General features: G+C 46.7%; 1 protein-coding gene across 1 annotated transcript; it reads right to left on the bottom strand.

The window, feature by feature from the left end:
• Window positions 1–40161: 40161 nt before the first annotated feature.
• Window positions 40162–71681, bottom strand: LOC119465297 (A disintegrin and metalloproteinase with thrombospondin motifs 13-like). The gene is made up of 12 exons (XM_037726091.2): window positions 71609–71681; window positions 64717–64889; window positions 61632–61724; window positions 59134–59272; window positions 56000–56139; window positions 54251–54534; window positions 52205–52254; window positions 48633–48741; window positions 47420–47587; window positions 46856–46991; window positions 44663–44776; window positions 40162–40256 (listed from the first exon to the last, which is right to left on the bottom strand). Exons 6-12 carry the CDS (start codon window positions 54400–54402, stop codon window positions 40182–40184), a joined length of 804 nt encoding a protein of 267 aa, XP_037582019.1. The 5' UTR covers window positions 54403–54534; window positions 56000–56139; window positions 59134–59272; window positions 61632–61724; window positions 64717–64889; window positions 71609–71681; the 3' UTR covers window positions 40162–40181.
• Between the last annotated feature and the right edge of the window lie 408 nt (window positions 71682–72089).

Raw genomic sequence — 72089 nt, 5'->3', positions numbered from 1 at the left:
TATTGACTATCCCCGTTTGCTCTCTGACCCACACTATTATCTTCCTGTCTCTTAAAGTTTGGCCTACCATTTTTCGTTCCATCGCTCTTCGTGCAGCCCTAAATTCGTTTTCGAGATTTTTTTGTTATCCTCCAAGTTTCAGCCTTATATGTTAGCACTGGTAGAATGCAATAATTGTACACTTTTCAATTCAATGACAGTGATAAGGTCCGAGTCAGAATTGGCAATGTCTGCCGCATCCACTCCAACCCATTTTTTCTTCTGTAAATTTGCTTATCATGATCTGGTTCCCTTGTGAGTAATTGAGCTAGATAAACGTACCCTTTTACCGACTTTAGAGTCTGACTGGGGATCCTGAGTTTTTGTTCTCTTGCCAGAGAAATAACGGGCAACAAATCACCTAAATCAGTGCTACAGTGCATATATCTCACCAGGCTACACAATTTTACCATTTTATTCTGTTCACGTTTATAACATAATCCTTGCGACGAATGCCGCCACGAATCCTGCCACAATGAGCATATTAAAAGGATTGATCCTCGGTATTTTTTTGTTTTTGTTTTTCTTTTTATGCTAGTGCGTTTTGAAAGTGGTCTTACTGGATTGATTTAGAAAGATGCCTAGTTTTTATAGCTTCATAGTATTTTCCTTTACACCTCCAAATTGTTGCGCTAGTTTTAGCTAGAACCATTTGTCTGTCCTTACTGCCGTTGGTCATAGTCACTCCGCCTGCCGGCGTCCTAATTTTTTTATTGTTTGGGAATTGCGAGCGGTGTTTTATTCACCGAAACTGTGAGAAACTAGTTGTGCGCCAAAACTACTCAAGAAGTGTCTCCATGAGAGGACCCTGAATCCATCCTATATATGCATATACAGTCAATTATGAGTTTACAATGAAGCCAGTGAAAATATCATGAAAGAAATGTTCTCACGCTTAACAACAACAAAAATACTATTATTTTACTGACGTTTCGTCCGGTGGTCCGGTCTTCATCGGAGTGAATGAGAATACACAAGGCGTTCGTTCACAAGGTGTCGGAAAGTCACGTGGAAAGCACATGTTGCTACAAACAAAGTGTAAGGGGAAAGAATAAAAATAACAGTAATAACTAAAACACACGTTTTATTTTAATACGAGGAACTAACAGATGGACAGAGGTCTACACGCTGATGGCTGCGATGAGTCACGAAGGTGGAGGCGTTGTCCTCACTGTCGAAGAACCAAATTTTTTTCCTTTCACGGTGGGGAAAGGCCGAAAAAGTGGGGAAACACATGTGGGTGGCTGTGATGAGACGCCACTCGTCACTTCCATCCCCGTGTGCTTTAGTTGTTTATTTTTATTTTTGTATTTTCCCCCTTACACTTTGTTTGCAGCGACATGTGCTTTCCACGTGACTTTCCGACACCTTGGGAACGAACGTCGTGTGTATTCTCATTCACTCCGATGAAGCCCGGACCACCGGCCGAAACGTCAGTAAGTTGTTGTTAAACGTGTGAACATTTCTTTCATAATATATATATATATATATATATATATAGCTATATATATTTCTGCAGGAATAAGACGACAGACTTTTTGGAAATAATACACATATATTTAGCGTTTTGGGCGGGTGGACCAGCCTTTGTCAGATACCGACCTCTTCGAGGCCTTATCCCAGTGACGGCTCTTTCCTTTCTTCTTCTGTAGACGTGTAGCGTTACCCCCGGCGGGGGATGCACCATCTCGGTGCTGCTGAAAATGTTTATCAGAGGGCGGGTGGTAGGTTTTGAGCCTCCTGGCATAAACTACGCCACTGGATGTTATCGCAGATGACTTAGTCGAAGATTTCAATGATGTCACAGTTGACGTCCGTGAACTGACGCACCATACGGTAAGGACGAATTCACCGGGATTGCAGCCTTTCGGAGGAGCCTGGACGGCGGAACGAGCACCACAGGAGGACCAAATAAGCGGGAGAGAAGCCGATGTCTTGATACCGGCTGTTATACAGGTTTTTCTGGTTAGCTTGTGAGGCCGACAGCTAAGAGCGGTCGATCTGCCTGGCGTGGTCGGCACGAGCGATGGCATCACGTGCGATCTCGCTCGGCGACGCAGTAGCATGGGGAAGCATGGTGCACCATGGTAACGTGGGTTCAAAGCCAAAAAGCATTTAGAAGGGCGATTATCCGGTGGTGTGAAGCAAATGTCACGTAGGATAGAGCAAGATCCCAGTCACAGTGTTCTGACTAAACATAGACAGAGAGCACGTCTGTGAGTGTGCGATTTCAATGCTCTATGAAACCGTTTGTTTCAGAGTGATGGGAAGTAGAGCACAGCACGGGCTTGGACTTACCCGAAATTCCTGCCCACGGGCCGGGCCGGGTCGGGTAGGGCAGCTTTTTCACGAGCTCGGGCCGGCCTAGGGCACGGCATGTGCTTTTTGACCCGGGCCCAGGCCGGGCTCGGACTTTCTGGTGGTGTGCATGTAACGTGCAGCGAGTTATCCTCGCGCGTCTCCACTCTGAAAAACCTGTTGCCCCGGCGCAGCTGGAAGCTAGCAGTGCTACTCGTGTGTACTTCCCTAGTCTTCTTCCGTCGTACTTTGCGCTGCTCGAACAAAATCTAAAAGTCCAGAAAGACCGAAGTCGCCTCAATACAAAGGTTGCCATTGTATTCCTTACCTAATTCAACGTAATGAATGCTTTCAGCGCGGTGCAATCGTGTTCGTGACTTCCTGATTCTTCAAAGGCGAATTGGTAAAACGGTGACTGGTAATATAACATAATTCGTCACGCGGCTGAAGCAACGCACTGCGTCCATCCATGATTGCACGCATGTTCTCAACCGGTCGCCTAGCAGCAGCGCATTACGCTACACCATGGAAGAACGAGCAGCTTTTTTTCTCCCTTTACTCCTTCCATGCGCTGCGCTCACGAACGATCGTGGCTGCGCTTCAGATATAGTGTACTAGAATGCGGCTGAGTGCGACGAGCGCCTGGGGCGGCGCATGCTTTGCAGTGAGGCGCCCGACGTGGATGAATACTGTGGCGGCCCTGCGATAGAAGTGGATTGGGCTGCCTCAAGGTCGAGCCGTTGGAAACTACTAGCGATACTGCTGGGCAGGGTCATTCGTGCTATTTCGCGCGCGCTGGTATTTCCAGTCAGACCGCTCAAATGGTGCTCATAATTGCATATGACATGCAATTATGCCTTAAAAATAAATTCCTTTCATTCTATTTATTTTTTTTGCCGCTCGGTTATCTTTTTCGGTCTCGGGCCGGGTTCGGGGTGGGCTCGGGCCTAAGGTAGAGGGGTGGCGGGCCGGGCCAGGCAGAGAAGGTCCGAGACGGAGAAGGTCCAAGCCACCACGAAATAGTGGTTCGGTGGGTACGGCAATCGGCTGAAGGGGTCCAATGGGAGCTCCGTGGGCCGGTTCCGGCGTTCGCATTACTTACAAGCGGCGACGTAACGTCGAACGGAATGGACGAGACCGTACAAGAAGAAGTGGCGCCGAACGCTATCGTATGTGCGGGATACGCCAAGGCGCTCCGTAGTTTGTACGTCACAAATATGATGCACAACAGTCGAACGGATATGTTTGAGTATGACGAGAAGCAAATCAGCGCGGTCGGGCTAGACATTACGACGCTATATCGTGCTATCCAAGAGGACGAACATGGGTAGCGATGCGTCGTTAGGCGCAGATTGAAGGCAGTCGATCAACGATCGCAAGGAAGCATCCCAGTGTTGCTCATTTCCAATCTGGATGAACTGAGGCATGGAGAGGACACAGGGGCCACGATCAATATCTTAGGCGTCAGGTTGGTCAACAGGGTAGCGACCCAAGCAGTCGGCAACTTGGTGCAGACAGCCAGACTTCTATAAAACTGAGTAAGAGTAGTAATGGAGACGCAACGCCCAACAACCAAGCTGTCCCGTGGATCTTTCAGTGAAGAAAGCCTACAGAATGCGTGGGAGTCTGTGATGACACGGGAAGGCCCGCTATTCCAGATGGAATAAAATTTGTGACCGCCCAGAAAAAATCCAGGTACTGTCGCTTTGTAATAGAGTAAATGCGTTCCGATTTTTACTGGTGTACGCAATAACGCGGTGCATTCCGAGTAGGTGCTGGGCGAAGACTACACCGATAGCATGGAAACTGGCGTCCGTTCGCACTTCTGTAGCAGCAGTGGTGTCGAAATGAGTGACGATTGATGGAGTAGTTAGAACGACGATTAACTAAGAAGACTCATCTGCTTGTGGATGACCCAACAAAATGAAATGCCTTAATTGAGAAGGTGAGTACGAGTGTGTGCGAAGGCCGCAAAGTCTTTTACGAAATGACAAAAAAATAGCGGAATAGCTCCACAAAAATATGGATATTGGGGGTAGAGCGGAGAATGAAGTTTTTGACTGTGCGAATATTCTCCTGGTCTGGTCATACACCGCAGATGTCAACAAGATGGCCAAGCACTATTTTGTCGAAGTATGAAGCGGCCGTTCGAGGGATTCAGCTGAAATCTTCCTCGCCTGAAAATAGTCAGCATTGTCGGTAGACCTCCTCAAGGTTTGTCGCAAAAGTGGTAGAAAGCACTATCATGTTGTCCAGGTAACATAAGCGGGTGGGCCATTTGAATCCTTGAAGCAGTGTGTCCATCATTCGTTTAAAAAGTGTCGCAGTTTCACCCGAAAGGCGAAGCATCTATTGCGAGAGCAAACTAGTAGACAACTGTACGAACTAAGGATAGTAGTTTTATCGGCCATATAAACTTGCAAGCATTCGCTTACAAACAGAATAACAGGTACGGTGTCACACGTTCACCGGTAAACATGAACGCATCTCGCTGCATGCCCGGGGAAACTGGCTGTCAAAACGCTCTCAGTGAGGAGGTGCCGCAGCAGCAGCGAGCGATTTGATTTCACCTTCGTACCGTGTCGCTTCAACGCTAACTAAACGTCTAAAACACAGAGCGATACGATGCTACCGGAACTAGTTGCACTTTGTCTACGTCGCAGATAGCTTTGAAGATGAGGCGCACGCGGGCGCGCACTTTTCCGCGTCGCATATCGCTTTCGAGATACTGTGCCAGCGTGGCCACCGGAGTAGAAGCAACCCCGCCTATTCCCTCTCTCTTCTGCCCCCCCCCCCCCCCGTGCCTCGAGCGCCACAGCAGAATCGCGCTTCCGCCCCGCCTTTCTCCCTCTCGAGCGAGAGATTCAGCCCCGATCGTCGGCTGACCTTTGCAAACTTTCACTCGTATATACAGCGTACGGCACGCGGCGACGATGTTACCGTGTTTGGACTTTATAGAGGAGCTGACTGCGATGTCCACGACCACAACCTAGACCACGGCGACGCCAGAAATGCGGATGGAGTGTCCGTACAATGGCTATCTCAGTAAAGTAGTTGGAGCATAGCGCAGGCAGAGAAGCATCACCTTGAATTTCTAAAGACTGCCAGGGGGGACGAAAGTGGTGATCCCTACCGTCTTCAACAATTTCCGAGCAGCCAGATCGAAGGTTCCGACATTAAAGATCGGGTGGCGCGTGGAGGCACTCAAGCGAGTCGTCAATGCTAGGAATCGGGCACACGCTTTCTTCAGTGATCTTGTTGAGGTTTCATTAGCTGACGCAGAACCGCCCCGTAACGTCTTTCTTTTTGACTAAAACGACGGGGAACGCCCATGGATTACATGATGTCTTTATCACTTCCTTAGGTAGCATCACCTTCACTTCCTTTTCAATGACTCCGCGCTGTGAAGCTGACGCACAGGGCGGAGATAAACTGGAAGAGTAACTGATGTTCATTCGATGAGTGACATATGAAATCCGGCCTAAGGGGCGACAATCCATGCAGCAAATGTCGCTATAAGACGCCAAAACGTGGCTGAGGGCATCAGCCAGCTCAGGCAAAAGGTCTGATCCAAGCACGTTCCGAAAAATGGCGTCGTAGCAAGCGGCTGACCCTGAACCGCCAGTTTCATCAGAAGAAGGGGGTGCAGCAATAACGCCTATGGCGTGGTCTATGATAGAGCTGAGTTGGCCAAGTTGAGCGGGTATTTGTGCGGCCATCCCCAAATTTATAAGCGGAAGGAACGCACGGTTGTGCGCAATCGTGGTGACGGTATGTGTTAAAGTTAATTGCGTGCCAGCCGCACGTCGTATATCGGGGTAATACCGTCGCCATAAGGGATGCGAGGTTTAATGACACACAAACATACGTGACGCCTTGAGGTGGTCGACGAGAAAAAATGGTGGGGCTTAGACGACTGATGGGTGTTTTTAGGATACCCAATAGAATAGGGAGGCGAAGACGAAGTGCATTAGCCGAACAATCAATGAGGGCAGAGTGCGCCGAAAAAATGTCGAGAGCGAGTATAAGATTGCGGTAGCGGCGTGCAAGGACTTCCAAAAGCTTGACCATGTAGCGACCGGTGATGCCGACAGGGGCAGGGCACATTCCTAGTACGTCAACAGTACTACCATCAGGAACACGTATTGCTAGTGTCGTAGAGAGCCTTATGGTCTTCGTTAGGCGGCTGCGTAAAGTAGTACTCATAAGGGATAAATGTCCTTCAGTGTCGACAAGAGCACTGACAGTAGCACCGTCGACATCGACGTCAAGAAGGCCATGCATGGTGTGTGGGTAGCGTAATTAGAGGGTTCTGGCCAATGATAGCATTGCAGTATCACTTCCATAGGCGGAACTGTGTAGTTTTCGGGTTCCGAGCGTTAAGAATATGTCGGAGAGGACAAGCGGCGAGGCAGAGAAGAGCGGCTTTGATATCGTTGAGGAGATAGGTCTCTGCAGTAGCGGCTGACCAGTATAGGGGCATCAGTGGTAAGAGGCTCGTGGGAGACCGAAGAGTGATTAGTAGGACGGATGAAACCTGGGAACAGGTACGGCGCTGGTAAGCAGGGAAGGGGAACTGGAATGAGGAGCTCCAACGGCAACAGCAATAACAAGAATTATGTCCATCGTGGTGACACTGAAATGAATGGGTTGATCGTCAGGCGCCCTCCATTCTGAATGATCGCGAAAGCACAGAGGGGCCTCGGTACGACGAGCGGCCGCTGTGGCATATGACTGAGCACCCGGATGAGTTACTGCGCACATGGATGGGAGGCCGATATTAGCAAGCTTTTTTGGTACCAGCCCTTGAATCAGGGACACCGATGGCATCGATGGGTCGCAGGTGTGCGATAGAAAAACGGGTGGTTGAATAGGTGCGGGACACACAGCTTCAAGCTAGCGATGGACAATACACGTCACGTTCTCACAGGTGGGTGGCCGACGGTAGGCATGACATGACAAAGTTGCGGCTGTGTTGTAGATGAGTCGGATCCCACCTGTAGTGTGCCCTGGCATGTTCATAAAACTTGATCCAGTCATGAATGTCAACGTGAGTTTGGCCGGAGAACACGTCAGGATCAATGGTTGGAGGCAGAGTTCTGTAAGACAGCACCACGAGAGGTGTGGTCAAGGACAGTTGTTGTTGCACATAGTTGGGGGGGGGGGACTATAGAATAATGTTGACCGACAGAAGGGTTCTTTCCCGCGCATCCAAATCTAAGTACTTCAGCGTTCTTGCATTTCGCCCCGCTATCTCGATCTCAGCAGCGCAACGCCAAAACAACTAAGCAACGGCGGGTATTCGTTCAGTCAGCGTTTGAGAAACATTTTAAATTCATTTCACATACTAACATGGTGGCGCGTAATAGCTGATTTACGTCGAATTACATGATATAACCCTTGATTATCTTGAAACGACTAAACACACAGACCTGTCCTGATGAAAACATATTGTTACGCTGCGCGGTGGAGCCGAAGAAGTGGAGATCGAAGAACTGCGCGTGTGTTAGAAAATGCATGACTGCCCGCGATCCCGTATCTATGGCCCCTCGATCATACTGTAAATAAACCCATCTCATCCGTAACAACTTTGGTGAACGGTGCTGGGTAATCGCTCTGGACAACCTTCTTCTACGCACCCTCTGACAAAGCCGGCGCTTGGTCGTACTACCACCTGAAGACACGGACATGAACGAACCGCAAGCAGCTGGCGGCAGCCATGACACATGCATGCAAGATGATAGTGAGCGCCCAAGGCAAGTCATCTGCTGGATTCCTCAAAACGAACCACGCACCTTTTCCGGCAAAGCTGATGAGGATGTCGACGACTGGCTCAAGCATTATCACAGGGTAAGCGGGCACCATGGGTGGAACTCTTCAGTGCGACTTGCTAACGTCGTTTCCTTTCTTATCGAAACCGCACTTCTCTGATTCAATAACAACGAGAGCACGATGACCACATGGGAATGGTTCCTTGAGGAAATCAAGTGCTGCTTCGGGGACTTACTTTCAAAAGAAAGAAGGCTGAACATACGCTTTCGTGAAGAGCACAGTTGCCCGGGGAAACATCCACAACTTACATTGAAGAAGTATTGAAACTGTGCAGAATTGTCAACACGGGCATGTCGGATAAAGATAAGGCATCTCTGTAGATATCTACAATTTTCTTATCTCCAAGGAAAACCTGCGTACTCCTTCTGATCTAAGACGTCACTGTCGTGCTTTTGAAGCGCTGAAGACGCGACGAGTATTGCCAAAATTTGGTAGACTTGACAACGTCACCACAGTCGCAAGTGTCGACGTCTCCACCTCCCACGACATCGCTTTGTTGGTACGTGAACTCGTTAAGGAAGAACTGGCGCACCTTCAAGCACCAGGTAGAGGAAGAGACACAGGACGGGAGTACCAGCAATGTACACTTGACGCAGGCTGTCCTGAACAGCCGGTACTTTGCCAACTGCAAACTAACAGCGAAAATCGGCCTTTGTTTGATGCAAGTGTCCGCGTCGACACGACGGAGTGCCGGCGTCCTTCGCGTAACTTCGAATGCCGTCAGGCCGCACCAGCCCAATGCCTTACCCCCGATACAACCAGCTTCAGACTCCATTTTATGACAACCCTGTGTACCACGAGACACCTATTTGCTTTAGCTGTGGAATCCGTGGACATATCGCCAGGTATTGTCGCAGACGGCAGCAGCACGTTTCGGCCATCCCCGAGTATCAAACTCGAGTGCACTACAGTATGCCGTGGCAGACCGCTGCGCCTCTTCGACGACATCCGCGTGAACATGTATCCCGGCGTGAGTCTTCAGCTTCCGACCGCAGCCTTACTACATCTCCGACCGGCTGTCGCCGGTCGCCATCGGCTCGCCGTTGCTCACTTTCACCACCACTCCAGCTGGAAAACTAGTTGGTGCGACCGATGGAGTTGAGGTCGCGGGACGGTCACGTAGTCTTCCACCTGTCGCCATGCTAAAAAACAAAGTGTGTGTCTGTGTTGATGGTTTAAGTACTCATGCCTTAGCGGATACTGGTGCTACAGTTTCAGTGACGAGCGTTTTGTTTAAAAGTCGTTTTGGACACAAGGTTATGTTTGCGTCGGACCGAAAGGCTACTTTTCGTGGAGTTCGGGGTGAAACCCTGCGGCCCGTTGGTCTATGCTCTGCTCTAGTGAGTGTTGGTGGACAAGATTTGCCAATTGAATTTCTTGTTTTTGAACACACCACTCACAACACCATCCTTGGGATTGACTTTCTTGGTGAATGTGATGCATTGTTAGATTGTGGGGCTGGTGAAATTTCTCTTCGAAGTCACGTGATATCACCAATACCAGAAGTATCTGACGTGGACACGCAGGGAGTATTTTCCGTGTCCCATGACACTTTTTACCAGCTCAAGCTGCAGCATTTGTTCCAGTGATTTCCACGCAGGACCCTCCGCATCGCTGTGATGGTTTAATTGAGCTGTACTCACCTACCATGTTGAAGAAAAATATACAGGTTCCTCGATCTATTAGAGAATGTGTAGATGGTCGTGCTCACGTGTAGACGGTGAACACGTCTATGGAGCAAGTTTTACTGCCGACTGGACTCAAGCTCGCCACCTTCGACTCAGAGGTGACTGTCTCTATTGATGCCGTTGACGCTTCTACCGACACGAGTGCAGCGAATCGCGACTACACCTTGGAATTCTCCCGGATGACGAACAAGACGCTGTCCTTTTCTGAGCGGACAGAATTGCAAAAGGTGTTCGTCCGCTATGCGCCAGTATTCGATTTCGCGCAAGACCAGCGTCCCATTTCGCTTCCTCATTAACGCATTTAACACCGCATAAACACGGGCCAAGCGACGCCCATTCGCCAGAAGCCGTACTGCGTTTCTCCTGCTGAACGAAAAGTAATCGACGAGCAAGTTCAAGACATGCTACGGAAAGGTATTGTCCAGGAGTCTTGCAGTCCCTGGGCAGCTCCAGTGATACTAGTTAAGAAGAATTACAATTCTTCAAGGTTCTGCGTTGATTATCGAAGACTTAACGCCGCCACAAAGAAGGACGTATACCCTCTGCCACGCATCGACGATGCTATCTACTGCCTTCATGCAGCCTCCTACTTTTCCTCCATTGACTTACGATCGGGATACTGGCAAATACCGATGCACCCGAATGATAAAGAGAAAACTGCTTTTGTGACCCCAGACGGACTCTTCGAGTTTAATGTCATGCCTTTCGGTTTATGCAACGCGCCAGCAACTTTTGGAAGGTTTATGGAGACAGTGCTACGCGGATTAAAATGGGAGATCTGCATGTGCTATCAGGATGATGTAATCACTTTTGTAAAAACGCTTGAGGAGCACAATCAGCGACTTGGCGTCATACTGGACCGCATACAAAACGCCGGACTGATTTTAAACTCAAACAAGCGTCACTTCGGTGAGCGCCAGACTCTCGTTCTCGGTTTTCTCGTCGACAAAGATGGCATACGACCTGACCCTGACAAGATTGCTGCCGTGCGCGATATCAGCCAACCGAAAACAGCGAAAGACTTTCGAAGTTTTGTGGGCCTTTGTTCGTATTTCCGCCGGTTTATTCAGAACTTCGCCCAACTTGCTCACCCACTCACGTGCCTCCTTCACAAAGACATTCCGTACTTATGGACTACAGAGTGCGAGGATGCGTTCCGTCAGTTGAAGTACTTACTAATATCTGGGCCAGTCTTGCGCCATTTCGATCCCAAGTCCATGACTGAGCTACACACGGATGCTAGCGGTGTGGGCGTTGGCGCCGTCCTCGTTCAACTTCACCATGGCCGCCAGCACGTCTTTGCATACGCAAGTCGGACACTGACGAGAGTGGAGCGAAATTACACTGTCACCGAATTGGAATACCTGGCAGTAGTGTTCGCCATCCAGAAGTTTTGGCCATATCTGTATGGTCGCCATTTCCAGATAGTGACGGACCATCATTCCCTTTAGTGGCTTGTTGGACTGCGGGATCCTTGTGGACGACTGACACGCTGGGCGTTGCGCCTTCAGGAGTACAAGTTTTCTGTCGCCTACAAGAGCGGTCGGTGTCATACCGATGCCGACTGCTTGTCTCGCCTCCCGTCGCCACACTCCAACGCTAACGACTACGACTTCGACGACTATCTTGCCAGCATTACCGGGTTTCCTGACGTCAGTACCTTTAAATGTGAACAACGTCGCGATCCTACACTGATACCCCTATTGGAGGCGGCCCGCACGTCAGGTCAGACCACGCCGTTCACGCTGTGTGACGGCCTGCTTTACAAAAGAATTACTCGGCTGACGGCGCTTCGTTGCTCCTAGTCGTTCCCGAACGCCTGCGTACTGCGATTCTTCGCGCTATGCATGACGATATTACATCGGGTCACCTGGGCTTTGCCCGCACGCTTCATCGATTACGCCAGCTCTTTTATTGGCCGAAGCTATGGAAGAGCACAAGACAATACGTTGCCAGTTGTCCAGGTTGCCAATGTCATAAGAAGCCGGCGACGCCTCCTTCAGGCATTTGAAACCAGTGAAACCTCCTGCTTTACCATTTGAAAAAGTTGGTATAGACTTGCTGGGCTCCTTTCCCAAGAGCTTTACTGGCCGTCACTGGATTATTGTGTGCGTCGGACTACTTGACGCGCAATACTGAGACTGCGGCGCTTACCTCTGCCACTGCCGCCGATGTGTCGTGCTTTCTCCTTCATTCTGTCAATCTACGCCACGGCGCTCCACGTGTTGTGATAAGTGACCGTGGACGGAAATTCACCGACAACGTTGTGGAAGATTTGCTGCGCCTTTGCGGTTCTACTTATCGCCATTCAACGCCATACCACCCACAAAGAAATGGCCTCACCGAACGCACAAATCGTACTCTTAACAACAAGTTGTCATTGTACGTCTCGGCTGATCACAAGAATTGGAATGCCGTGCTGCCCTTCGTCACGTACGCATACAATACAGCCAAGCACGAAGCAACCGGGTATGCACCTTTCTATTTGTTGTATGCTTGCAGTCCCCAAAGTTTCTTGGACACAATTTTGCCATGCACACTGAACGAAGACACATCCATTGCACAAACATTGTGTCGTGCCGAAGAAGCGTGCCGGCTTTCTCGACTACGAACACTTTCTTCGCATGTTTCAACCAAGGCACGCTATGACGCCCGGCATATATACCTGTCACTTTCGCTCCAGGCGATCCGGTTTAACTGTGGACACCTCTACGGAAGAAAGGCTTGTATCACAAGTTTATCGCAACGTATAGTCGTCCATTCGTGATACTAAACCGATTAAGTGACGTCAACTGTGTCATAGCAAAACTGACCTACAATAATTGCCGGTCGTGGAAGACACAAGTGGTTAATGTGGCCAGCCTGAAGCCCTACCATCATAGGGTTCTCGAATCAAGCGGTACCAACCATGTGGTTCCCTAACTCGCTCGGCGAGCTTCGTCTGCGCCGGAGGGAGATGTAGATGTAGAGCCTTGCAGTTTGTGGCACATACCCACTCTGGGGGATTGGCCAAGAACCGAGTAGTTTGTAATAACAATGAGAAAGAGATTTATAAAATAATGCAAGCATAAATGTGGGAATATATACGCATATGAGAATGAATAATTAGAATATATCACATGACTTGAATACAATAAAGGAATAAATGATGACTAACAAAACGAAGTAATCAGCTAGTCATCAAATTTGTAAAAATATTTTCGAGCCATAAGCCCTGATTTTGTCATCTAAATCTTTATGACCCTGCAATGTAATTTTGGATGGCATCGACAACCTTCCTGTCGCTGTGCCCAAGGGCCCTCAATGGTAGTAAAATTTGAACATTTAATTCTAATCTAAGAAGGCGGAACGGTGTTTCTAAGGTTCTCTTTCGCAATTCAGAATATCTCTGACAGACAATGAGAGGAAGATGTTACGCTGCGCGGTGGAGCCGAAGAAGAGATTGAAGAACTGCGCGTGTGTTATAAAATGCCTGACTGCCTGCGATCCCGTCTCTATGCCCCCTCGATCATTTCGTAAATAAACCCATTTCATCCGTAACAATATGTTGATGTATCGCAAAAACATTACACGATATTTTCATAACCTTCAGTTTAGGACGGTGGTCTTGAGTTTTTGGATAACACTATAACACTTGTGAGTGTTATATTCTTGCGATAATTTTCGAGAGTTTTTCGATGATACTCCCCTTGAAAATACTTTTTTATTTAGAGGATTCTAAATAACGCAGAGTATATTGCATGCGCTCAATGTTCGTGTGGCTTTCCTATGGTTTGGCACAAGGTTTCTTAAGCACCGCGGATACATGAGACGTCGCGTGGTTAATATTCAGTGATTTTGTACGGAAGAAAGGCAGCAGAATTTTATCTATTCCTATGGAGTACAGTAAAGGCTTCTTACTCATCCTTCCCGTCATACTGAAATACGAAAGTGAAAGCGAACCTCGCGCTGAAGGTTGAAGGCAGGTATAGCCTAAACTGCTCCTTGTTAGCGTTGAAGCCACCCTGAAAGAAATGGCAAGACTTATTATAACTTAGGACCTGACACATATAGCCACGACCACCACCGTTTTCCCATAGTTTATTTGATTCACGAAATTATGAAAAAGGCAAGTGCAGTCGAAGGCAATACAGGATAAAATGGAATAATGAATGACATGCATTATGGTCCTGTGTGACATCTATGTGTTTGCGCTTTATTTTCACCTTATTTGAGTCAGCTGCACTGTTCTCCACTCCACATGTGTTCATGCGAGATTTTGGCTATATTCTTGAGAAATTTATAATTTATTTGACTTCTCGAACAGTTCTGCTGAGGGGTACATATATAGACCGCCAGACAGATAATGACAAGCAGGGATAAACAGTAAGAATAAACCTTTGGGTATCTCCCTTCTAGTGCTTATTTCTGTTGCATTGAGCATTTGCTGCAATAAACGAACTATCAAAACCCTTCTGTATTGTTACTAGACTTTCGATCACAAAGGAATGCAGACAGTTCGATTTGCCAGTATGTCGTTCATCTGCTCATTCTCTTTTTTGTCTGACGTTGCACATTCCAATTTATGGCCCGAGCGCTAGCTTTTCTTTATGCTTTTCACTGAAACCACTGCTATTTTTTCAGGAATGTCACAGATTCTGGCGCACGAAAGTTTGTCTGCGTTTGTAATTATGTGTTTTTGTGTGCTTTCAGTGAACAGGGGTAAAGACGATGTTATTACATGCGTTGTAGTGGCAGAGAAGAGAACGACATCCGCGGTTCCCTGGTCGAACACTTCTTTTTTCTTTCTTTTTTTTTGCTTGCTCAAGAAGCGTGCTGCCACCCGAGTCGCCTTCTTCTTTCTCTTTTTCTCGAAAACCATTGGCGTTTCCCGCCGATGGTTTTCCCGCGTAGACTCAGCATACGCCATTTCGGGATTATGTTTTTATGCTTCATTCGACATTATGTAACATATATTGCGGGGTTGGGAAGAGATATCGTTTTAGGTTGTACGAATAGTTTACTATAAAAATAAATAAACCCTTCGTGCGAATGAGCTGGCATGTAATTCCACCCACAAAAGTGCTAATTTGGCAACAGATGTGACTTGCCTCCGTCAGAAATGGAAACTCTGTGCCAGCGTATTTTAACAAAGAATTGATCCATGCAGAATTATAATGCTCATGAAGCTATACTAGGCACGCATTTCTCAACAAGCGTGTATATATATATATATATATATATATATATATTCTGCCATCCAAGAGCGGTTGTTCACACAGGTGTGCTAAAGGGGTGGTTCAACAATAGATACCAACTTATGAGCTGAACCGACAAAGTTGTAATTGGCGGCTGTGTATAGCCTGCTCCATCTCTTTTTATTACAATTTTCGCCTCTCCTTCACTATGGGCATCCTTAATTTAAACTTTTCTTAGTATTCAGCTGACGGGGAATTACGTTTCAACGTGATAGCGTTAACCGCCCCGTCTCGCAGAAAATACGTTCTTGGCGTCAGCGTCCGTCGCTGAGAAAATCATCCTGAAAAACCCCGACCACGCAGGCCCTCGGCGTGGCGCAGAGTTATTAGTGAAGTAATTAAATTTCCTAAAATAAAAGCCGTCAGAAAAATCATAAAGTACGACTTAACCATAGCCTACCGAAATGATAGCGCCGGATTGTAATTTGAATGTGCGGGAAAACATAATTCTGTTACGAGAAAACTCAAACACAAACATATTTTCCAGCACTTCTATCATACAACAGCGGCGCGCGTGGCTAGATTACTTGCAAAAACACCATCTATATGGCACTCGCCTCCTCGTCAGGTCAAACTGGGACTTAGCCTGCCTAATGTGTTTTGGACACGTGCGCTCTCGGGGCAACAGCAAACAATGAATAGAATGAAGCTGTCATCATTGAGCGGTCATCTCGCTCGATGACCGTGGAAACTCTTGAAAACGCTGGAGTGAGAAAGCGCGCCAGTGGCTGTGAGCGAATTGACCTTCGCGCTTGCTCTCGCTTCACCGTGAAGTAAACGCCGAAAGCATAGCGCATATGAAGCTACCGGCACTCGGAGCGTGCACTTTGTACCCATCGCAGATCGATTTGAAGATGTGGCCCCACGGGCGGACATTTCGGCCGCATAACAGCTCGCTTTCAAGATAGGCGCCCGCTCGGCAGCTCCGGCAGCTGCAGCCACAAGAGCAGAATCCTCCCCCCCCCCTCCACAGTCTCAGTCGCCTCCTCCACGTATGGGAGCCACAGGTGACTGGCGGGGTGTGCGGACGTGTGAACACCAGCTCCCGCTTCAGAAAATGATTTCGGTGATTTAATTTGTGCCTAGTTCGTCGTTTTCGATAATTACTGACACGTAAAGCTGTGGCGATCACGTCGATAGCCGATTTTTGGAGGTGGGTGGCCTTTTTGCGATTTTATCGCCGTTTTTCGTCCGGACCACGCCGCTGCGAAGCTAACGCTAACCGCGTTTGCGCTAGCGCGGCGAAGTGCTGCTGCGACGCCCGCCTCTTTTCTCGCCTGTGCGGACGCTCTGTGACTGGTCAATCATGGAAACTGAAGTGGAAGGGAGCTTCTGACTCCCTAATAGTTTTCCAAGGATTCCGGATGGCAAACAGTTGCTGTGAGGCGCTCCGGAGCCAAATCGGCGCCCGTCGAGCGAGTTGGTGCCATTTCTACCGGCGCTCAGCCAAACGACAACTTGGCCGCCAAGGGTCCTGAGGACCGCGGCAGGGCTAAAGCCAAGATTATTCGGGGTGGAAAGATGCCTCCGCTGCCCAAAGAAGACGCGAAGATCATCGTCAGGCCGATGGGAGGTCTGAACATCAGCAAAGTGGACCCGATAGTTGTGGCCGAGCCCATATGGAACGCGGTCGGCATCGACACGGCGAAGCGGGACTCGTACACAATGTGCGCGAATTTTGAACAAAACATCATGGTAATCAGTAACCCCCAGCAGAGGGAACGCGACTCGCTACGTCAGGGTCGAGTGCATCGCTGTTGTCGGTCGCCGATGCATTGCCGTTGACTACGTTAATGCGTACGAAGCGGCGCCCCATTCTACGTGCAAGGGCGTCATCCGCGGCATCGCACAGGGTGACGGCCCGGAGCAGATCGACCGCAAGATCGCCGACTCGAAAGACTTGCTGGCCTTGGGGGTCAAACGAATCAAGAGCACGGACACCGTGGTTGTGGTCTTCGACGGCTACAAGGTGCGAAACTACGACTCGTACGGCGGTACGCTCGTCAACTGTACCTTAGATCTAAAGCAAGTGGAAGTGTGTTACGCCTGTGGCTGCCTCGGGGGCATCGAACAGACGTAAGCCCCCTCTCCAGACGAAGCCATGTGTAAAGGATGCGGTATCACCAACCCGGACGAACAACACAAGTGAGACCCCAAGTGCAGGCTGTGCAGTGGCCGAAACTTCACCGCCACCAAGGAGTGCAAGCAGAGGTACCAGACGCCGTACCTCGTCAAACGTAGGCGCGGGGAGCGATCCCGAGCCAGTAGAAGCAAGTCTCCGGCCTTCGCCATGGGCGAACGACAGCTCCCGGACATCGCCGGTCGCTCCGGGGCCCGCGGGAGCTCCATATCTAGCAACCCCTATCCGCCGGTTACCCCGGGCGTTCCAGGTCCCTGTCGAGGGGGAGATCCAGGCCAGGGGCATATCCAGGTGCCGCTCCAGGAGCCGCTCCGTCTGCAGGGCCCGGTCCGGTTCCAGCGCCAGCCAGCAGATGAAGAGGGAGTCGACCCTATCCTGGGCCGATAAGGTTCGTGGCGGCGGCGAAGCGGAACCCTTGCCGAGGCCCACGCGACCCGCTCCCAGAGCAAGCTAGGGACGCCGAGGTAGCGCGTCTTAAGAAGGAAAACGTGGACTTAAAGAAATGGTCAGAAAGATGGCTAGCGAAATGACGGAGATTAAGAAATTGGCAATCAGTCAGAGTGCTTTTGCCAAAGCGTAGGCCCCGACCGCCATCGAAGTACCGGTTCCGTTCAGCGACTGGGCCCGGGCCTCCAAGCGCAGGGTAGTCTCCAGTGAGGAAGAATCAGTTTCACAAACGAATGAGATCAAGGGCATGTTGGCCACCCACACTACGAGCGTGCAGCAGTTACAGCAAGGTTTATCACAGGTGCAGGTCGCCCTAGGAGACCCGAAGAGAGGACTAGGCGCGCTGGGCGATCGCATGGACGCCCTCGAGCGTCTGATGATCCCAAGTACTACGTCCGCAACTCCAATGCAGGTCGTTGTTCCGAACGCATCGTCGACTATAATCAGGGCTACGAGCAAATCGACGCATCAGACAGGGGGGGGGGCACTTTTTACGCGTGGCTTTGCTTACAGCGGGTATTACAGAAAACTTGTCTAATCATAGATAGTTCGAAAGAAGAGTTCTGAATTTGGCAATGAACTGCAGGGTATACTCCAATAAGATGGCTCGTCACAGCAATAATTTAAATCACTAGCTAACAAATCCAGAGGCAATAGAATTACAGGAAACCCTAGCGTCTGCCGCATCCCTTCCGGTTATTGGGCCATCTCCGGTCAACCCAGTGGTCAGGGAGTATGCACGTTAGTTGACAAGAAGCTTACGCACTTGTCTCACGACTTGAAGCTGGCGAGTTGCAAGGTCGAATACGTCATGGCGGAGGTTCTGCTGAACACGAGACAACGCAACCAGCGGAGAAACAGCGTGTTTATTCTGAACATCTACAGCAATCCCAGGGACTCCCGAGAACAGTTCAAGACTATATTTAGAAGTCCGTCGACCTGGCCGGCACCCATCCCCTGGTCGTCGTCGGGGACTTCAACGCCCCCTACGGACTGTGGGGCTACATTTTCGACACGAGCAAGGGCTGGGGTCTGTGGCAGAACGCCAACAAAATGGACCTCACGCTCATCACGGACAAGGCGTTCTCGAACCGAATCGGCAACTCGGTGAGGCGGGGCACCACCCCCGATATTGCGTTCATGAAGAACGTCGCGGGAGCCGAGTGGAGTAATACCGCAATGGAGCTTGGTAGCGACCATTACGTGCTCAAGACCCGCTTCAACGTCGCCCGAAGTAAATCCAGAGAGTTCACCATCACAGAGTGGGACCATTTTCGCAAGCTCCACGGCAACGAAAGCGCACCGTTTCCCAAAGACCTGGAAGACTGGTGCGAGAGAATCAAGAGTGACGCGGAGTCGTCCACCAAGAAGATTGTCACCGACCTGTAGGTAGAGAAGATGGACAGCAGGCTAGCCCATCTTATCGAGGCCAAGGAGGCCCTGCTTTTCCGATGGAAGGCACAAAGGTTAAACCGAAGATTGAAGAAAAAGATCTCCGAGTTCAACAAGGCCATCGAAAATCCCTGTTGGACACTCGGGAAGCAGCAATGGGACGAGGTCTGCGACTCGATAGACGGGCAGATGCGTAATGGCAAGACGTGGGGCATGCTCAAACCTCTCCTCGACTAGGGCAGCACCAGATCCAACCATAGACACACGCTCGCCAGAGCCCTGCACGAAGGTACCAGATCCTGTTCCGGGGACGAGCTGGTAGCCAAGCTCATGGGGAAGTACCTGCCCGTAAAGCACGGAGACAAGGAAGCCCGGTTTTCTGACTACCTCGGACCGGCCCGTCCGGAGTTGGATGAAGATTTCACCATGGCGGAAATCAGGCAAGCCATTTTGCACTCAACGGCAAGTCTGCGTCGGGTCCCGACGGCATCACCAACAAGATGCTGCGGAACCTTCACGACCGTTCGATGGAATACCTCACCGAGAAGATCAACGGGACGTGGAGAAACGGCAGTGTCCCAGAGAACTGGAGGACCGCCAACACCGTCCTGATCCCCAAACTCGGCAACACTCCGAGCGTGGACAACCTCCGACCCATCTCTCTCACGTCCTGCATCGAGAAGATGGCGGAGCATGTCGTCCTCACCAGACTAAGCAGATATCGCCAAGACAACGTCTATACTCAAAACATGATTGGCTTCCACGCCGGCCTCTCGACGCAGGACGCCATGAAGATGATCAAACATCACATCATCGGCGGCAGTACCAGGTACACCAGGGCCCTGCTCGGACTCGACCTCGAGAAAGCGTTTGACAACGTCCTCCACGAATACATCCTGGCTGCCGTCGCGGACCTCCAGCTGGGCCCCAGGCTGTATAACTACGCCAGTTCATTCCTGACGGGGAGGAAAGCGAAGCTGCGGATGGGCGAATTTGTCTCCGACGAGGCGCTCCTGGCTTCACGGGGCACGCCGCAAGGCTCGGTCATTTCGCCCGCTCTCTTAAACATCTGCATGGTCAGCCTCTCGAGGAAGCTGGCCCAATTTGAAGGTATCAAACACACCATCCACGCCGATTGCACCACGATCTGGTGCACCGGTGGTAACGAAGGGCAAGTGGAAAGCGCCATGCAAGAGGCTGTAGACGTCACAGAGCAGTACCTGCTACCCACTGGACTCAGGTGTTCTCCGACAAAATCCGAGCTTCTGCTTTGCACAAAAGGAAGAGGGAGCAGACCCAAGGGCTGGAAACCGGCCACATAAAGTGACATTCATTTGTTCTCTCGGAGCGGCGACCCGATACCCAGAGTCGGCACCATGAGAGTTCTGGGTATGTTCATCGAATAGGGTGGCGACAACGGTACTGCGTTGCGCAAAATCATTGCAAAGACCGACAACGCGTTTCGCCTCGTGCGAAGGGTCACAAACAGACTTCGTGACCTCAAGGAGGACAACGTGCTTCGGCTCATCAACGCCTTTCTGCTGTGTCACTTCACCTACACGGTAGCCATGCACGCCTGGCTTAGAGCCGAGCGGACAAGCTCAATGCCCTCATTAGAAAAATTGTCAAGAAAGCCCTCGGGCTGCCCGTCAGAACGCATACCGAGGACCTCCTCCGGCTCGGCATACACAACACCATGGAGGAGATAGCCGAGGCTCAGGAACGGGCCCATCTAACTCGGCTATCCACCACGCCGGCCGGCAGGCGGATGCTTGAGGAGATCGGACTCGCCACAACCAAGAACTTGGCGAGCAACACCCAAATCCCTAGAGAAATAGGGGAGAAGCTCGCCGTCGCTCCGTTGCCACGCAACGTCCATCCCGTGCACAACGCAGGTCGTCGCAAGGCAAGAGCGTCCACGATACTAAAACAAATTTACAAGGACAAGATTGAAGCAAGCTTCGTCGATGCCGCCGTGTACCGAGACGGCAAGGTTTTTGCGGTATCTGTCGTGGACACGCTGGGCAAGGTCATCAACTGTGCCTCGGTTCGGACAACGGACCCCGAGGTGGCCGAGCAAGTGGCCATTGCACTCGCCATGCAAGAAGGTCGGAGAGACAGGGTGTATAGCGATTCGAAAGCGGCCGTCAGGGCATTCGAAAGGCCGGGTAGCCCGGCAGGTAGTTAAAATTCTGAAATGCGCCAAACAAGGTGACAGCTCCACACTCTCCATCCTTTGGTTCCCTGCCAACGTCGGGGCGGTCGAGGGGGTTCCCCTGAACCTCAACGAGTCTGCCCACGAGGCTGCGCGTGGCTTTACCGACCGCGCTGCCATCGGATCGGATGACTCCCCCCAGCCACAGGGGGCCTTGCGCGGCCTGTGGTAAGGCTGCTACTTTGGCTCACATGCTCTGGGAGTGCGGGTCGTTGGGCCCGAAGTTCACCAAGGAAAAGTGGGACACGTTCCTGCGAAGTCCCGTCTTTGAAGGCCAAACCCTGGCAGTCCAGCGCGCGCGTGATCGGGCCGGCACGCTAGACCTGTCGGTCCCGTCGTGGGATTAGCCGGGTGCGTGTTTTTTTTTTCGCGTTTTGCTGGACCCCAAAAAAGTTTACTCACTCACTCCCTCACTCACTCACTCCGCGTATCTCGTGCGCGAACGAAGACCGCGCGTGAGCTTCCGGCCGCCTTCATCTCTCGCCTGCGCGAGATTAAGCTGCGGTTGCCGGCTCACCCTCGCACGATTTCACTCGCACACACAGGGTACGGCGCGCGGGGACAGTTTTTTCACCGCTGGACTTTATACGGAACCTCACGGCGACGACGGCGGCGACGGAAAAAATGCGCTTGCAGTGTCCATATAATTGGTATCGCAATAAAATGTGGTGCGAACTGGGCGCGATAACGCTGTCGCGTTCCAAACGGCGAAGCGTGTGCGTCCAGTATTTTTTTTTGTCACAGGCTCGAGGAGTTCATTTCTAAAACTTGCACAAGCCTGAATGGAGACTAAATTCGAGCAAGTGGCAGACGAAGTGAGCAGAACCTATCAGAACACAGCTCTTATCCAGATCGATTCTACGGCTTTGCGAGCTATACCATGGCAATTTAAACTAAAGCGACTCCTTGCTTACCGAGTAGATTGCGTGAGCTCCATGTCTGTTCCTAGAATTTACGATGTACTCTAACTGCGTGGTTGTCGCCTTCATCAGCGGGGTCCGATAATTGGCCATTGGTACTTCTTTCTAGAGTGTCTAAGGTGAAAATATTCGCTGGTATATCGTGCCGCAATGGATGTCGCAGATACTTCTAGATGCCTAATTGCACACTGTACAACAGTTATCTCAACGCCGGTGCTACACTTTTAGGCGATGTTTGGTGCGCTCAACAATCCAATAATATTTTTCAGGGAAGCCCGCAGGTGTTTCTTGCAGTGTGAGCTTTCAAAGTGGTGCATATATATGCACATAACCTCCCTATACACGTTGAAAGATGAGCCGTTTCGGGGAAAGAAAGGCCGCTGTGATGTTATTCACACTGCAGATATTTATTCCAGGCAGGTGCCTGGCTTAACTACTGTACTCAGTAGCTTTGTCCGTCTGATCGAGCCCATCATTCAGCTTCAGCGCTCCAACCACGCGCGAATCGTAAAGAACGGCACTGAATACGTCCATATTGTATGCTTTGCTTTCTGTAACTGTAAGATCAACTATGACAGGATTGGTCAGTTCGGAAGAATTGCAAGATGAGGGATACAGAACTCGAAAAAAAGACAGAGACTCATGTGAAACTTAAAAATGTTACGCACTCGCTTCAAAGCAATCTAAACACAAGAAAGCTAAATTTCTACGCTTAACTACGGAACTCACGCAAATCGATACGAATTCTCAAGTTAAACAAAGGGTAGGCAACGTGATGTGGCATAACGCAGGCGCACACCTAAAGGCCAAATAACGCTGAGAAGTACATATGAATTGCAGATTTTATTCGTCCAAGCAGCTCAATGATTTAAGGAGGACAGACGGTAGGTCTGGGCAAATTTTGATCACCTGAGATTCTCTGACTTATACCGATATCATGGTACGCGAACGTTCCTGTATTTTTTCCCGTGTTCCGCAACTTTCAGAATACGGCCACCACCACCGGGGAGGTAAATGACGACCTCGAAGCTGGCAACTTAGCTCTACAGCTCGTGACCTAACATGGGAGGTGATGAGGAACATCACCATTATTGGGGTAACTTGCCAACGTAACCCCCAAAAATTATTAAAATGGAAAATTTATCATTTAGGTAGCGCCTCGTTTGTTTTGGCATGCAAATGATCTTTACTCTTTCCCGATAATAGAACGGCATAAACGATTGAGCGATAAAATCTTGCAGTTTGAAAATTTTCGTCGCCCTGTTAACTTGTTCGACAATGAGATGGCGAAAGTAAAGAACTGATAAAGCTATACATTTATTCTAATTTCTCCGCCGGGTTTCGCCTGTGTTGGTATCCCGGTAACATGGACATTAAAGAAGTTTACTTTCACCTACGAAGAAGCTTTGCGCATGCAAATTTGAGACTTCCGCGTGTGCTACTCGCCGCAGTGTGGGAGTTTCGCGTACTGCAACCGTCTGAAGGTGGAAGCCTTCGCGAACGTATAGGTCGTTGCTTCGGCACATTTACTGGTGCCCTCTGCCTGCAGACGTGAACGTTACTCCAGTCAAGTTCGTTCAACACAGTCCAAAATTGGGGCCAACGTGCCATTCTCGCACCTCCCAAAACTGCGCATCACTGCTAGCTTCTGCTGCACTCTCGGGCTCGTAGCTGCCAGATCCCGTCACGTACAGTCGCAATTTTTTTGATGGTGAACACGGGAGCGCGTGGCTTTCTATATCACCAACGCCGTCAGAGGGCAGCCACAACATCTGCGCGCATGCTCCTGGTGGGTAGGCTCCTTTCGTGCGCATTACGTCATCGTAGGGCGCGTGTGTCGTCTGCTAGCAGTTTTTCCCCTCAATAGGGACCAAATTATGACAGAAACCACGATTTTGATGCTTTTAATTCTGAACGTTGTGCTTCTTATGCTTGTCGTTATTGTAATTACTTCAAACTTTTCACTTTGTTTCGTTTTCCTTCTGCTGCCTTCTTATCGTACAACGAACAGGCAAGGGAACACAAACATCCGAACTTTTATTTTGTGCAAGTTCAACAAAAGATTTATCCGTTTAGAAGTATTATTAGTAAGCAGGAATAATTTTATCTTTGATGATGTTAGTATTTTGTCATACAACCCTTTGCGGAAACGACTACTGCCATCCTAGAGGGCAGTGACGCGTGCAGCGCTGGTAAAAAGTCATGATGCCCTCGAATGTCCTCCCATTCTTGTCGAACGGCTGCCCACAGCACGTCCCCAGTCGTCGGGCGGACAGGTTTTCACACCATGGCTGCTTTGATGTACCCCATATATTTACGCAGATGTTCATATCAGCGCCTTTGGCCGGCCAGGAAAGCACGCTGATTCTGTGATTTTCTATATGTTCCTTGACAACTTTTGCCGTGTGAACGAGTGCCAGGTCATGTTGAAACATAAAGTTGGCATCGGGATAGACGCTGTGGGCGTAGGGCAGCAACACATTGTCCAAAATTTCTGTGCAGTATCCCTGCTATGTAAGGGCACCTTCTATGCGATGCAGAGGCGGGAGACCATGCCTTGACACCGCGCCCCACACGTTCACGCAGTTTGGGCCACTCGCGGCGACTCCGTGCACCTTGGCTGGCTCGTAACTGCATGGAAATCATATCTTTGACCATCCTTCGCAAAATAAAACGTGCATTAAGAAAAGTTTCTTACCGTGTGCCTCTGGTTTTCCAAACTCGCATCCGTTGGTCTTGGCGAGTTGTAAAAGTGGACTCATCCGAGAAGATCACTCGGCCCCAGTCATCTGCCATCCACGAGGCGTGTGCTTCGGCAAACTGGAGACGTGACTTCTTGTTCGAAGCAGTGACGACTGGCTTTCGTGCAGCTACAGAATTTCGCAGTCCAGCACTTCGGAGGCGTCGCCGGACCGTAGCAAGGGAAGCGTCCACATCTAGCTGCTCCCGCACTTGCCTCGCGGACTGGAACGGGTTCTCGACGACAGCAGCTACCAGAAGCGCGTCTTCATCCTCCGTCGTTGCCTATTGGTCGACGCCTGTGTGGGGCATCACAGAGTCGGCCTTCCTTGCTGAATGCCTGAATAATCCTGTTGACGGTCTTTAGCGGCCTGTGCACGAGAGCACCGATGGAGCGCTGTGAATATCCCTTGAGCGAATATTGCACGATTTTCCACCTCTCTTCGGGAACGCGGGCCATGCTGAAATTCAGTTGCTGCTCTGACAGATGCGGTAATATGCAAGAATATATATACTCTCCTCAAAGATGGAAGCCGCTTTTTAAATACGCCATAAGTGTCATGAGCATGCGTGGCCTGGCTACAGATCAGCAATGTTCTTGAGAACGCCCAGAAAACATTCCATATATTTTCAAGTTTATTGATGCATCGTGGGGAGCGTCATGAGAAGTTCAACATCTTCACCAATCCCGTACCGTACGGCTACCTTATTGCGGTACGCGCGCAGCAGACGACACGCACTTGCTTGCGTGATGCAATGCGCGCGGCGGGAGAATTTGCGCACGCCGGACACACTGCGCATGAGCAATGCTTCTAGTTGCCGCCGCTGAACCGCGCTGTGAGCTTAGAAGGCAACGCGTTCCCGTGTTCACCCTCAAAAAGATTGCGACTGTACGTGGGACGCGCCACGCAAGTGCACAGATTTCACTTGCGTACGTTACACGCTATGGGGCTCCCTGCGTTCGGCGCGTGCGCATTTCGATCTCCCAAGATCATCACGTATGTAGGGCTCCTACGTGCGTGAAAATAAAACACTCTATTCGTGCAATCACCGGCGAATAGCAGTAAGTGATCTAGGCAAGTATGTCCTCTCACCAGATTTTAATCACCTTGCTTATTGTGGTCAGAGTGCTTATAATGCATGATAAGGCCAGTCACGTCTTTTTTATTGAATTTCTGTAACAATGTCATCACCTAGAGGCTAAGTTCAATTTATTTCTTTGTTACCATACCTAAAATGTGTAATATGTTTACTGTAATTCAAATTCAGGGATCTAAAAAAGTACATCAACTTATTTCTGGATAAAAAAAGCCCAGAAACTGCTTTGAATGTCGATTTTGCAAATCTCCTTGAAAACGATAGTTTTGTTGTAAGTTTTGCTCGGTAAAGAAGACCAAACGGAGGAAAATTTTGCTCAATAACTTCAGAACATAGTACCTTAAACTAAATAAACAACCAAAGTGCCCTGCTCCATAGGTTAGACCCTGCTCTTAAATTCGAACCTCCTCTGCTTAGAGTCGTTTTCACTTTTTTCAGCCTTAGAGCAGTCTAGTGCCCTCGTCATACATGGGCGCCGCAGCCAGCATCATGCGTTTCTTTTTTAGTTTTTACATTGCGGTCTGCGGTACTCTCGATGGAAGCTCTCCCATGAATAAAGCGAGCGAAAAAAAAAAAACATTCTAACACGGGCATTCACCACGTGTTCCGTTTCTTGCCCACTCTGCAGCCGCGTCTTGAATGCAGCGAAGAAGGCCGGAAAAAATTCGGGAGAATAATTTTTTTGAAAGAATACAGCTTTCATTGGCGCTCTAGACGGTGAACGCGCGCCACCATCACGAGAAGATAATGCGTACGCACTTGCATGCAAACCCAACGAGGAAAGCCCCCTGACCGGCCGTCACGTAAGACGAATCTCTAGAATAATAAAAAATGACTCTGCCGTAATCAAGATGTAAGCGTGAAATGGTTACCGGCAACGCAGACTAGTTGGAGATGATGCTGGCCACAATCCTAAAATGGGTATAGTGCATGTTCGCAAGGGCACACCGCACCACAGCACACAGCCATCCACGGTTCGCCGGACGCTGCCCGCCTGGTCACGAAGCGTGCCATCTCTCGAAGGAGGCGGCGCGAAAGCCGCGCACGGGAACTCGCGGACCACTGGCGTTGAAAAGAGCACAGGCAACCCTGTCTCAGTGCCAAAAAATGACGGTCAAGTGTATGGTGCCCTGTATCTGCCTTTTGAAAATCGCTATTGGAAATGCTTGAATACTGCTTAGAAGAACTATTCAAGACTGCGAAGGCTTAAGAGTAAGGATCGACGGCGAATATCTCAGTGACCTTCGGTTCGCAGATCACATTGTTCTACTCAGCAACAATGGGGGCGAGCTACAACAAATGGTTGAGGACCTTAACCGAGAAAGTGTAAGAGTGGGGTTGAAGATTAATATGCAGAAGACACAGATAGTGTTCAATAGCCTGCCAAGAGAACAAGAATTAAGGATCGCCAGTCAGCTTGATCATGAGAAAGAGAATAACAGAAGAATAAAATTGTGTTGGAGCGCATACGGCAGGCTTTATCAAATGCTGACTGGGAGCTTACCACTGTCGTTGAAAATAAAAGTGTACAAGCATTGCATTCCACTGGTGCTAACATATGGGGCAGAAACTTGGACGCTAACAAAGAATCTCGAGAACAAGTTAAGGGCCGCACAAAGAGCGATGGAATCAAAAATGTTAGACCTAACGCCAAGAAAGAGGAAGATAGCGGTGTAGATCAGAGAGCAAACAGGGATAGCCGATGTTCAAGTTGACATTAAGAGGAAAGAAATGGCTGTGGCTTTACTCAGTTATGTCTGGGTGTGCGTAGCGAGAGGTATGGTTAACTTTATTGTTTAGCTTCGTTCTCACTACGGTTCCATCTTTATCTTTTAGCTTCGTACGTCTTAGTGCTACGTTTGGTTGTTACCTCTCGTTAAGTTATGATGAGATTAATGACTAGACATTTTTAAAGTGTAACGCATTTTTTGAAAGTCTTCATCTTGCTGTTTCTGAATTGCCACAAAGACGGCCAGATAGTCGATGAGGCAGGAAGATAAGGGGTTGTCGTCCAGTGACTTGAACACGTTTCGGGTGCTATCCTCATCTGAATCAACTCGCCTGGCCTCTTCGTACTTACGACGCTTCTCGAGGTGTGCGGATCGTTCCTTCTCCGTCTCCTCGGCTCGCTGCCCCCTCTTAGTTTCATTCCGACGAAGAAGCCGGGCTTCTCTCAGTCTCTGCGACTCACTTTCCTTATCTGCCAAATAATCCCATGCCTTATATATATATATATATATATATATATATATATATATATACGATGCAACACCCGCTGGGGTGTCTCAGCTAAGGCGTTGCGCTGTTGAGCACGAGGTCGCGGGATCGAATCCCGGCCGCGATGGCCGCATTTCGATGGAGACGAAATCCAAAAACGCCCGTGTACTTGCATTGTAGTGCTCGTTAAAGAACCCGAGGTGACCAAAATTAAACCGGAGCCCTCCACTACGGCGTGCCTCATAATCAGAACTGGTTTTCGCACGTAAAACCCCAGACAGAACAAGATGCAACGCCGGCCCCTCCTCTGTTGTTGCAACGCGTTTTCACCGGCTCCTCCTCTGACGTCATGCCATATGGCGCGGCGAGCGGCGCTGTCAGCTGCGGCGGCTGCTAGGCAACGGCTCAGCTCACAGTGCGACTACCCGCCACAGCGAAACGGCGAGAATACGGCCAATGTAGCTCTCGCTACTAAAAATGGAGCTGGGCAGGTCATCTAATGCGTAGGATGGATAACCGGTGGACCAATACAGTTACAGAATTGATACCAAGAGAAGGGAAGCGTAGTCAAGGAAGGCAAAAAGCTAGGTGTGGTGATGAAGTTCGGAAATTTGCAGGCGCAAGTTTGAATCAGCTAGCGCGAGACAGGGATAATTGGAGATCACAGGGAGAGGCCTTCGTCCTACAGTGGATAGAAATACAGGCTGATGATGGCGATGATTGTAAATGACAAATAAATCATCAGCATACAAGAAGTAACAGCTTAAGTGGCATTGTGAACAAACATCAGGAAGGATTCGGCACCAATATTTTTTATATCTTGTTTGGGCAGTAACTAGCGTATGTAATGCGGTCCTGTACATAGGATTTGGTCGTTCTTAACCTTTGACTAGTTACCCGGATGATCTCGTTTTGTTCTCGCAACGATATCCGGGTGTTTTCGTTTGAATGCCCGGATAAGGCTTTGGATTTTCTCTCAAGGTCACTTGAAGGTCGCCAACAACGGTAGACCATAGCATTTCTGCTATGTATTAAACAAATAACATTTCTGCTACACTGTAATAAACAAATAAAACTAGAAAGTAAAAAATCGTTTTGCAACTTACAAAACTGCTGCCTCTCCCGTAATCGTGAGTAGATGTAAACATGAAAGGGCTACTGGCAAAGCAGATTGGTTGGAGATTATACTAGCCACAATCTTAAACTGGGTGTAGTGTATGTTCGCAACGGCACACCCCACCACACCGCAGCACGCCATACTGTGCACTGGTCTATATGCTCGCTACCAAGCAAGAAGAAGAAGACCGGTTGAAGGTGGCATGACATGCAGCGAAAGACGCCGGGGAAACAGAGCGGACTGCCCAGCTAGAAAAGCGCCTGAAGGAGGCGCCACGTAGCGTGGCGCCATCTCTCGTGGCGTCGCAACACCCGCGCCGCTAAACTCACGGACCACTGGCGTTCAAAACAGCACAGGCAACCCTGTCTCAGCGCCAAAAGATGACAATCGAGTGTATGGTGCCCTGTATCTGCCTTTTGAACGTCACCATTGGAAATGAATGTGAAAAAAAAATAAGCCCTCTAGAAGTTACAGCTTGAGGATATTTTCATGAAACATTAAGAAGAAGGCGGAAGCAATATTTTTTGTAACTTGTTTGGGCAGTTATTAGCGCATGTAATGTGGTCCTGTACTAAGAAATGGTTGGGGGCCAGGCACCGTTCTTAACTTTAGACTGGTTGCCCGAATGACCTTCGTTTTCTTCTCGCAACGATGCCCGGATCTTCTCGTCATAACGGCTCTGGCTTTTTACTCAAGGTCACTTGAAGGTCGCCGACCACGGGAGCTAAATAATTTCATGCTTATGTCACGAAACAATTGGGAAAGTCAGCGTTCGCGACTAGAACGATAACGCAGCGAGAGGTAGCCCAGTCGATCGAGCACCGAAACAAGGTTTATCTCTGGTCGTCGTTCTCGCTCCCATAGCCACATCCCCACAGTTCCTTATTTCACAGTACAGTTATCTCCCCCGCGGAAAAGGAAGCCGTCCCGGTGACCTAGGGGTAGCACAACACAGGCGGATCATAGTACGGCTTAAGACGCTGGACATGCACAATGTCGCGTCCTCGACGGCGATGATCGAAAGATAGCTCGAGGGGTTCGACGATATAGTTGACTGGAGACGTTTGGCTGATCACGCGGTATGGGCCCTGGTACTTCGACGCGAGTTTCGGTGACAGTCCAGGGGTAGGGGCTGGTACCCAAAGCCACACTAACGAGCTAGGAGCATAGGATGCGGGAGCATGAGAAGTTTCTCAATGGTGCTTCTGGCGTTGCTGGTCTTCGGACGTAAATATACGTGATAGCTTGCGACATTCTTCTGCGTGTGCTGCAGCTTCAGACAAGGTAGTGGTTTCTGTGTTGTCAGGGCGGTACGGAAGGATAGTGTCCATTGTGGAAAAAGCTTCGTGTCCGTACAGGAGAAAGAAGGGCGAAAATCCTGTGGTCGTCTGCGTGGTGGTATTATAAGCGTAGGTCAAAAATGATAGAACATCGTCCCATTTGGTTTGGTCCGATGCAACGTATATGGCCAGCATGTCACCAAGAGTTCGATTAAATCGCTCGGTCATGCCATTAGTCTGCGGATGGTATGCAGTAGTGGTGCGATGAATGGTGCGGCATTTTTGGATAAGAGTCTCGATGACGTCGCAGAGGAAGACGCAGCCTCTGTCACCTAAGTAATTCCCTGGGAGCTCCGTGGCGTAGGATTATGTTGCGCAGGAGAAACCAGGCGACGTCACGTGCGGAAGCGCTGGACAAAGGGGAAGTTTCCGCATAGCGCGTAAATTGGTCGATGGCCACGATTACCCAGCGGTTGCCGTCTGATGTGGTAGGCAGCGGCCCATAAATGTCGATACCTACACGATCAAGCGCACGTGCTGGGCAAGGAAAAGGCTGCAATGGAGCGGTTGAACGACGAGGGGGATCTTTGCGGCTTTGGGAAACGAGACAGGAGCGGACATAATGACGGATGAATTGACACATCCCTCGCCAGTATAGTAACGAAGGCGTTGACGCGCGTAAGTCTTTAGTACACCTGCATGTGCGCACTGGGGATCGTCGTGGAACGCTGCACAAATATCCAAACATAGATGCCGAGGGATGACAAGCAACCATTTGCGGCCGTCCAGGAGGTAGTTACGACGGTACAAGAGCCCGTCGCGAATGGAGAAGTGGTGTGCTTGGTGACGTAAGGCACGATTGGTAGTGGTTGTCGATGGGGTGGACAAGAAACTGAGCATTGACAAAATCCAAGGGTCTTTCTTCTGCTCCAGAAGGATATCCGTGGCAGCAAGGGAAGACTCGGACAATGGGGCCTTCAGCGAGGGAACCTCGTCTGTTAGTGGCGAACGAGACAAGGCATCCGCATCCGAGTGTTTTCGGCCAGAACAGTACAGGACTCGAATGTCGTACTCCTGCAGTCGAAGCGCCCATCGAGCAAAACGAGCGGATGGTTCTTTTAAGGACGACAGCCAGCACAGGGAATGGTGATCAGTAATCACGTCAAACGGGCTGCCATAGAGATACGGGCGGAATTTGTTTATGGCCCAAATTATAGCCAGGCACTCTTTTTCAGTTACAGAATAGTTCGATTCGGGTTTAGTGAGTGCACGACTGGTGAATGCGATGACGTACACATCGAAGCCAGCCTTTCTCTGAGCGAGAACGTTACCAAGGCCGACGCCACTGGCATCCGTGCGCATTTCTGTTGGAGCGCTTGGGTCGAAATGGCGCAGGATTGGGGGAGACGTCAAGAGATGTCACGCAGCTTCGTGAATGCGGCATCGCAATCCGATGACCAGGTCGAAAGGTTGCGGTCACCACCAAGAATCTGCGTTAAAGGTAAAGGTTTCGCCCTCTCGTTGGGCACGGCAGTGAAGCTGTTGCTCAGCTCGAAGTATTCGCACAGCAGGGCGACCGAAGACCTCTTGAAGTGTCGTTCGGAAAGCTGTCCAGGTGGTAAAGTCAGCCTCATGGTTCCGGAACCAAAGATGGGCGACGCCGGAAAGGTAGAATGGGACGTAACCAAGCTTGTCAGCTTCAGTCCATTGGTTGTGGGCACTCACTCGGTTGTACAGTGACAGCCAGTCCTGTACGTCATGATCGTCAGTGCCATTGAATATGGGAGGATCCCGTTGGCGTGGCTTGCCAGGACAGACGAGCGGAGGCGGTGCCTGGGGTGGATTGGGAGGACCAGTCTCCTCAGGCATGGGAGCTGTGACACGGATCGTCCGGCTTCGGAGTTCCAGTTTTGCAAAAGTACCCAGCACCTCCACCAAATGTCACGAAGCACTTGGGAAAGTCAGCGTTCGCGACTAGAACAATAAAGCAGCGAGAGGTAGCCCAGCTGATCGAGCACCGAAACAAGGTCGTTGTTCTCGCTCCCATAGCCACATCCCCACACTCCTTATTTCACAGTACACTTAAAACGTTGGTGGTGGTAAGTTTGGAATCGAGGACACCACGCTCAGAAGCCGAGTGTCTTACCAACCGGGCTAAAAAGCCACGCTTGCAGTGGGCGAATATGTCTAAACAATATAAATGTGTTGTACCTGTGGTACAAAAGAAATGTCGAAGGAGAACAGTTTTTATGAAGGCTTTGTTGGAAGATTGAGTGTTCCTTTTTCTCCTTTCTGGGGTTTTACGTGCCAAAACCAGTTCTGATTATGAGGCACGCCGTATTAGAGGGTCCGGAATAATTTTGACCACCTGTGGTTCTTTAACGCACACTACAACGCAACCACACGCGCGTTTTTGCATTTTGCCTCCATCGAAATGCGGCCGCCGCGGCCGGGATTCGATCCCGCGAGCTCGTGTTTAGCAGCGCAACGGCTTAGCTGATTGAGCCACCCCGGCAGGTAGGAAGATTTAGTAATGGTATACTGACAGTCATGTCTAGGACCCCACGTAGAGCCATCTTGGAGCATTGCGAATATCAGTATAATTCCCATTTTGCGAAAATTGCATGCCATGCACGCCACATTCCCGATAGGTTTCGGTGGACGCTGGATCTCCTTCACTTGGTACGTTCTTTCACCGAACGAAATGCCACGGATCTCTGAGGGTTCATGGCTTTGACGTCGCGCAACACAGACCGATAAGCTGTCAATAAGTTCATAAGGCACGATGAGGGGCTATATGGGTCTCATGACGGTTGGTAGTGGTTCGATGAGGACGGATAAGATGCTAAAGAGCGATAAGGGCTTATATTGGTCAGCGTTATTATGATAAGCTTAATAAGTGTCGATAAGTGTTGGATGAAGTCCGATAAGATTTGCAACGACCGATAAGAGTTGATAAGGGTAGGATATGTCTGATAAGGTTGATAAGGCCTGATAAGAGTTCATAAGAACCGGGTCGACTGCAATAAGCTTGATACCGACCGAGGAGGGTTGATAAGGCTAACATCGAGTCTGATAAGTTGATAACAGCGATAGGAGTTGATAAGGGTTGGTTCTAGTCCGATAAGGTTGATAACGACCGATAAGGGCTAATAAGGGTTTATACTGGTCGGATCTAAAGCCCCTATATTTATAAAAGTAGCGCCATTCTTAGATCTTGCCGCCACCGCGCTCACCGCGGAGCTTCCTCCTCGCCATCTCTTAGCCACCTCCTGTCGCCCCAGCCTCCTCCGCTCCCCCATTGGCCAATCCGTGTCACGTGGAAGTTCGCGTCGCGCTTTTGTATATTTTTTTCTTTCCAGCGCGCTCCGACTGCCATTCTCGGGCCTGTGCGACGAAAGTGCTGTACGCACAAACGGATCAAACGTGTTAGGGACAAGAACTTCGTTGTGATGGCATGCTGCTGCGCCTTAAGTTGCCGTAACCGACAAGGCGAGGGCAAAAGGCTTTTTTTGTTTACCATTCGGCGTGCGCAAACGCTTGCTGCACACTTGATATTTGCGCCGTCTCGCATCATCGCGTTGCTACTTCCAAAACGGCATTATTAAGACCAGTTACTGACTGACGAAGCAAAATCGCGCCTCAAAAACGTCTCCGCAGGGCGCGATCGAAGTTTTCCTCGGATTTCCTCTGGTAGCGCGTTAGCTGTCGTCTGCCACGGCAGGCCCGACGCAGGCGGCGCCACAGGCGATATCGCGCCTCGATCGCGCCGAGCGCGATAGTGGAACGGAGGAGGAGGGAAGTGGATGGCGCTACTTTTTATATATAGGGGCTTTAGTCGGATCAGGTTTCATAACAGTGATAATGACACCGGGCTGCGTGGAGATGAGCAAGCGGCACAATGCCTACGCATACTTGGACAACTCTAGGCCCATTCATAGTCCGACGTTATCGGCGCGTGGGCCAGCGTCGTGTGCGGCCAGTCACACTACGCCGGTTGCGCTGCGCCAGCCGAAACACCATCTACTCTATACTCCGACGCGCTCGCCGTCGGCTGTTATTATTCGGAGCACGCGCAGAACGATCCCTAGCCCGCGCGCCGTTTTGAACGGCTGTCTGCGAGCGTCGGTACGATACCGTCGGCGAAGCGGCGTGGGCGCCTTTATTTATTCGCGCGAAATGCATTGTTGGTCGGCACAGTCGGCGCGACCAACGCGCGAATGGATCAGGAGCCATTGCGGCGCCGGGCCCGTCGGGGCTAAAGTCCCTATATAAGAAAAGTACCGCCATCCTTTGATAAACGCCGCTTCTCTCTCTCCTGTATCTCCGATTGGACGATGATAGCGCGCGCTTTTCACTTCTTTATATTTTCTTTTTTTCCGCCTCAGAGCCATGTTGAAAGTCCTCTGCGCAGCCGCAGTCGCCGGCGGCGGCGGCGGCGCGCGCCCGGCCTGCAAGCTTCAACGTGGACTTTCTAGGTGCGCCACCGTCGACTTAGCTTTCGCAAGCCAAAAGTAAAGAAAAAAGAAAGCGCTTTAGGAGAGGAGGCGGCGGAGGAAAGAGTAGACAGCGGTACTTTTCTTATATAGGGACTTTAGTCGGGGCGCGTCGGAAGCCGCCGGTTACGTTGGCTGCGCCGGTGCGCTCGACTAAAGAGGGGGTCGTATTGGCAAACGTCACATAGCGTGCGCGCTCGCGTTACGTCGGACTATACATAGTTTGCACGTGACGTCATATCCGCCGCCTGCCCCGACCGTCCGCCATCGCTAAGCACCTCGCTACTAGCCGCTGGCCAGCTGCGTTTGTGTTCGGCCTTCGCTTCTACGTGTCAGCGCCGCAAATTTGCTGAGGTGAAAGCTTTGCGATGGCGAAAGTCAGGAGCCCTGGATTTTGCCCTTCCTACATGGAGGAGCTTGTAGGGCCGACGCGTGCTCACTACAAAGAAAAGGTCCGAATGTGCGACGGCGTGGACCCATACTAGCTGCACGTTGGCGTGGATACCAGTTCAGACCCCAAGCTGCTCCCGGCCACGACGTACGCGGATATTATTACCTTGTCCCGTCCACGAGCCACGTCACGCTGAACGAAATAAAGGTTTACAAACCGCTGAAGGCACACAATTACCTCACGAGCGGTTGGGTGAGGAAGGTTGCAGCGAAGCGCCTGTCGTCGGGTCTTACCATCGTCATCCGCGAGGTGAGTCAATGAAAGCATCTGTTCCTTGGCGTGCGGCAGAGAAAACTATCTCAGTATTTTCTGTGCTGCTCCATCCAGGGACAGCTTTCTTGCCACAAAGGTTCACCAATATGCACTTTTTCCCCAAGTCCACTTCTTTCGGCGAGTTTTGGTTTACAGTTCGGTGCATGTCCGTGCATGTGAATTTTATTGCGGTAAATAGAAATAGCCCACTTTATTTAAAGCATGTATACTTTCAAATATTGCTTAGCACATCGCTAGGCGAAGCACACACACCAAGAAATGACGATGCGAAGCAGTTTACAGGCCGTTAAAAAAACAAAATTGGGATTTTCCGTGCTAAAATCACGATCGAATTATGAAACGCGCGGCAGTGGAGGGTTGCGGGATAATTTTGACCGCCCGGAGTTCTTTAACATGCACTACAACACAAGTACACGGTCGTTTTTCAGAGCGGTAAAAGCGACCATGCGTGTGCGCGGTCACCAACCAGTACGGGGGCTTTCGCTGCCGCCATTTTACAATCATGAGTGATGTGCAGTGTTTTGGTGTGTTATATACTCGCCCGAAACAAAGTGACGACACGAACGTTCTTCAGGTCCTTTCGGTTTATCCGGGAAAGCCACAGGCACCGACGTTTCTCCGACAGCAGTCTTGTGCGTTCGCACTGACATGTTATTACTTTTGGTGCAGACCTACGCCCGGTTCGGCGTGGCTACCAAAAATCGAAGCAGATTGGTGTGATCACGACGCGAGAAGGAACTTCGGATCAACAACGCGTCAGCGCGCGCAGCCTGCTGCAGCACGCTTCCGCAGGCGCGCAGGTGCCTAAAGATGGCGGACAGGCTAGCGAACCGGTGTGGAAGTGACGCGCGTGCAAACTATGTATAAACGACCCTTCAGAGGAGTTTCTGCGCGAATTTCTTCGTTCTCTACAGCGCAGATTGCAACAAAACTCGAAGCTGACCTTCTATATACGCTTTTGATCAAAATTAGCAAATGCGTTCTTTTGGCGCAAATCACAATTTTAGCAGCGCATGACCCCTTATTTGAGTGCTCATCTCGTGCATTTGTCTAAAGAGTGTGCAAACTTTCTAGGTGCTAATACTTAAAAATGTTCCAAGCAGTTTGTGGCGCTGTTTATTCTCTTGTCATAAAACAGCAATTGTGGCCTAGTGTGAACGCTGACCTGTTTATCTCGCAATACATTTAGAGCAGCTCTACATTTAGAGCAACGCTATCCCAATACGTGGTGAATTGATGAACTGTCCCATCGTGCTTCGTTGCAGCTACAAGGTGACCAGCTGACACTTCGATAACATGCGTTTCACGCTGCCGCCACCAGGTTCACTATGTGAACACAGCCCGGCAGCCCATCGCGCATGTACATCTTCCGGCATATTTAGCTATATCGCTAGAGAACACTACAATATGTTCGTACGTCATCCTGAAGGGAGGGTCGCATTATACGACGTTTGCGCAGGGAACTGCTTAGTGCACTTGAGAGTACTTCTGCCGGTCTCGCTGATTATCACCGCTTAAAGGCACTAAAATGACGCGTGATGGACGCTCGCGCTTAAAAATGCGGGAAGCTGTACACTTCGTTGTACGCCCCCCAGTTGCCTTTTTTTCTTTCTTTCTGGCCTGTCCGCAGCTTGGCGCTCACATTTAGCGTCTATACATTTATACTGGCCTCTATGTTTTGTCAACAAGAACCATTGTTCTTGATGTCCGGTAATATGCGCAGAGAGTAGGCAAAAATGGCCAGCTTCATCGCTTCAGGGATAACACCATGCAAGCATTCAAGGGTAACCACAAAAATGCTGGGCTGAAATGAAGCCACAAATACGGAAACAAGATAGGAAGTGAGTGGCGGTAGCCCGTAAGAGATAAACAACACGTGGTAGTAAGAGACAAACAATTTTCGCTGAAGAAAGGCAAAGCGGGTGTTCCACAATTGTTGCTACTGGGCCCACTACGCTTCTAAAAGCAAGTTTTAGAATGTTGCTGCGATATTAAGACGCCCAACATTCATTGCGATGTAATGAGCGATGTTCCAGTGTACCTTTCGTTATTCATCTTGCCTGTTTCCACTGTTTTTGACGAACTTCTTCTATTTAAGAAACGCTCCTATGCAACTGCATTACGACTTATGAACGGTTTGAGCACATAATCTACAACAAAGCCCAAAGGGACATGAACTGGGCGTTATGACGGATGAACGGAGCATTATGACTAAATGAATCCACGTTTAAATTAACATTGGGAAATATGGCCGTGGCAATCACCCTATATTCCTTACAAAGAAAAGTCTGATCTTTACCTGGACAAGGCTGTGTGTGCTCCAATAATGAATGGTTCAAGATTGACTCACGTCTTATGTAATTGATGATTAGGTAGTTTTGTAGTGGTTCCTCGAGCAACAGTATAAACAGTGCCATTGAGGGTCGCACTTATAGATGAAATGTCAACCACAGCGCATTAGACAATCGTATATACCGTAGAAACATGAGAGAGAGCACAGTTCTAGAAAAGTATAATTACGTTTTATTATTGTTGTTCAGCAACCCCCTATCACCATGTATATTTAACTTGAGCGTGGATTTTGATGAGCGTCCTTTGTTACCGTTGTTTTGGAGACAATCGATGAGGAGGATTTCCCAACTGGTTAACTCGGCCCGCTTTGTGGGCGTGCATTCAAAATGTTTGATCGCGGACGGTGTTCAGTCAATCTCCATTTCTTGTATTGAACCCGTATCTGAGTGAATTATTTTTCTGTTGTGAGACGTTGGGTAACTTTTAAAGTACCATTTGCGGCTCCTCGTCATTACGTCCCTGTTGCTAGCCACGGCACTGTCTTCGTCGAGCTATATATTTACCTAAAATTACAAATCTCCATAGCCCACGCTGCCACCTGACTATTTTCTGCGTCTTGATGAGTTTGCGCCTGCTCAATCTGTCAATATTTGGAAATGCAATAAGATATACCACTGTTTCACTGCACTTTTGACACATTAAAGACATCTGGCGCGGAAACTTTAAGAATAAAATCTTCATTGAAAGCAAGCACCATGAGACTAGGCTGTGAAGCTAAATTTCCGAGCCCGGAATATTCAGAGAGGAATATGGTATGAATTAGGGAATAAAATGTTCGCGATGCATAACCTCTCCAAAATATTAACATCATAGTGCTGTGACATTAATGCGTGTTCAATTAGTTTAAAGAAACAAAGATGGGTCAAAGGGGGATATGGCTCTTGCTGTGTCTTTATTCTACTGCAGGGAAATGCTCCTATGAATTGTCTTTGTTTATTGTTGTACGAAAGCGGACTGCGGAAAGCCTCAGGAAACAAGTAAACGTAACGGAAATGTATTGAACATAAAGAATCGCTGCAAGTCTTCCGCTTTGTGCTTTGTTTTGGTGAAAAGGAAATCAAAGAAAGACATATTCTGCAAAAATTTCAGAAACATAGCCCTGCAGCAAACCATGATCGCAATTCACATATGGCACCACAAAGACGCAGTGAATTCGCCCTGAATAGAGGGACCGATCCGTCCCACCGTCTACCAAAATGTCGCAGTTTTGCCCGCAAGGTGAAGCATCGATTGCTATAGCAAATTACAGCTATACGAAGTAAGGATAGCTAAATTACCAAGCCTGGCGTCACGCGCGCATGGGAAAACATGAAAACACTTCTCTCGATGATCGCGGGAACTCGCTGAAAAAACGCTGGAGTGAGGAAGCACGGCCGCAGCAGCGAGCTAATTAACCTTCGTGCTGTTTCTTGAACAACGCAAGCGCTTGGTGCACCTAGACCCTGTACTCATAGCCGATCACTTTGAAGATACGACCCGGATGGCCGCGCGCAGTGGCGCGCGCCATCAGCAGCCGCTGCCGCAGTAGAACTCCACCCACCCTCCCTCCCCTCACCCCGGTGCCTTGGCACGCGTTGGAAGACGGCGCAATTCCTACATGCTTTCCTCCCTTGCCAGATTGAGCCATAACCGGCAGCCCACCTTAGCACGCTTTCGCTCGCACACAGGGCATACGGCGGGGCGACTGTGTTATCTTATCGCCCTTGGACTTTATACGGAACGTCACGATGACGCCGACGACGACGGCAGCAATGCCCCTGGAGTGTCCAATAAATGCTATCGCAATAAACGTTTCAGAGCAACCAATGCAGTTGTGCAGGTCATGTGACGCACAGGGGGCGTAAGTACTAATGACATACTGCTAACAAAATGGAGGCACTTATTGAATTATTTAAGTAATATTTATTACTCAATTTTTGTGCACTTTTCAGTAAACGATGAACTCGTCGCTTACATACTTGATTTCTTCTTAGAGCGGTACTTCAGCAGGTCTTTTTCACTTGTACAAACACCCTGGAAACATTTCTGAAAATAAAGTCCGCGGTTGGCGTCAACAACTTTTTAAAATCTTCTGTTGTTGTTTTATTAAAAATTGGCATGCATTTTGTACGACAAAAAATTATAAACAAATGTACTAGCGCAAGGACACAGAGAAGGAAAGAATAAGCGGTGAGAGTAATTAGGTAGTTTCTTCTTGCCTGTGCGTATTCTTCAAACCAATACAAGGCCATCCAAATGGCCAGGTTGTCCTCAACTCCATAACAATACAGCGAAATGATGTCATCTTATCCGGTTTGCTGTGGAGGTGCAATATTGTTATAGAGTCAGCACGATGATTACACGTAAAACGTGTTCTCATTCTTAGGCTTTCTTGTATTACTTTCTATGCATGTTCAATCAGGGAGACTCGTCTCATAATCGAACCACCCAACATAGTGCACTCGTGCAAGCCAATGTGTTCCCTATATTTGAGATTATATTCGTTATTCTATATTTAGCATTGCTCCTTGAAACATGTATGCCTTTCAAACACAAACACACAGTTTATAACGATCTGTAGAAACCGCGCACAATATTCATTTTAGGCAACTTATTATAATAAAGAGAACGAGAAATTTTGGCATTGAATTACAGCTGTCAAATCACCCAGAAACAAAAAAAAACAATCTTTCATTGAAACTTCAGTAACTGTCGTTGAAGCAATGCGACTTGAAACCCATCATCGTGCAAGCCAACAACTTTTTTGTAAAGCAATATTTCACTTGACCCCTGGAAATGCCGCTGCTCTCATTTGCATAACATTCTCGGCATGATCACGTGACAAGAGCTCGCCGTTTCCTCCGCAAAGCGAGAAAGCTTGAAAATAATCTGTTTTATTTCAGTGCAGAACACTGCCACTTTTTGAGACGTTGCTAATTGCTTCCTATTGGTTAGTTTAGGTATTTTCATATCTAAGCACGAGTTTGTGTACCACTGGTTCAACATGTACCCAACCATTTGAGGCCACAACATCAAAATTATGGCATACGCACTAAGTCCGGCCTAACCTTACCTAAATTATCTCTCCAGAAGGAAACAATGTTTGGAATAAAGCGCCTGATTGACAGTCAATTATTCCACTATCTTTCGAATGGTTAACTTTTGAACAAGTTGCTTATAATAATGGACCTACTTCTGTCCTTCCGATTTACCCCTTCTCTCTATAATCATTTCCTCTCTCTCTTCTAGCACTTAAATTGAGACACTGCGTTAGACCGCGCTGCTACCGCGACTGGCCGAAGTTGTTACAGAAGAAGTCGTAACGTTTCTTCGCCAGAGTACGAAAAATCAGTCGTCATGACATCGCAGTCATCCCAGGGCCGTTCTATACTTTTCTTCAGATCATGAAACTCTTGCATAACAGTATCGAGATACGTTCACGAAGAATGCGCAGTTGAAACAACACTGCGCAAATGCGGAGAGCAATTCATCGTAGCCGACTCCAGGCGGACACTCCATAGGAGTTGTCTCCGTGCGCCGACTAGATCACAATAGTTGCTTGCCTGTTAGCGACGCCTGAACACTGGTCGGTACAACCACGACCGTGCTCAAGCGCTGAATCTGCTGCACGATGCTACGTTCGAGTGCGGCCGTGCCACAACCTGCAATTTGCTGCTCCATTTCTGTGCAGTGCTCAGAAATTGAAACGCGAACATTTTTTTAAACTACACAGTGGCGTTTTTAACGAGAATTAAAGTAACCGAGGGCCCAATCTTTATAAGTCATATTATAAGAAGCCGACAAACAAAGACATCAAGGACAGTATACGGGAAATTACATGTACTTATTACCTGAATGAAAGAAATTATTAAATAATGGAAATGAAAGTGGATGAAAAAACAACTGGCTGCTGGTAGAGGGCGAACCCACGTCTTCGCATTACGCGTGCGATGCTCTTACCAATTCAGCTACCGCGGCCCCGTTTTCCCATCCACGTTCTGGGGAATTTATATTTTATTTACTGGAAATAAACCTGTAAGTGTTCCACAGCGAGTGTTCCCAGGATGCTCCACATCCGCCTTCAAGGCCGTGAATGGTGGCGCTGGCGAGCACCATGTTGAGTTCTAGTAGAAAAAAAATGACATGAAATACCCTAGTAAGGGCATTTGAAAACGGCTCCGCGGTAGCTCGATTCGTAAGAGCATCGCACGCGTACTGCGAAGACATGGGGTCGTGCTCCATTTGCGGCCAGTTGTTTTTTTCATTTCAATTATTTTTATCATTTACTTAATTCAATTATTAAGCTCATGTAATTCACCCTTTACTGTCCTTAATGTATTTGCTGACTTCTTATAAATGCGTTGTGTCGCTTCCAGATTGGTCTGCATTTGTAACAGCGGATTCATTAGGCTCCAGAGCGTACACTGGGGCCTGCTCCAAGCAAGGAAACCGGATACGGAGCGATCAAACGTTGCATGCCCTTGTATTTAAGCGTAAAAGGTGTTTGTCGATGTTTGCACATTTTAGCGTTTCAGTAAGTATTCCAATACAACGATGCTTGGGAATAGCGAGAACGCATCTTAGTTGTGTGCCTGCGCGTAACTCCGCAACCATGGGCGCCGATGAACGAGAATATTTTTTTTGTCGACGCGGACCTACGGCACAATTGACGAAGCGAGCGATTTCGTGGCGAGAAACTTTCAGCTTCACTTTTTGACAGGAAACACGTTCGCATGTGTGAGAAACATTTTAATGCCGAAGACGTTTTTCGTGCAGACGAGAGACGAGTGATAGATGTGTCACTGCAATGGGGCCCTAATGGGGCGCCATTCCGAGGGCTTTTTAAGGGCTGCCAGCTTTGCTTGTCTAAGCCGGAAAAAAACAGCCTCGTCTAGTGACGAAGTATCGCCTACTAACACGATAGCTATTGTAGCCACCGCGTCATAAGTGATTTGCGGTGGCAGCCGTTCCACCCATTCCTTTAACAAACAAACTGTGTTGCAGTGGGATGCGTGAGAAGCACAGATCATAATTACTAACCAAGGAGGTCTTAGATTATTTATTCATACTGCGACAGAGTTTCCTACCAAGGAATTTTAATTCATTGAAGTGGACATTTTTATTTTTCTAAAAGTCAGATTGATCTGGTTTACTACAAGAAACTTTGGCAGCCGTGATACCTCCGTAGCTACATCGTTCTGCTCATAAGCGCGCGGTCTCGGCTTCCGAAGCCCTTCCGAACGGCGGTTAATAAATGCCCGATTTTAGGACAATAAACATCATCAATAATCAAATATACAAAATTAGTTCGTGCAACAGAAAACAAGAATGTAAGCCATGCCTTTCATGATCAGAACAAGCGCGCGGACTTAACGGGCTTCTCCCACTTGTGCAAAGGTAGCTCAGCGTGCGGGGTACTTGGCTTTGTCCTCCAACGTGACAGCTATAATAAACGCGAATCACGGCGTAAGCTTACAGGGACAAAAATGTGGAGCTAGTTAGCAAGAATTCTTGTTAAAAAAGTTAGGAGTGCACACGCGAGCGCAAGAAGAGGGTGTAGCGGCAGCAACATCGGCGCTACATCAAAATTAAGTAGACGCTTGCGTCTACACGAGGATGATGCGGCTGGAATGCGCCGACACGGGTTAGCGTTCCGAGACAGATTAAAAATGCTACACTCGTCGGCACAAGGGAAACGGACAAGACACACACAATCACACATACACGAACGCACTCACGCACCTGTTGTGTTAGACATACACATTTAACGCGCGCTAAATTATTTTCCCTAATGCTACCGCTACGTGTCCCGTTTTCCAACGCGATCAAATAAATGGGGGAGGCACGCCATTGTTCGTGACAGATTGGTGCGATCGTGCTGTCTAACGAACATTGGGCGGCAAATGGATGCCATTCTACATGTTCCAGGGCCTCTTGTGGCCCCTTCTGCCCTTACATAAAGTTTTCGAGTAAGCTTCCTGACTAGAAGGAAAGTATTGAAGGTCCCCGGTCATACAATGTTGGTCGAGTACTTTGTGTGTGCGTGTGTGTGTGTGTGTTTGTGACGCTGGTGCGCAACATCTACATAAATACATAAAATTGCATGACGTAGATGCTGTGCAGAACGGTGTCAGTTGCTTGTAAAGGAGTTCGCATAACATTAATTTGAACACTCCGTGGGATCTGGATTATTTTTCTGGTTACAATTATTCGGAGAGTCCGCCCTAACCGGCACATAACGGACTTATTGTTTTGCTCAGCGGTTCCGGTTCAGCTTGAAAATGCTTTACATAATTGATAAACTGGTGAATTTATTCCGCCTGCTGTTCACATGCGTTCACACATGTTCACGTATATTATTTGTAGCATGCTCGTTATCTACTTATCTCCAAGATATTTGATCCTTTCCAAACATATGTTTCATCTAAATGCACATGGTACAATTTTCTTACCTTTTTGTAACTGCAAGGCATGTAGTCAAGCATTGGGTGGAGATTACACGCGTATTTTCCACTTCGCAGCAAGGCACAGCACTTCATTTTGCAAGTGCTCTTAAGACGAAAGTCCTATACAGAAGAAGTCGATCCAGAAGAGGTAACTGATAAGGAATACATGATGCCACCAAGTACAAGTACACTTTACGAAAAACAAAACCATCTAAATGTACAATGCAGTACAAAGAGAAAAGAAAAGAATATAAAGTACCATAATAACTCACATGAACTCCAAATCTAAATACATTTGGTGCGCAGGTATTACATAGTAAGGCATGCGTTGAGCGACGGATCGAAAATTGCAGTCACTATGCTGGAGACCTTCGACACAGCCTAGCGTAAAGTTTCCTTTGAGTTTTTACATGGATTACACTGGTGTCAATCACCTTATAATAAAAATAAAATACCGTTACCTATTGGCAAGTGAGGCGTAACACACCTTCTGGAGTTTTAGTTTCACCACTCGAAAATAGTCCACACATGCGCGGTGATAATTTAGGCCAGGTTGCGCCAAAACGTTTGATATTGGGAGAATACGTAGGGTAATAATTAGGATAATTTAGGCCAGGCTCCGCTAAGAAGTGTGGCATAGAGATAATACGTAGCAGTTATTCGTCTCTGCTGAAATAATGCTTGTCTTGCACCTTACCGATAGTCGGGGATACCTTCACACACCTGCGGTTTTACCTGCTTGTACCGGTATTTTGATTTTTGCATTTTTCATCCTATTTCTGCATCTTTCACATGCACTACTGTATGGTAACTCTGTGAATTATCGGGCGCAATGACATGAAATGCACTTTTCGATAAAGAAGGATTTTTGCCAAGTCTGGTGAATCACCATATAAGCGCACAGTTGGAGTACCAGCTCTTACCATATAAATTTGATAGTATTCGCAGCACATATGTTTTAGGGAAATAAGATTTCTTTCTCGACAGGTCACCCCTATGTTCGTAACTGCTAAGGCTGGCTTTCTGTGTTTCCATTTATTTATGTTCTCGCCTTCACATCCCCAAGCGTATGACTCTAAATACATACACTCGCTGTAGGTCTCAGAATGTTCGGGCCATTAGATACTATCAAGAATGGCTAGCGCGCACCTTAGCATGGTTGGAAATATTAGTCATGCTATTTGCTTTCGATCGGCGCCACAAATGTGGAAATCAGAGTGTCTTTTGTACTCCAGTATTTTCTTTACGAAACGTAGCCTGTTTTTTGTTTTTTTTTACTGCGACAGCAATAAAGTGCTCAAAAGTTGGTTTGCCTTGCTCTGGTCCGTCCATCCATCCCATACGTGTGCCCGTCAATTATGTTACATCAACGGCGACCGATGTCGTCATTGATGACACATAACGATGAGATTTTTTGTCATTAGGACACCTCGTCCTGGCCAACTTCGCCATTGCCATATCCACGTGAAGAAAAAAAAAAGACGCAGTTTCACCCGATAGAGGAAGCATCGAATTGCGATAGGCAATTAGTAGAGCTATACGTAGTAAGGGAAGTAGTTTTATCAGCTGCATAAATTTGGACGCATTCACTTAAAACTATAACCCTATAAGTATGGTCAAAATGTGGCCTGGCCATTTGAAATTGAATAAAATAACAACTCGTACAAAAAATTTCGGAACACTGCCACCCATTCTGCCCCAGGTGTTAAAATTTCCCGTCGCGTGAAGGCGTTTCAAAATCAAGAAAGTGGTCTAGTCAACTCTAATTCTATTGTCCTCATATTTTTGTCGTACGAAGCCTCCGTGGTCCGACTGCGCGTCGTATTTCTATTGATCTTGAACAAATAGTTATCAGGTATTTTTCTCTTTGCATGGCTTTCCTACGCAGCATGGTCATGTCATGGTCATATGACGAAAAATGCTCTCTTCTTCATTGAACAAGCACTTCTCTATCACTTTACAAAACGGGAAAAGCACTGGTTAAGATCATTGACAGAAGCCAGCTCCATCAGTTTTTACTATATTAATAAAATGCATAAGGCATAGCATAATAATGTTCAGGAATGTTTGGTAGATTCAACGTAATTATAATACTAATGTTTTGGTCGGTTACAGAAGGTAGCTTCATGAAAAGCAAACGCTCTCAAGACATTTAGGAGAGCGATGCGTCAAATTAGGATATACTTAATGTAGTCTTACCGCTGAGCTGTAGACTTTGTTGCTCCTATAAAATCTCTTGCAATACTCCGTCGGTTTGAGTACAGCCCCTGGATAAACGTCTTCTACGGCGTAGATCTTTTCAGCGTTAATATCCCAGCATTTTTTCCCTCGGGCTCTGGACCACGGGAATAAAGAAAAGGGTGTTGCTTCGATGCTTAGTTTAAACTGGAAATACTTTAGCACCCTCCTCTACATATGCTTGTTTTGAGATGCAGATGCGCAAAAATTACAGTCTGTACTAAGAAAATGCGAATGTAAAGGCTTAGGTTTGTGCAGGCTAAGTTAAAAGCCCTATGGAAACCTTACCGCCAACGGAAGCTTTTTGAAAGTTCACTTTTATGGCCTACATGAAGCGCTAAGTGCTGTAATATGCCGCACTGGCGACAGGAAGGAGATGACTTCGGATTCACATCTGTACAGAAGTTTCTAGCTGATCTTCTTATTTAATCATAAAGTTCCTGGTAGATTCCACCTAACCAGTGTGGCTATCCTAGACGAGCGTATGAAAGCGGTTGTGTGGATAGTTTTGAGCCTACGACTTACCGGAGGACGTGACGGATTTCCTTCTGGTTACATTCGGAGAATCTGTAGCGAAGGGATCCACCATCGACGTACGTCATTAAATGCCCGCTGGAAGCAGGACAGTTCAGCGAACCAGGATGACCGCTTATATGCTTGTTTGGTTCGCTTCCATCATGTGAAGCGCCCAGGCTAGTGAAGAAATTGAGAAATGACAATGCACACCTAATAAGTTTAGTAATTGTTCTGGTGTTGACTGCGTATTTGCAATAATGCAATTATGAATCTAGAGATTATGAATTATTAAATATATGGAGTACCAATAGACGGTGAACTTAATTATTGAGTGTCACGCTGACGTTATTTAAATGGTATATTTTATTTATTTCAATGAATGCGCCAAACTCCTATTTTGCTTTTCCAGGAGAACATGCTGCTTCAGAATTCATTCTTGTGAAATTCATAATAAGGCATTCAGTATATATTTATCACTTCGAATACCAATGCGGAATGACGGGTTGGCGTTATAACAGGGATGTTTTCCACACAACAGTGAATGCATTATACTGTAAGCTGCTTATGTGGTTCAGGCGTCTTCTGGGCATAACGGAATGAGATAAATCTTTGCCAGTAAATAAACAAAGCGAGGTTCGTGGCGAAAACTGCGTTGCATACTGCACTCTGATATTTCCGTGTGTTCCATAAGATATATAACCTGGGTGCCATTATGAAGGTATTCAACAGGACCGATCCTAAATGTGTCTTGTCCTCAAAGTATACGACTAACTGTGGCCACTGCCATGTATTAATCTCAAGACGGTAGCTGGGTTGGCAAATACATGGCAAAAGCCGCCTAATCACCACCATGCCTGTAATGCAAATGAGCTGCACCTCCATGGGTTTAATATCGCTGGTGGTGCTATGAGAGATCTACTGTAGGCGTAACGCAGATCGCTTTTGTCAAGCGCCTTGTGAACCACATGTGGTTCAAAACGTCCATGGACGTTGTTTAGCCAGCTGTCAACGACACCTTCATAATGAGTTTACCCCCTTGACGTAATCTGTAACGAAACTGTCAGTCACAGTTTCTTTCAATGAACTCAGTGCATTTAACCACACATAACTGCTTAACGGTAAAAAGACAGAATTATTTCAGCTTGATAGTGTGCACCAGATACCCAATACAGATAATTTCGATGGCCGTGAATGTAAGCATAGAAATGCAGGTATTTCTCACCTATGCCCAAGTTCGTGTGCTGCGTCGATAACGCCACTGAATGACCCAGGAACGTCTTCGGCTAGAGCTACACAGCTTTCGGTACAAACGCCACCTTCATACGCAATTCCTGCAGGCAAATATATAAAAGAATTGCAAAGCAACCTTAGTTCTTCGCAAGAAAAGTAGAAAGTTACCTATCAAGAAAGGGGTAAGGCAAGGAGACACAATCTCTCCAATGCTATTCACTGCATGCTTAGAAGAAGTATTCAAGCCCTTAGACTGGGAAGGCTTAGGAGCGAGAATCAACTCGAATTTCTCAGCAACCTTTGGTTGGCAGATGACATTGTCCTATTCAGCAACAATGGGGACGAATTACAACAAATGATTGAGGACCTTAACCGAGAAAGTGTAAGATTGAGGTTCAAGATGAATATGCAGAAGACAAAGTTAATGGTCAATAGCCTGGCAAGGGAACAAGAATTCAAGATCGCCAGTCAGCCTCTAGTAGTATGTAAAGGAGTACGTTTATCTAGGTCAATTACTCACAGGGGACCCTGATCACGAAAAAGAAATTCACAGAAGAATAAAATTGGGTTGGAGTGCATACCAAATCCTGACTGGGAGCTTACCACTGTCGTTGAAAAGAAAAGTGTACAATCATTGCATTCTACCGGTGCTAACATATGGGGCAGAAACTTGGAGCTTACAAAGGAGCTCGAGAACAAGTTAAGGACCGCACAAAGAGCGATGGAACGAAAAATGTTAGGCCTAACGTTAAGAGACACGAAGAGAGCGGTGTGGATCAGAAAACAAACATGGATAACCGATATTCTAGTTGACGTTAAGCGGAAAAAGTAGAGCTGGGCATGCCATGTAATGCGTAGGATGGATAACCGTTGGACCATTAGAGTTACAGAATGAATACCAAGAGAAGTGAAGCGCAGTCGAGGACGGCAGAAAATTAGGTGGAGTGATGAAGTTAGAAAATTCGTAGGCGCAAGTTGGAATCAGCTAGCGCCAGACAGGGGTAATTGGAGATCGCAGGGAGAGGCTTTCGTCCTGCAGTGGACATAAATATAGCCTGATGATGACGAAGATGAACCACCGAGAGTGAGAGGAGGCTTTCATCATAAACATTTCAAATTTACTCCAGGACGCTTACATTCAGGCAAGGTGTTTTGAAGTTATCGGAAACCAATGAATATAAAATTCCCCGAATGCATGCATATGTTGGAAGGCATAGGAACAGCGCAAAATATATAGAAAACACATGGGCGCTGTCCCCAAGGCTCTCTCAGAGAAGGCAACTTGACCGACGTCGCCTCTTTTAACGACAGGAAATTCGGTATAATTTTTTGCTGGGGGTGCAGATCCGAGTGCTTATTTTTAGCCGGCATAGAAGTAGACGTCCACGTTCCGCATCGGCAGTAGTGTGACATTGATGTCGGTGCCAGCCGTGTAGTTGGAAAATATTGTCATAATTGGAAACGTAAACCAAATACAAATTACAATCTCTTTAAGGGTAATGGCTTTACAGCTTAACCAAACAGCAAATATCTTCGTGGTAAATACCGTTTTCAGTGACATCAGATGTGGCTGACAGTGACATCTGAGGCAATCTGATTACAGCTGCACAATGTTATTCTGGCTTCGACTGAGTACGCTGCTACCTTGAGCAGCGTACTCAAATGGAAGCCCTTCAGCTGCAGATACTTCTTAGAGGTCAAATAAGGTGCAATTATGAACTGTTTGAACATTTCACAACACGGTGTCATCTGTATAAAACAGCAATAAGCCTGCAAAATCGTTATATAGTTGAATGAACTGAAGACTAAAGATAACAACAGAGCTGCCACACTCGTAGCACTATACCACCACCATGATAACTTCTTGGGCCTTCGTACGGCTCATTCCTGACATCTACAAAGCTTTGATCCATACTCCAGCTTCCGCATACCCTTGACCAGTTAACAAATTGTCCTGTGCATTGGCCGCTCCGGGAAGTCATTTAGGAAACAAGAGTATATATTGCAACCTGATTGAGATCATAATGCGTATTTGCGTAATTAAGAAAAATCAAGTCTCTTACAGAAAAATGCACTCATCATTAGTGTCAAAGCTTCTATTTTCCTTATATATTTTATATGTTCGCGGAAGTGAATTAAGTTGTCTATTGCTTCCCACATTGCGAGAATCGTAATGATAAAAAGCTGATGCACCATTTTATTTAACAAAATTTGAATAACTATCTCTGAAAATTTCTTCCACACAAACAAAAATATAAAACTAAGGATAATGTTTTAATAGACTAAGCTTAAGGATAACGTTTCCTCAGGGAAAATAACTGGCCCACGCTTTCCGCATTTTGTATAATAACAAGAATGCGTTAGGTGCAAAATCAGTCGGCTAAATATGAATATTAGCTCCAAATATGTTCTTCGTAAGGAAAGGTAAAGACTGTACACTTGCGGCATTTACACATTTTGAACTCCTCGCTAGTCAGTATAGCGAAGCTAAAACGTGTTATTATGCAAATGAATTCCTGACAACTGTATGATGAACACAGCTTCCTTTACGGCATGACGACGATATGACAACGGACGCATGGCAGCGACTTCCTCATGTCGACGCAATTACGACGGTACATGAGAACGGCGCAATAGTCAACCACGATTCAATGACGACCCATTCAAACGCTAAAATGACACAGACTGGATGACGTCGATCGATTGAGAAAGGCAGTATGACGACAACAGTTTCACGTTTCTAAAGTGATGACCTATAGTAAAAATACAAGCAGAGCGACGGCGTGATGAGAGCGGGCTGATGAGAGCGACGACGATATAATGAAAATGACGCGATCACGACATCACTGCGGCAACAAATGCGTGGCGAATATTCTTTGACGACGACGCATTGATAATGACTTTATGCCAAAGACGCAATGACGGCGATGAGATGACAATGATATGAGTAGAATGGGATCACAACGAGCGTGTGACGATAATGGCGCCGCGACTACTCTGTCGGACTCTACGGCGAGGATGGCGTCACGATGACGGCATGACGAGGGTCCAATGAAGATGCTGCCTTGGTGGCAGTAGAACGACTACGATAGCATCACGACAATATTATGTCAACGAATGTCTGACGATTGTGTTACGACTATGACTTGACGCCGATGGCATAACAAGAGTCGGATGACAAAGCTGAAAGGACAGCGATACAACGGCCGCGACGGTGTCACACCAAGATCAAATATAGAGTAGTCCGAGCTAGTAGACAACTTAGGCCACTCGTTTGGTATTTAACGCCTCACGACGTCGAGGTAACAAGAGTGAAAAACGAAGCCGTAATGACGTCGATGGAACGACTAGGACGACAACCTGACCGCGAGCAGATGACTAGTGGTTCAAACTGGTGGACAACTTGGGACACTGTGTCGACGGAACAGGCGAGATGGATAGAAGGAAAGAAAGAAAGAAAGAAAGGCTCAAAACGCCAGAAGCAGGCAAAGAATGCCAATTGCATCAAAATTTGTTACACATCAAGTCCGAGCACAGCTGACGCAGAGACAATGTTATACCCACCTGCAATTTTTTTGTTCGGCCCTTGATTGGTACTCTCGTAAACGTCACGCCTAGAAATAAATAATTGTATCACGATTTTATTGAATTGCGGCTCTTGAATCTACCTTCCGAAATAATGACTGTGACGAAGAAGACAAGGAGAATGCTGCTAGATGCCAGCGGGTGTAGACTTTCAAAAGCCCGCCATCAATTGCTGCATTTATTTCAACTCGTTAGGAGTAAGTATGCGATGAAATTATACCTGGCATAAGCAGGTTGCTTTACGACCAAAATGGCGGGACATGAGGCGTACGAGACGCTGTCCTTTTGTGTGTTCTGTTCTGGTTTGCGTTCTTTCGGTGCTGCCTCAGAAAATGAGCACCGCAGATAAAACAGTTGAATCTCTCGAACAATCGCAGCTAAAACAAGAATTTGATTATTATTTGAAAAATAGCTATTTGGTACCTTCGAAGAGTTTGAATACTCTGCTAAAAACGCTATTGGTTGCTGAGCAGATTCTTTATCTCCGTTAGGCACCACGGCAATAATAAAACTCCTCAAGAACACAGAGCGCTAAGGTGCTGTGCAGGCTTTCGGACTATCTTCCTAAGTGGGTCTCTTTCAAATATAAGATATTATCATAACTGATTATTTCGTTTTGAGAAAACATTCATTTGTTTCAACTGCAGTGCTCGTTCAGTTAACTGACGCCATGCGTAAGACTACTAGAGTCGCTAGAGTCTGTGTATAGAGTCTGTGCATTACTGCAAACGAAGAGGAGAACAAGGCAATTATATCAAACTTGGGATACTTTCACTTTATTAAGGTTAGGCTTACTAAATCAAGCGATTGGTGGCTATTAGCAAGTGGTTGCCCACGCGGCTGCTCTAGGATTGCGCATTCATTAAAAGTCGATTTTCAACAAACTCTTGGCAGTCTAGCAAATGTTTCATGTCCCCATTAGAAAGGTGCCCGTTGCTGGGCATGATGGGGTTATGGGCATGATGGATATGACAAGGGGCGCAGAATGTGAAGGGAAAGCTGTGCAATGGATTGAAGCAGCAGCCATTACACTTGAGAAACTCCTGATGGGCTATATTCATGCGTTTTCAGTCTTGCAAAGCGTGCACCCCATGTACATGTGGCGAAGTATGTGGCTACATTTTCATGCCATATCGAATGAATTTATGCCACCATAAAAGGCTGAGAATGTTGACATGCTTATTTAAAAATTGAAATTTTCTAGGCCTCGTGATTTTTACGATGCCTCACTTTCTTGGCCCGCCGAATAGTTTCACTAAAGAAGCTTCAAAAATACTTCCTCGTGTGTGCGTGCCCATTATCGTGACAATCATGGGTACGTCCTAATTTGTGTCGCAAAGCCAGAGTTCGCACTGACAACTTACGAATACGGTGCATTAGCAACGTTTCCGATAGGCCGTGCTTTGGTCACACAAGGCTGGTAAACGGGACGCCACAAAGTTTGAAGGGGGTACACGACAGGTGTTCCAGTAAGTAAGTAAGTACTTTCTGGAATATGTGCTGTCGTGCTGCACATAGATAATGTATTTGGCCTTTAATTTCTTCAAAAGTACAATATATTGGTGCTTTAGGCTGCGATTCATTGTTTTTGCAAAAAAAGAAAGATATTTGCTCATGTTTATCTGACCTATGGTTCATCTATCCTACAGCTTCTTTTCTGAATTTTTCATAAATGAAGCGTAAAATTATTCTGTTCAGCAACTTCAGCATCAGACATTTACAGTCATTACCATAGTTAAACACCTAAAAATTATGAGGAGCCGCTGCAAGTTTATTCTGCAAACTTTAACAACATCTTTTCTCAACGTGTGTGAGAAATTCATCCCTAATTCGGCTTCCAGTCACGTTGATGATTGCGAACGTGATCGTAAAAGTATGCATCTCTTACAGTTATATGGAACTGCATAGGCATGAACCCATATACTTAGCAACACTCGCCGCACACTCAAAACGTAGTTTATGAAGCAGCAAACTGGAAATCTAATTTTGTAAAGCAAATTATTTAAGGTTTTGTGGACTGTTTACCCTGTAAGCAATAAAACAATGTCCGGATGTCCGTAGTCTTCCTTTTTACTCGAGGCGTACTCTCTGAACATGTTTAGAGAGGTCATGTCATTCATTAGCTTTTCATTACCAAAAACGTATTTATTCTCATCAATCTGCAAAATTAAACACATTATTAGTACATGTTAGTGAACCATCGTTATCTTTAAATTGAAATATTGTGTACTTGCCTGGGTGCTTTTTTCGACCCCAACGAGCACTACTCTGACGTTAGGACAAGTCAGGCTCATAAATATGGCGTTTACCTAAAAAATAATAATGAACAACTTTCACAGCTATTAACTTTCTTTCTCTGTCTGACTGGCAAATGATATGTCTAAACAATACTCAGAATAAAACAAGATAACACTAAATTTAAGGACAACAATTATTTTTGTCAAGATATCGGGACACAACAGATAACATAAAAGTAGCGCATCAAGGATAATTTAAATGGACACTAAAGGGAAAATGATTTCCTCTGTATCAGTAGATAACCCTTCCACGATACCGACAACACCACTCTTACCGCGAGAAGCCTCTTGGTAAGCCAGAAAGAAACGAAAAACACAGAGGTGAGTGGCGACGCCACCTTGATGTTCCCGCACCAGCTCACCGTGACGTCATGGATTTTTAGCAGCGTCTTCTAGGTCTCAGTTAATTATTTAGCGGTAAAGATTGACTACATTGTGTTCTAAAGGAGCTCAAGACCGAATGTGGCAAGTTTCGTGAACTTTTACTGAGCCAACGTAGGCCACATATGAAAAATTACTTTAGAAGTCGTGACCTCGCACTTACGTGCTGACGTTGGGGTTTCCGCGCGAAACTAAAAAAAAAAACTTTGAGCTTCATTTTATCTTCTAATATTTGGCCAGTTGCAGTGTAACTACCTACAGAAGAGTTTTCGACGAATACTTTATCAGTCTTCTCTCCGGCGGGGGGGTTTACTCTGGCGGCTACTACATATGGTACGGTCGCGGCAACCCTATCTTGAAAGCGATCTGCGATGCGGTCAGTCTAGGCGTCGAGGTACACCAAGGGCCGATAGCTTCACATGCGCTATAACACCCATACGCTTGCGCGTCCCCCGCGTTAACATACGCGGGCGTATGCAACAGGAAGTTGATTTATTGTTTGCATTTAGTGTCCCTTTACGGGTAAAATATAGGAGCGTATTAATTAGGCAAACATTTTGTGGCACAAATGAGCTAGTATAGGAGTATGACAAAAAGTTTCTCAGAAGTATTTGACAGGGTAGTAACTCTTTTTAATAAGTTTGAACAAGAGTACCAGCCTTGTTACCGACGCAAGTAAAACTGATCTGATTATATTGACGCACTTATTTAACTCTCTATTCCACGAAGGTGGTAACATAAAGGAGCAATGGGTAGCACATGCATTTGTAGTCCTTAGTGTTTAAAAAACAGCAATAACATAGGCGCAGTGTCGGCTCCTTAACAATTTACAAGGAGAACCTGCCATGAACACAAAAGTGCCTCATGCACAGTTTTTTTTTAATTTTACGTGTCCGTTTGTCAGTCGATGTATGAAGAAGCATTCTCTTCAGCTAATTGTCTGGGTATTTAGCGAAGCATTGCATTAAATGTAAAAAGTGAAATCACTCTCGTATTTCTGGACACGACATACATTATAGTACCGCCTCCTATAAAAATACTCCATGGTAACTCAATTCAGTAATAGCTAAAGAATGCCACTAGTGACAGCGCTTACGGTATTCATAAAGATGCAAATATAAAGCAAGAGGTCATTGTTCGTAAATTTCCTGTTGTGGCTCTCATCAGACACCACGTAGACTTCAACAGGCACAGTACCCGGCATAGTCGTCTCGTTACAAAGGCTGGGTAGAGTATCTGAAACAACGTCAACGAAGTAGCATTAAAAGAAGCCTTTTTTTGAACATGAACCAATTTGACTTTGAGAAACTAGAAAAACAACACTGGAAATCCTCAAATTTCTAAAAAGTGCAAGAAACGCAAGTTTATTAACTACGCGTGCCTGATGCGTGTGTAAGGTCCCTAGAAATACTAAAGGTCCTGTGACGAATAATACGCTGCGACTTCCTTATGGCGAGAAGATGTATGAATACATCAAATCTCAAGCTTGATCGCTACCACAACAGTGATTTTCACTTTCTCAAAGATGAACTGCAATTCGTGGCAGTGGCAAAGTTGCCAGAAGTTCATTTCATTTTTCGGAGGGTGGCGGGCGAGATAATGCAACATTTCTAATCCGATGCCTTTACGCAAAAGGCTAGGCGAACCGGGGGCCATCTAGGGGTAGTGTGAACCCACGTAGAAGTGGAGGAAGAAGGCGCCTGGCGGGGGAGAAGAGAATCGCGTGCGGGGAAAATTACGAAGGAGGGCGTCCAGTGCTTGGCAAATCAAAGCTCCCTAGAGGAAAGTCTAGGTGGCGTTGAGCTAAGTGTCGCAAAAGAAAAGAGGCGAAGCTTCGCAGAGGTGGAGGGTATAGGCGGAGGCACGCTGGGTTGCCCTCCTCTGGCCATTGCTACGGGTGTTGTGCTTAGAATGGGCGTACCGGGTTCGTCTCGTGGTCGCGTCGTCTGCTGTATGTGGGAGTGAAAACGTGCGACGGTGAGCCGACGATGACGGCTCAAGCTCCCGCGCGGAAGGGAGGAAAGCGGGGAGGAAGCGTGCCGTCTTCTCTCCGGCGGGGGGGGGGGGGGGGGGGAGTGGTTTACTCTGGCGGCTACTACATATGGTGCGGTCGCGGCAGCCTATCTTGAAAGCGATCTGCGATGCGGACAGTCTAGGCGTCGAGGTGCACCAAGGGCCGATAGCTTCACATGCGCTATAACACCCATACGCTTGCGCGTCCCCCGCGTTCGCGAAGGGAGACGTCAATGTAACATTCTTCTCACGCTACGTCAAAGATACGAATAGTCTACCACCTAAGTCGTTACTTTAATCAGCTGGTCCTGACCGGTGGATGATAACAAAAGTTTTGACTTGAGCGAAATGAATCACTGCAATATACTGGATTAGGAATCATTGCGCTACCGCATAACGATACCTTAACAAAGACCAGGGACATGTTGCTGTAGCGGTGCTTTCGACTTGGTGTATGGTACTCTTGTCATGCACTGCTAACTGCCGGCTGATCTGATTGATAACAATGCTGGAGCATCGCTCAGACCACTCAAGAAACGCAAAAAGTGCGCGAAGTGTTGTCGTTGAAAGATGCATCGCAACCAAATTGCGACCCTGTAGTGTTTTAAACTATTGTGTCTGTGAAATTTCTGAACTAGGTCTCAGTTTTATTTCCAGAGATATGAAGAGATGGCCGTAATATCTTTATTGTTGCTTTTAGGCTACGCGTTCTTTTACATTATTCACGTAACCTCTGGAAATCTGCTTTTAAGCGGTTGGGGTTATTTTCAGACAGGTGAACAATGTATCGATTATTTCAACTGTAGCTAATGCCGTAGATTCAGACTAAATAACTATGTTATCATTTTTAAATTTAATTACAACAGTGGCAAACTATATGCTTCACATTGCTTATATTTTATTTTATTTTGGCAAGTGATGCCAGCATTGATTGTGCCAATGACACATTCTGCTTCCAATCATCGGGAAATTATTGTACTGAAAGACAGCTGTGCAATAACGGAGAAAAGTAGAACTTGAATAGCGACACAAGAGCGATCTTTTTATATTTTTGTTCCACTTGCGTCCGCGGTTGTAGATGTGCCTTTCAGTACAGTGAGTGATAGGCAGCTTGCGAAAATTTCAGTGGTTAGGGCAAATGTAAAATATATTAAGTTTTAGAAAAAACTAACTTAATTGAACTGCATTACATCCAATAAAAAAGTAGTTCCTACTTAACTAGTTCTTATAAAATATGATGTGAGGCTTCTGCTAATTGTATACAGCCCTGCGTAAGTCATGAACCGGGTTTCTGTATCCCATAAGAAACGTGCAGATAATTTTAGACACATAAGGTGCTCATGTTCACAAAATACTGGCGAACTTTAATATTTTGTAGTTGAGCATGTCACAGATAGTGCTACATCTACTGCAACACCACATACTTGCCGCTCTGTGGTGTTATTTCATTGCTCATCCAGTTAACAAACACAATTAGCAATAACGTTGTGAATATTTAAAATCAGCGTGAATCTTCTAATTGCATTCTGAGATTCGCAGTGCTTGTACGAGTTTAGAACTTACCTCACCTGAAACATAACGAACGCATTTTGCAGGGAAGCGGCAATTTTGAAACTTACAATTGAAGCACAAGCACCAAGAAGTGCAAATTCAATTAATAATTGCTTCCGCCAAAAACTGGCACGTTAAACTTAATGTAGACGAACACGTAACATAACATAGCGCTTAGAATAAGATAAAGAGTAGTGATGCAGTCTTCTATTATCATATGCAACGGTCGTCCGGTTTTTTTCCTTTTCCAAATGGACAACTTGCTCAAAATGCCACGAATCATTCCCTTTTTACGGATCTTCTGAATTTCCATTTTTTGTAGCCGTTGTGTTTTTCCATTGTTGTTAGTGCAGTACTGTTTCCCGTGAAATTGTCGTATAGAAAATTGAAAATTTATAGTCATTGTAATATTCGATGAACTCGCAACGTCCGTTGCGGCAAATCTCCTACATGCACGATAGAAACACTTATCGAGTATTTACAGTTGTTGTGAAAGCAGCTCAAACATCCAATATAACTAAGTTGACACGTATACGTGCATAATTATATACATTGTACCTACATTGTGCAACAATTACTTAAGCTGCTCATAGCTCGGTTGGGTCTCTTTAAAATGCCCTATTTCTCACCTCGGAAGCAGCTCTATAATCAATTCAACCTACGTACCTTTCCTTTCTTCGAGTGTCACCTGCCTTGACCCGAGAGGTCGTTGGATTCTTTGCACAATATGAGGTAGACCTCCGGAAACACGTCTGGCTTGATCGAGAGCAGGCTCAATTCTTTCACTCGGGTTCAGCAATCCGGTCTGCATGCCGGCAAGAAGAGTTGTCATTACATGTTAAATTTTGACCAGTCTTGTTCTGCTGGTGCTTCAATGTAACAGCAACACATACTTAATTCATCATTTAATGACAGGAATTATAAAAGTTCTTAAAAAGCTTTATATTACTCAGCCTAAAAAATGCAGCTTCATCTTAAAATAAAACTTGCGCTCAAGAGCTTTGGCTAGTGCGCTGCCCACAACATTTTAAGTGAAATTTCAAGTGGAATAAAAAAGTAATCGTCAGATACGATAAAGCACACATACCTTTGTATGCTTTAAATGCAGAGAATGTAGTTTCGTGTTCTGAATAAAATTACATATACTATAAAATTTTATACCAAATATAAATTTAGAAATATATTCAAATATAATCAATAAGTTAGCTAGCTGTAGCGAAGAAAGCCACGTTACAAAAAATGTCAGTTGCGGTGATTCTGTATGTTAGAAGAATGGGGGTAGGGGGAGAGGGTTGCAGGGACGAAGTGCTATTGTTCTTAAGAAATGCTTCGCATTTAAAAATTTTAATGCGCAAAAGTCATTGAAATGGTTTCTGAAGTGGGTACTAAGTGAAGGAAACACTTAAGGGTGATAGTAGAAGTCAAATTTATGACCATGACTGACGAAAAGTGACAATGACTCAGCGAAAAAAAAGATTAACGCTCAAAAACCACTGAAATGGGTTTGGACGTGGGTACTAATTGAGGGAAACACTAAAGAATTGTGGTAGATGTCACATTCATGAGCATGAGTCATCAAAAATGAGAATGACTCAGCGAAAAAAAGGTTAACACTCAAAAACCACTGGAATGGATTCGGATGTGGTACTAAGCGAAGGAAAAGGCTAAAGGTTGATGGTCGAAGTTATATTCATGAGCATGACTATGGCTTTCGCCTAAAAGTCTCTTAGGTGTAGCCAAAGCGACTCGTGAGGACTCATGACATGAATGTCATGACATGCGTGTCGTGTTGGTCATCAAAGAGCCGCCTACGTCTTGGTGCTCTCATGCTCGTTCCGTTACCTTGGTTGGTTCCCCGCACAGTGCTTCGCATAACATCGATTCCCACAGGGCGTGGGATCTGCCGGCTTTTTCAACCACGGATTGACCTCACCGACTGGAGTAGTTTGAAACAGCAGCTCGGACAAGGTTTTGGTACTCAGGTGGTTCGTTCAGCCATCGCGAAGAAGTGACTGAGAAATGCCCACAATATATATTTATCTGCTATTCAAAAAGTATTGAGAGTTTTTTTGTACTGTTGAGAGAGAAATGAAAACAATGCAGTTTGTTTTTTACCTGGGATAGCCGTACGTCACCAGCATAATTCCGCGTGAAACCTCTAAGTGAAGTTATTATGTCGAAAAAATACCCTAGTAGTAGCAGGTGAACTTAGGTATGTTAGTGATTGTTTATGCCGGACGAAAAAACATTGAAACAGGGGAAGACCGCAGAAACTAGGTACGCGTGTGTGCACGTACCTGTATTTATTGTCCCCTTATTACCGCTGCTTTCTAAATTATGGATAGACGCTTTTCCGAGCAGCTTCCACAGTGAGATGAGCAAATACCTTAGATGAGTTTGATAAAGTCATGTGTAGTCTATTTGTTTTTTTTTCTCTTCGCGCTTGATAATGTTTCTCTAGCTATTAACATTTTTGTGAAACACGCTACAAGTGGTCAAGCTAAAAAGGTTTACAAAAAAGAAACAAGATAACATCCTCGTAAGTACAAGAACTAATTTCATGTGTACACGTGTGCTTTTTTTAAAGCAATATACCCGTGTGTCACAAGAGCATAGTAAAAGTTAACATCAGAACTTCCACTAATTTCAACCTTCTCACCAGACAAATATAGCTTAGCTTAAACCTACTTTGTTAACATACCTTGGGAAATTGCGATATTGTGAATTCTGAAAAAGAAAAATGTGCCTAAAGCTACCTCCACTGTTATTAGCTCAAAGTAAGGTTATCCTCGTGACAGTGTATGCATTACTGCTGGCTTATATGAGAATTTAGCACAGCTGGGCTCTTTTTGTGACCCGATTTGTGGTGCTGTTCTTTAGAAGTTATGCGTTGTAGGCATAACTTAAAGCACTTCGACTGGCTATGCAATTTGTTAACCGTGAAGACAAACTTATTTTTCCGCTGATTCTGTAATGCAGAGTACAACGTCTCTAACGTCGGGCATGTTTGGGAAATTTGCAGACTACTGGTTCAGAAGAAAACAAAGAATACTGGGGCTTCTACGACTAAACATTTATTTACCAAGGACACCGCACTGTGCGACACAATTTCTTGAGCCTAGAATTCAACGAATACTGTGTATTTTAAAATAGCCCAGCCTTACCACTCTGACGCCATCGGAAGCCTTGATGAGGGACACAGTAGCCATTTTGTCTTTGTCTTCAAACAAGGTTTTTTGGACTTCAGATCCCTTTACCTGAAGCAATAGCACGCCAGAACACCGGAATGTCAGACGATTTGAAGTGAGTGATATCTGAAGACACTACATTACACAATGCATCAGCTGGATATTATTTTATTTGGTCTCTACAAACATTATTTTATTAAAATTGCTAAGGGTTCCTTTAATAGCTTGGTGCCTCAACTAGGAAAGCATTGAGTTCCTTTGAATAAGATGGTAGGCTGCCTAAATGACCTACGCAGTGACGATTTCCCAAATGTTCTAGGGCTTTGCACCATCTTTTTGTGAGCAACCAGTCATCTCGTCATGCTGCATTCTTGTCATCTTCCCTAAATGTAAGGAGATATAAAAAGTAGTTGTGGCACAAGAAGAGTTATCTCACGGCGTATGCCATCAGCATGTCGTAAAACAAAAACTAGAATTAACTCATCGAAACGCCTATTACGAATATTTACGCTGAAGTGTGACGTGGAACTTCTATGTAGACGATATCTAAGTGTCTAGTAGTCTCAGGCATAGTTTTAGGAGTGTGAATTAGGCTGCTTTTAAAAATCCATATTATTCTCGCATCTCGTAGTTTCGCAATGGTTGGTGCTTGAAATTAACAAGGTAATAATATGCTACCTGAGTTACATGCTACCTTGAAATTAACAAAGTAATAATATGCGACCTGAGTGGAGCAAGGAAAGATCAAAAGAAAGCCATGAATTTTATAATTTAGTTAGCGCATAATTCCTATTGACACATGTGCTAAATACATGGCGCTCCACAATGCTAGATTTATTTAATAAGCCTGTTTGAGACAAGGAGTTCCGGCTGTAATTGTCCGGGTATTGCTAATGTATTTTATTTGTGCAACGTACTGGAGCCTAGCGGCGCGGCTTGCGCTCGACGAGTAAAACTGAAATATTTTTCCAAAAATAAAGCAAATTTAGGAAGCAAATCATAACTACATTGTTGTAGGTATGATTTGACAAAAACGCATGCAACTACAAAATAGGAATACTCAGCATAAATAAATGAAAAATAAGTGTGAGTAATCGTTTATAAAATCCAACAAAGCCGATTCAGGTGATAATAAATTTCAATCATCAGTCATCGGAGGAAAGCCATTGAAATTGAAACGCGCATAGAGATGCTTGAAGTAAGATTATATATAACATTGCCGCGTTGCAGAGGGCTTGCAGATGTGCATTAGTTCGTCTACACATACAAACGGAATATTTATGCAATGAAGAAATTTTGACTCAACAGCGTGCGGCGAGATAAGGGAAGTCAGCCTCGCAGCGCACATTTCTCTCTTTAGTTATAATGACATTCCTGAAGGTGATAAGCATTGTGGTAATGAAATGAAAAACTCGGGTAAGTCACGGAATAAATATTGTTCAGTAGCGGAAGTCACATATAAAGATGTATGTAAAATATTTACAAGAAATGCAACGATACGCTATCAAAATGGCTGTCGAGAGCGATTTCAACTCGACACATAATGTCGTCTTCTCCTGACTTTGGCATCACTCTTGCTTGCGCTGTGACAATTGCCCGAGTTGTTGAAGACCTACTTTGTTCCTGTTCTGCCGAACACAATCTTTCCACCGCCTACTACCCGTAGGCTGAATCGCACGTTGACAGAAGTGCTGTCTATGTACGTTTCTGACGACCACAGTGATTGGGACAGCACGTTACCCTCCGTGACCTTTGCCTATATTTCGTACCGCCACGAGCGCGCTCGCTTTTCACCATTTTACCTTCTGTTCGGCCACCACCCTACTCTGCCCTTTGACACCACTGCTTCCTTCCTGGACGAAAACTCCCACTGATTATGCTCAAGACGTCTTCGGACGGGCTCACACGGCGCGCCAGATTGCCAGCTCCCGGCTCACTGAGTCTCAAGCCGCGCAGAAGACCCAGTACTACAGCCGACATCGGGACGTTCGATTTCGCTGGCTCCCTTGTCCTCCTATGAACACCATGTCACCGCATTGGCTTGACTGAAAAGGTGCTACCGCGCTACATAGGGCCCTGGATGATTTTACGCTCGCTTGGTGATGTTAACTACGAGATCGAACTGAACTGCACTCGCGTGTCTCCACTGACGTTTTGCATGTGTCTCGGCTGAAGCCGTGTGCTTTGCCGCGAATTCATCTTCATTATAGCTAGCGCCGCGCCGACGTCTTTAAATAGCCGGTGGTTATTTAACGGCGCAACCAAGAGTGGCGCCAAAGTCAGAAGACGATTCGAAGTGTGGAAGTAAAATTGGTCTCAACAGCCATCTTGTTTGTGTATCGTTGCCTTTCGTGTAAATATTGGAAATTCAACTTTATGTGTGACATCTGCAACGTACCAACATTATCCACTAGTTGATCCGAAGTATGCCGTAGATTTTCCACAAGAACAATAAGAAAAACGTCGCATTTTATGCCTTCGGGGGGGGGGGGGGGGGCAACGTATGCCATTTGGGAAAACGTATGTCATTTGCCCCCACCCCCTGTTTTAAGCGGCCGCTTTCGGCTGCACGCTCCAAAGTCCAACAAAACTCTAGCTGAAGCTGTTTTCCTGCCTAATACAGTGGCCATTAAGTATTTGTATTTAAGTAATAATTTAATTTTGTAATTAAGTATTAAGTATTTTACAGTATTTGTTTAATACGTCTCCCCTGCTTGTGTAGCGATGCGTGTCTTGTATGCCTCCTCGGGGCGCGCTGCAGCGGACGACGCGCGGGAATCATGTGGGGGGGGGGGGGCAAGAGCGCCCCCCCCCCTTTACACCCCTGGTAATACGCCTATGATTACGCAGTACACGTTGCATTTCAATTCATTCATTGATCCAATTGTGTGGTATTACATTCTTAGTTTTTTTCAAAATTTTCCTTTATTGACTGCACTAGCTTTAAAATGTGAATGTTAAATGTAAAGACTCAAATTGAATGCGAATATGGATAAGATATGGAGGCAAAAATACAAATAAATATTACGAAAAACTCATCCACAAGAAAAAATGTTCTTACTATTTCGTCGATGGTCTCTCCGTTGAGATAGCTTGTAAGGTGAAGTGCTTCAGTTGCAATTACAACCTTGGTGAGGGAGAGTGACAGGCTGTTGTGAATGCGCAGTACCAAAGATCCATTGTGACTGCGTTCTTCGAGAATCATCGGGTAGACGGTTCGTACATGGTACTTTCCTGAGTAAAGAGGGATCACATAGAGTGGATACACGACATTGTCCTTCTTGGTTCTTTACGTGGCAAAGGCCACTCTCAAGCCTTCAAGTTAAAGACAAAAGAGCGTTTACACTTTGCATTTTAATTATGGCCAGCATCTAAACGAATGCTAATGGACAGCTGCGTTGCGATTCAAAGAGATTGTACATGAAACAGGTTCGGTATCAAATGCCCGACACTCTGTGACAGACTTTTTCTTTCTGAAGCTAATGCTTTTTTTGCATTTGTGTTGGCAGAAAGTAGCGCCAGTAGCGCAGAGAAAACGGACGCCAAGCAAGGAGATCAAGACAATTACAAGGTGCCCTAACAATGTTATTTATTTGGTCTCCTTGCTTCGTATTCATGTTTTCTGGGGCTGTTTGCTGTCACAACGAACCAACTAGCCCAACAATACAATTTGAGAAACCTCATTTTTGTTTTAGTTGAGATCTGACAAACTACCATTCACAAAATTGATTTCTATAAGCTTACTGACACTTCCGTGTTGAATACATGGAGGGCAATGTATGTGGAAACCTGCAGCACTGGGTGCTTATGCAGCAGTTAAAAGCAAGTACTCACATTTGACAATTGGTAATTGTCATGTTTTTGACCTAAAACTTCCAAGAGGATCTCACTAGTTCTCACACATCATATTGTAGGCGCAGTGGGTGGATTAGGAGCCTCACTTCAAGTCTTAGATTTTTAGACGTGCAACCAACTACCGAGAAACTATGTTCGTAAATATTTGGTAGAAGAGAAGAAAATTTAGCACTGTCTATTATTTTGCAGAAGTATTGTATTTACATATAAGTATCCATCATACATCTGCAAAAAATGTGTTTAACAAGAATTGGTGCTCACCTCACACCTGAACTAAACCTCCAACTTCAGAATTTCAATGAATCGTTGATGTGGATTGTGAGTGGCATCGAAAATTTATTTCTCCTTATACGACAGTTTGTTTCATTGCACTCTAAGAACGCGGGCTTTGTTTGCGTTTTAGTGACATATTTAGGGTACATTGGGGTCATAGAGAAAGCAGTATTCAGTGTTCTTTTACACCACTAGAATGAGGAGAAGAGAAGGCAGAGATCTTAACCAGAAATGCGTCTGGTTGGCTACCCTACTCTGGGGGACGGGATAGAGCGAATAGAAAAATGAGATAGAGAGGAGGCGGGGGGGGGGGGGGAGGACACGTAGGGCTCACGCACGCACGGGGAGGTCTTGAACAAATAAAAGGCGTTCACATAGCCCAGTCGCCCCCAAGAAAGACAACCGTGCCATCACTGCTTTGTTGGCCGACGAGCGATGGGGACGGTCGTCAAGTAGCACCTGCACAGATAATGGCCGATCGTCCAGTCGTCGCAATGCGATCGATAATGTTGGCCTTTCCGACTGTGTTACAAAATACATATAAAGAAAACTCATAGAACTCATGACAGATGACATGTTACCCAGTCAGATCGCTCAAAAATTTCGATTGCACAAAAATATACACACTAGTTTTTGGTTCAGGCAGATAAATAGAAAATTGTTTTTCGCATGTTGGGAAGATAGTAAGAATCGGGAAGACGCCAGTGTAGAGACGAGAGCATTTATAATTAGTGATTTAAACATGGTTGAGATGGTTTTCCTGATACGAGCTGAAGTAACATGCCAGGCCGTTTGCCTGGCTGTGGCTACGAGATGCAAGCGAGATGAAGGATGAACAGCTTCGGGCGCAATGTGTCATTCCCTGTCTTATTGTGCCTCTTTTAACTTATGCCCTCTAAAGAAATACTCAAGCGATCCGTCTTTCATAGCTTGTCATAAGGTGTCACTTAGTGTTCAATCTTAAGTGGCGAAAATATTTGCTCACTGGCTAGATCGATACTGTTCTTGAAACCTACTTTTCGTTTTAGTACGCGTGCTCTCATTTCGCATAATTTTTTTTCTTTTTTGCAGGGGTTATATATCCAGCAAGAATGGCCTTTTGCTAAACTTGCTTGCGGTCGAAAATTTGCGTGTGTGGTCATTACGTGGCATTTCCCTAGTGAACATTAGTGGACGTCATTGAGAAGTGAAGAGGTTACTGTAACAGCTATTAACAAGATTTAAGGACATCTTACAAATCGTTGCCATCGACGCGGGTGCACACCGCATTTATTTACAACTACCATTCTAAGACGAGTAAAAAAAAGAACAGAGAGGTAGTTGAAGCGGCCCACATTAGACCGTGATCATTGCCTGAGCGCCTCAAGAGCAATTTTTGCTGACAAAATCAGGAGTTTCAGAATGGCCATGTTTGATACAAATTATGTCGTGATACAAATATCACATGTCTGCATCTGTAGATGTTGGTTTGATATTCCAATGTATAAATGTATTTCAGTTAATCTATGTCGTTTGTGTTCCTCTATGACCTGACTATTACTGCTCCACAAACTAAGCTTCATGAGCATCCGTGACCCTACATGAATTTGACTTCACTTTCGTTTACAAACCTGGCCGCAAGCACGAAGACGCCGACACACTGTCGCGTGCACCCGCCGATTCTGTCAGTCGTCAGTCAGAGGACGATGACGGCTTCCTGGGCGCCCTTACTACATCGGACGTGGTGAGATGGCAGCGTGACGACGCTGAAACTCGACCTCTCATCGACCACTTAGAGGGCCATCCAACAACAATACCACGCCATATATGTCACGTATTCAGGTCCTTCTGTCTACGAGGCAACGTGCTGTACAAGAAGAACGCCCGTTCGAATGACCGAGGCTACCTTCTGGTACTTCCTAAAGACTTGAAGGACTATATTCTTTTCGCTTGCCATGACGAGCCCACATATGGCCACCTCGGCTCCTCACGAATGCTTGCCAGAGTGCGCGAGATACATTACTGGCCCGGGCTTTCGGCAAGCGTCAAACAGTATGTTAAAGGCTGCCGTGAAAGTCACCGGCAAAATACACCACCCCTGAAGCCCGCCGGGTTATTGCAACATATCGAATTACCCCAAATCCATTCGACCACGTCAGCTTGGACATTCTTGGGCATTTCCATCTGTCAACCTATGACAACAAGTGGGTTTGGGTCACCACTGACTATTTAACCCACTCTGCCGAGGCAGAAGCACTCCCACGAGCCACGGCTTCTGAGGTAGCGCAGTTCTTCATATTGTATTGCGCCATGGTGCCCTATCCTCTGTAATCACAGACAGAGGAACGCCGTTCACAGCACAGCTCATGGCCGAAAATTTTCAACTAAGCCACACCGAACATCGAAAGACGACTGGTTATTATCCGCAGTCCAACGGACTTACGGAGCAATTAAACAAGTCCATCAGACATGACCTCTATGTACATCGACGTGCAGCACAAAAAATCGGAAGACACTTTGTCGAGACCAAAGTGTGAAACGGCGGAAGCGTGGCACCTTTGCCTGTTAAAGTGTCTATTAAAGTAGTTTGTGGCCGCCTGGAACTGTTGCAGCGCCGTTTGTGGATCAGGAGAAGACACGTCTTCCATGGCGGTGCTATGCCAGCTATGCGCGCTACAGGCGTCAGGGCATGAGTGGAGTAGACGACAAAACGGATAGGCAAGCAGGCGCGGTTGCTATAGCAACTGTAGTAACGACGAAGAAATGACATACCCGCGCGGCGCTGAACCACCGCGACACCCGCACTTGACGACAGTGACGTCACGCACGCGAGCCAATCAGGAGGCACACACCTGCGCCTAGCGACAGTGACGTCACGGCACAGAGGAGACCAGTCAGGCGGCCGGAAAGCTGTGACGGTTTCTGCTAACGGCAGATGACCTCGACAATGAGCCATTAAAGGCTTCCGCCTTAAAACAATGACTCGTATACTGCCTTATGTGACCTTCGCGTATAATACCGCCGTACAAGGAACAATGCGCTTCACACCATTTCGCCTCGTCTACGGCCGCGAAGTACAGACGATACTGCACGCTATGGTTCCATGTAAAAACACTAAACACCTAACTACAAACGTCGAAGGAATTGCTCAGCAGGGTGAGGAGGCTCGCCAGGTAGCGCGGCTGCACATCAGTGAGCAGCAACACAGATATGCACGGCGCTATAACTTCCATCACAGGCAAGTGCGCTACAGTCCCGGAGGGCAAGCGTGGGTGTGGACCCCCGTTGGCCACCGTGGTCTTTGTGAAAATTTGCTCAGTCGGTATTTTGGTCCATACAAAGAGCTGCGAAGCATTAGTGACGTGAACTACAATGTCGTTAGGGGCAGTGCGGCGCAAACACAGCGTAGACAACCGCCTAGACCTAACATAGTTCACGTCGTACGCATGAAGCTCTACGTTGCGCGTTCGTGATTTTTTTACGCTCCCAATTGCAGCTAATGCGGTTACCTCTCTGTTTCTAAAAACTATGCACGTCACGCTTCACCGCTGTTGTAGCTCTCACTGTGTTCGGTGCGCGATCATCTGCCTTGAGAATGTGTCACAAAAGAGCGCGTAATCCAAGCGCGCGTCGCGCGTGACGCAAGCCAGCGAAAGAACACGCCGGCCCCGCGGCAACTTCAACAGAGGGGGAGAGCGCATACGCCTCAAGCAACAACGCTAACAACGGCGCCGAAACGTCTGGAAGAGACTCGACGAAGCGACGTTAACCGGAGAGAGAGAGAGAGAGAGCACACGCGCGCGCCGAGACACCTTCTCACCCGGCGAGTCGACAGACATTACTACCACGTGAGCGTACACCAACAGTATGAGTCATCACCCCCCCTCGAGAATGCTCCGACAGCGGCGGTCGAAGGTACGAGAAAAGACTCGAAGCTTCCCATGCTTTGGCCATGCTACGAGATCACGACAGCGATAGGAAAGTTCTAGAACGCCTGTGGAAGGTATATAACCGCCGTGCGAGAATCAGAGGGTGGAATTCAGGAGTTCGAGAGTTCAGTCCGCACCGGTGAAGAGATGTAACGTGAAGACCGAGCGTCTGCGGAAGAAGGGGATTTGCCGGCAAGCTAGTCGACCAGTTCATCGAGCGTCTGCATTTCCGGAAGAAGTTCCTTCTTCGAGATTTGCCCCGAGCCACGCCGAGATCGTCTGACAAGACCAGCACGGTGAATACGATTGGACACTTAGAATTCCTATTCATTTTGTAATTTACGTGTTGGACTCTTAGTGTTTGTAGTGAATTATTTTCTTGTGATTGTGAATACCCATCTGATTTGTATTGTGTTGTGTCTAGCCTAAGTGTGCAAGTGTGTGTGTAACTGCCTTGTGTGAAGAATATATTTTGTTGTGTTTTGACAACTCTGGGCTCTGACTCGGTCTTTGGACAGCAACCGGCGTCCGCTGGCGCACCAGAGGACCCACTCTTAATGGTCCTTGCTTTCGTGGGATTATTTTCGGAAGCTGATAAGTCGGCTTTGGAATTTGGTCCGGCGTCTGCGCCTCGATCACGGGGTCTGTGACAGAATGTTTTCTTTTTCTTTTGTTTTTGTTTCGTTTTTTTTTTGTTTTTACTTTCTCACACCACTTCTTGAGCATCGCGACGATGCTCTTTCCGAGGAAGGGGGGAAAGGTCACCTGTAGTAGTGTGGACAAGGCAAGAAGAAAACAATGTGCGCGCTAACCGCATCCGCTCGATAGTTAGCTCTAACCGCCGTTTTCTTTAGGAGCCAGCTGCTCTCAATGAACGTTGTCAGTCCGCTATGAAGACACGTGGCACTATTGGGTGACAAATATAAGGAGTTCAGAAGAAATTCACTGACTCAATGCTTCGGACAGCGGCAACACTGCAACAGGACAGTAATATCCGCCACAGCATCATATCTATACCGACAGCGATGTCGTCTTTCAAGCAGATAAACATTCGCTTGGCCTATTTATACTCTATACCAAGTTCAAATAAATCAAAAATACAGTACATCAAAAATACAGTACAGTACATCATAAAAAGTACATCAAAAATTTGTGGGCACTTCTTCGGTTCCTAAGAGTGTAAATCACAAAAATCTCTCAATAGGATTTGAAAAACCTTTTCACTGACGTCCGTATACTTTGATTCGCCACTGCTATTTCTCTTACGTTACAGATAAAACACGTTAGTTCAAATCTTGTGCATCGCCCGCGGGGCTAGCGATGTTCAATTACCTACCAACCACAGTGTTTTGTGTTGTGGCATATTTATGTTCTATTTTGCTGGTCAGCTCCTAAGGCATCAGGCCAACCACTGAAAAGAAGCCGCCATTCAGGGACGTTGTATTCAAATTTTCGATAGCAGATGTTTTGTGTCCTAGAAAGGACGGAGTGTGCAATTCTTTTTGACGATAGCGCCAATTGGGGTGCTGTTAAAAGCGTACAATATATTGACTGACTGAAAATTTAAAGCACATGTAGAGAAGTTTTTCATAAAGATTTCTGGATGTTCCGCACGTCACACAAAGTAATTTTTGGTTCTGGCAATTCATACAGTAATATATGTTTACTGCAAGTGAAATGTTACTAACACAACTTTATTCTCAATGACATTAACCTCTGCGAGACTCAAGAGTCAAGCTTCGCACATCGTTGTCATATTCTAGTCGAGTTCTTTGCGTTTTCGCCTGAAAACACTGTGTGACATTTAGGAGCTTCAGTTCGTGTTCATTTCTCAGCAGGGGAGAAATTTTTTACCATCTGACTGCGACTTTAGTGTATTTAACGCAAATAAGGGTTGTTGGCGTAAGCACCGCTTACCTGTCACGCTTCCGAGCAGGAAACATATCAGCACGGGAAAGGACATTATGTGAGCTGCGCTTAACGACTGAAGTGTCACAATATATACTCCACTTGTCTCTTCGTGGACGAACTCCGACATTTCCAGAGAGCGGAGTGTCGAGCAACTTTCCACTAACACTGACTGTCATCCTTAAAGTGCAACAACTTCTCTTTTGCAAGGGCACGGAGAATAAAAAAAATAACTAATGGAGCTGAATTTCTGCGTAGCAGTGCAGCAAAGCGCATCGGAAGGGTCGAGCTGACTGAGGAAGTAAGCGACCACGCAGCTCATTTTTATTTATTTATTTCACAATACTGCAGGCCATAACAGGTCCAAGCACGAGTGGGAAATTATAACATAATTAGTTTAAATCTGGATTACAAACGAATAACGCTATTAGCAATCAAGCAGGGTTATATCACAGCACATATAATAGGTACTTGTTAACAAGCAAAGTAG

Source organism: Dermacentor silvarum, chromosome 9 (assembly GCF_013339745.2).
Source record: "Dermacentor silvarum isolate Dsil-2018 chromosome 9, BIME_Dsil_1.4, whole genome shotgun sequence".
NCBI classification, from domain to species: Eukaryota; Metazoa; Arthropoda; class Arachnida; order Ixodida; family Ixodidae; genus Dermacentor; species Dermacentor silvarum.
Note: the sequence above shows the minus strand (reverse complement) of the source record. Positions and strands in the feature narration are given on the sequence as shown.

Excerpts from the sequence above, each read along its gene's own strand:
- LOC119465297 (XM_037726091.2), bottom strand. The coding sequence starts at position 54,402 with ATGTGTTTAATTTTGCAGATTGATGAGAATAAATACGTTTTTGGTAAT. Across the intron at positions 48,742-52,204 it reads GCCGAACAAAAAAATTGCAG|GAATTGCGTATGAAGGTGGC; the intron begins GTGGGTATAACA and ends ATTTGCCTGCAG. Across the intron at positions 47,588-48,632 it reads GCACACGAACTTGGGCATAG|CCTGGGCGCTTCACATGATG; the intron begins GTGAGAAATACC and ends TTTCTTCACTAG.